Below are 72,089 nucleotides of genomic sequence, written 5' to 3'. Positions count from 1 at the left end.
AGAAGTAGCTTAGGCACATGCACTTTACCTCCCCAAGAGTCAATGGCATCCCTTTCTATAGTTTCATCCTCTTTTTGTGCACCAGTAGGGGTAGTCAGTAAAACTAGGGTTTGCTAGGATTTGCATTTCCTTTCAGTTTTAAGCCTCTTTCTCCAAGTAGATTAGCTTCCTTTGAGTTACTTTCATCCATCAAAGTTAAAAGATTCTTCTAAGAGCTCATAGAATTTTTTTAAGATCCTAGCGGACTTGTGCAAGCTGATCCAGTGACAGCCTATGGCAAGAGCTAGTACTTGTGCATATAGCACCATCGCTTCCAAGTTTGTTACGAACTACCAGGTTGATAAAAGTAAAGAAGGGAGTCCCAGGAGTTGCAGCATTATTGCTGCAATACTGGAGCCCACCACCTGTTGTGCCTATTCCTAGAAGAAGATGAGACCTTCTTAGAGGAAACATCAGTACACCTAACAAGGCAATTAGAGCACCAACACACAAATGAAAATGAAGTATGGAAATTATACTTTGACAGAGCCAACTTAAAAGAGGGAAATGGAGCTCGAATATTGTTGGTATCTCTGGAGGGTGGCCTGGTACCCCTCTTATTCAAGTTGGAGTTTAAGAATACCATGGAGGAGTATGAAGCATTGCTCCTTGGGCTACAAACGACAAAAAACATGAATATTGAATGCCTAACGTTCTATGGAGACTCTGAGATGGTCATAAGGTAGATCAGAAATCAATGCCAAGAAAAAACATTAGAGAGAGGACTTATCGGAATGATGTGTGGGATCTAACTGATAACTTCTTCCTAGCCTTTAATATCAATTTCTTCCCAGGGAAGGAAATATAATGGTTGACTCCCTTGCTGTAGTTGCAAGTAGTTTCACGCTCCCTCAAAATCTGCTCCTCAAGTATGAGGTAGAAGTCAGATACAGACTATCAATACCTAATAATGTCAAGAACTGGCAAGTATTCAAGGATGACAAGCAGGTGAAAGATTCATAGGAGTCATTTTGGAGTTTTCCCACTCCACCATCAATCAAGAAGAAGAGGAAGAGGATCAGGAAGCCACTTAGTGGAAAGACACAATGGTTGGGCGCAAAATTTTGAAACTAAAAGGAAATACCATCCCCTGTGGACTGGTCCCACTAGAAAGGAATTTTAATGAGGATAACATAGTCTCCAAACCAATGGCCCCAAAGATAGACGGTCAAGTAGAAGACTGCAACATTATATGAGAGGAGGAACCCCAGATGATCAGGCTATCAAAAGGAATCCCTGTGCAATATAGAAAAAGGTGTTTAAATCTATCCAAAATCTACAAAGATGTTTTTGCTTGGTCTTATGAGGATTTGAAAGCATTTGATACTAAGATCATTCATAATAAGATTCCTTTGAAGAGTGGGATAAAGCCATGCAACCAAAAACATAGGCAGATAAATACACTCTTACTCCCCTACATTGAAAAGGAAGTAAGAAATCTACTACAAGAAATGATCATAGTGCCTTTAAGGTACTTTGAATGGGTGGCCAACCTAGTCCCTGTCTTGAAAAAGAGAGTAGAAATAAGACTATGTGTACATTTTCAGAATCTAAATAGGGTGTCGCTGAAAGACAACTACCTGCTACCTAAGATGGATTATATATTGAAGAAGGTAGTTGGCTCAGCTAGAATGTCCATGATTTACAGGTTCTCTGGTTACAACCAGGTGGAAGTCCACCCTAATGATACAAAGAAAACTACTTTCACCACCTCGTGCGTAACATTCATGTACGGTCGCATGCCCTTCAGTGTTATTAATGTAGGGGCAACATTTCAAAGAGCCGGGGACATAGCTTTCACAGGGGATCAAGACAAATTCATGGTGGTTTATTTAAATGATATCACAATCCTTTCTAAGATTGATGAAGAGCACATCGTCTGCTTAAAGCTACTAAGTTAGCCCTGAGTGAGGGGAAACTACTAGGACACATAGTATCACAGGAGGGTGTGAAGATTGATCCTAAACAAGTTGAAGCCATCAGCCACATTCCTCTGCACAGGAATAAGAAATAGGTCCATGGATTTTTGGGGAGAATAAATTTATTAAGGAGGTTCATACCCACCTATGCATAAATTGTCAAGGGTATCACGAACGTGCTTAAGAAGGAAAATTAATTCAAGTGGAGCCCTGCCCCCAAAGATTCTTTCCTTAGAATTAAAGAAGCTTTCGCTGAAGCCCTAGTATCCATCAACCCCGACTCTTTAGTGCCTTTTTACATCTTTTCTTTCACATCTCCACATACTATTGCCGCAGTGCTGTTACAGAAAAATAAAGATGGTTATGAACAACCCATCACCTTCTTCAGCCAAGTCCCGAGTGATGTTGAGCTAAAATATAAAATCTTGGAGAAGAAATCCTATGCACTAGTCAAGGCTTTGAAGGCTTTTGGTATGCATGTGCTACAATTGGAAGTCACAATGTTTGTCCCAACGACAACAGTCAAGGACATCCTGGTGCAAGGATACAGCAAAGGAGAAAGGGGTAGGTGGATAGCTAAGATACAAAAAATATGATCTAGAAATAAAGCCTACTAAACTCATAAAAGGCGAAGGGTTGGACAAGGTTTAATCTAAATCTAATTGCCAAGCTTTAGGGATAAACCTGACCATAGAGGAAGGCAGACCAAAGGATCATCAGAGTAGGATTAAAACATCTAACCAAAAAATTTATGCCAAATATGAGGGATCACCTTGGTATAAGAACATCATTCATTATCTCTTATTCCTAAGGTGGCCATTAGGGCTAGATAAATCCAAATACTGACGTCTGAGATTGTAAGCACAAAAGTATATCATATCCAATGGTCTGCTCTACTAGAAGGACTCGGTGGGAATCTTGATGCTGTGTTTGGTAGAGGGTGAAACCCATAAGGTGATTCAGGATTTCCATGGAGGAGTTTGTGGAGGACACTACAACTAGAAGATCATAGAACATAAAATCCTCAAGGAAGGATTATACTAGCCTACGTTGTTTGGGAATGTTCATTCCCAGTTCAGGTCGTGCCAAAAGTGCCAAGTGTTTGCTAAGAGTAAAAATATTTCTCCTCTCTCCCTGATTCCAGTACATGTAGAAGAAACTTTTAGATGGTGGGGAATAGATTTCATAGGAGAAATAAACCCACCATCCAATGGACAATAAGTGGATATTGATGGCCATGGATTATTTCACCAAGTGGGTAGAGGCCATCCTAGCCAGAAGTGCTACAGACTCAGTAGTAATCAAATTTATGGAGGAGAACATACTACCTTTCTTTGGTTGTCCCTTCAAATTATCATTGATAATGCTCAGGTCTTCAAATCTGCCAAGTTCACCAACTTCTCCCATAAATACAATATTGTCATCAAGCTCTCCACTACCTATTATCCTCAAGGTACTAGCTTGGCTGAGTCTTCAAACAAAACTGTGGTGATGCTGCTGAAGAAGACCATTGTTGAGAATCATAGGAACTGGAACTCCCAAAAAACGCTTTCCCTATGGGCCAACCAGGTAACTCCTAAACAATCCAGGGGGAAATCTCCTTTTGAGCTAGTGTATGGTAAGGTTGCAGTCTTCCTGATCCAATTAGCGATGCTGGTGGCGAAGTTACTACACGAAGCTGAGGAAGAGCCAAGTGCCCTATTGGCTTAGGGGGTCCTGACCTAGGTTTAGACTTTGTTGCGCCAACCAACAAAACCCTACACTATTGGCCCTTTCAGCAAAAACTCGTGTAGTGTAGGCTCGAGTGTCACCCGAATCAGTATGGGGGGATGCAAGAACTAGGTTTCCGCATCCAGAGATGATTGTTATAGATCTGATATGAAAAAATAAGACAATGCAAATAAACCCAAGAAATAACAAGATCGGAATATAGATAGAAATGATTCACTTTATTGATCAAACCCTTAAGGTAGGGCAAAACCATATATTCACTCCTTAAGGAAGGAGAAAACTCCATAAGCCATATGCCTGTTCATACAATAATCCTTCACATCCCTCAATGTGGAATCTCTAGCCTCTTTATAGGCCTCATACATACAATACCATGGGTCATTACCATGGTTCCCTCAATACCATCTATCTAATACCATGGGCCCATTACATTATTACTAACTACTTGTGGTCCCTTACATGATATGGGTTAACCACCTTATTTATTACTATGGCCCATCCCATTATTACATTATTCCCATGGGTACCTCCCTTTGCACCCCATGTTATCCCCCCTAGGTATATAACATTCCATCCCCCTTAACATGTTTTGTCCCCGAAACATGAGAAGAACACAAATAATAAGATCTACTCAAAAGAGTAGTCCACTGGTACCATGCATGTGCATCTAGCCATCCAAGAGAAAGGTGAACCCTCGATCTCACTGGTGCCTCGCTTGCTGGAGATAGAAGTTGACCGTGGCAGCTCTTCTGTGTTGATGTGTAGTAGGTGGATCTTCACTCCTCTCTATCTGTCATGTGGGGGTTGTTGTCCTTGTGGCTAATTGGTTGCCATTTTGTTGGTTGTTTTCTTGCGGGGTGATGTGGGTGATGATATGTTGAAGTTTTAATCCACAGTGTCTTTTTATTTAATTCGCCCTGCTGTGGTGCCTGCTCTGGTGTCTTACCTTCCAATATTACTTCAACCACTGAGCCCTCATCTGATGTATCAACACCTGTATCCTTTTCTGCTTCAGCCTCTATTTGTGTTTGATTGTCGATCATCAACGGCTCATCATCTGATATGTTAGTCCCTGGAACATCTTCTACATCAACCTTCATGGACTCTACTTGTTTATTGATGGAAATATCCTGTAATGTAATTTTCTTCTTTTTATACCAGAGCTTCAAGAATTTCTTCTGCACATTAATATTGATAGTACCCACGGATTCCATCCAAGGATATCCTAAAACAACATCCATATTATCCATCTCTGAAGTATAAAAATCACCATGCAACACAAAATTATCCATAGAAATCTTCAAATCCTTATACACTTGAACATCCTCATCATCCACTTGTGTGTTTTCAATGTGTTTTGCTGGAACTTGCAATTTTTTTACCAAATTAACATTCATAAAATTGTGCTTGCAACTAGGATTTATAGATACAACGATTTTCTCCTTCTGAATCAATCCATGAACCTGCAATAAGGAGACACACATATAAAATAACCCTTTACGTGTCTCATTCTCATTTTTTCTAGTCCGAGACCATTTGTTTAAAAGGACTTTCAAAATTTGCATTTGAAATTTTGGACAACTGCTTGTCGTCAAGTGAGAAATACCATTTGTAAGCCTCATCTCTGAAATTAAGCCACACTGAATCCTTCCAATTTTTTTCCCATACTGACTTAGTTTGTTTTATGTATTCTTCAATAGTAGGACCATTATCTTTTCCTGTAAAATATAGAACCGCCATGAAGAGGGTTTTGAAAAAAATTCACTTACTTGGCGAAAATTTGAAATGGCCACAATTCCGTCAATATTGCTCAGAATCCCTATTATGACCTGTTTTTGGAAATGGAACAACCATTCTGCATCTTCTCATGTGGTAGAAATCCTGATCTAGGCAATGGAATTGCCGATCCACGCTGCAACTATCCCGCCGTCACAAAAAATTCCTGCAAAAAATAAAAAAAATTCTCCACTTTTGCCCAAGAAAGTGCTCTGATACCACTTGTTATAGATCTGATATGAAAATATAAGACAATGCAAATAAACCCAAGAAATAACAAGATCTGAATATAGATAGAAATGATTCACTTTATTGATCAAACCCTTAAGGTAGGGCAACACCATATATTCACTCCTTAAGGAAGGAGAACACTCCATAAGCCATATTCCTGTTCATACAATAATCCTTCACATCCCTCAATGTGGAATCTCTAGCCTCTTTATAGGTCTCATACATACAATACCATGGGTCATTACCATGGTTCCCTCAATACCATCTATCTAATACCATGGGCCCATTACATTATTACTAACTACTTGTGGTCCCTTACATGATATGGGTTAACCACCTTATTTATTACTATGGCCCATCCCATTATTACATTATTCCCTTGGGTACCTCCCTTTGCACCCCATGTTATCCCCCCTAGGTATATAACAATGACTGTGATGTCTTTCTGCACCCTAGATCTGCCTTCGCGCATATCTATCCTACGTTAGAGCCTGAACCCTAAAGCTATCTCTAAGCACCTCCAATCCTTCATGAAACAGGTTTACTGTATTATTAAGGTCCAAAACATAACGATCAGTTAAGTTCGTGCACATAAACAAGTCTTCTAGAGATTTTGGGATCTAGATCTATCGTTGTGTAGACCTATGTCTCTGATCTGAATCTAATTAAAAGCAACTCTAAACCTTCGTGAATCTTATGTGATCATATTATTAAGTGAAAATATGTTCAAGTAACTGAATTCACACTGATACAAAACATTAATTCACATGAAATGGTAATCAACGCAATAAACACATAATAGATAATCAGATAATAGATAAATGCAAGTATTCCACTTCAAATCAAACTTTATTACTTAGAATTCTTCAGTACATACTCAAACTAGCCTACAAACACAACTACAAGGGTTCGCACACTTAGGTGCGGACTCTATCCAAGCCTCCTGCACACTTAGCTGCAGCAGCCTTCCCTTCTCTACCTAAGCAAATGAAGAAGAGCCTTCCTACCGTAGCTCTTGCCTAAGACAACAAACCTCCTTTATGTACCCAATTCTCTCTCTCCAAACATACTTAGAAGACTTGCTAAGACTCTGAACTATTTATAGCTTTCCTAATACAATACCATGGCCCCTAGCTCATGGGCGAGTCTTCAAAACCGACCAAAAAAATGGGCTAAGGCCCCTTGACCCTATCTATCTACGCGCAACACATCCATATTCTACGGAGGCTTTACATCTTTTACAAATTTCTTTACAAAAATAACTAAGCTTAATTCAATTCTACCCTTGGGGACCCCATCCCAACATGCCCTAACATGAAGGATAAATCATTTGGTAGAGGTTCATGAGAAGAGAGACCAGGAGGGGGGACAAATTGTGAAATTACAAACAAAAGATGAAATCCCTGTTTGACAAGAAGGCCAAGGATCGACCTCTTCAACTAGGAGATTTAGTTCTTCGCTGGGATGTCTGATGAGAAGACAAAGGAAAACATGGAAAATTTGATTCGCTATGGTTGATCCCTTTCCAAAATATATAATGAAAGAGGAGTTAACACGTACATGCTTGAGAATCTGGATGGCAAATCTCTGGAACTATCGGTCAATTGTCAATTCCTTAAACTCTATTTCCAAAACTAGAGGTACCTGTCTTAGACTCATTATAAATATCGGTGTGTGGATTAGAATTGCCATATAAAAGTTTCAGTTTATTTTGAAAAGTCCATTTCCACAGAATTATCATTTGTTTAAAAATGACTCCATGCCCAATGGATGGAAGGTTACTGCGCTGTCGTCTTGCCAGCAAGGCACTGTCCCCAGTTGGAGCTAATGTTGTCACTCATTGCATTAGGAGTTTTTGGTTGATCAAAGTTGCCAAAGAGCAGTGAATTTTGAAGCCACCTTTCAAGCCACAGAAGCACTCAAATCCAAATCGGATCCTCTACATTGCATAGTTCTCGAAATAAGCTTTCCAACTCTAGGTGGAAGTCCAAAAATGGAATCCTGGATCAAAAGTCAGAGAAGGTTGAAAATACCCTTTAAAAGCTAGAAAACAAAGAAAAATTGGCTAAGGGTCAGACCCATCACAAATCACAATCGAGACGTTTTTGGAACAACAATAGTGGAAGGCAATGAAACTGGCGATTGGTTGATCGCTGATGTCGCACATCTCAAGTTAGCAATCGGAGGCCCAAGGCTCATAGCATATTGGCGGTTCACTGTGTAGCACACCAATATCACATGTCGGTGATTGCAAGTGCAAAGGGGTGCACACAAGTGCTTAGTCATGAAAACTGTAGAATGCCGATATAGCGCAAAATCGCCAAAAATTGGGCTTTAATGTAAAGCACTCGGAGGGGTCAATTTAATTTTACAAAAGAAATCAGGTGCAAAACCAGAGGCAGGCAGGCCTTTTCTCTCTCCTTCAGGGGGCCACGTGGCAGAGCACCATTGGTCCAGATGAATCCACATGGCAGCTGATGTCAGCATGATGTGGCAGTACGGAGGACACGTGGCACGCAGATTTAGCATTTTCAGGGGTCCTATGGGGGCATTTCCAGGTGACACGTGTCACCACTCAAGAGGTGCCATGTGGCAATAATGACATCATCAAAATCATAATTTGTGATCACATAAATCAAAGCCCTTCCTCCGCCAAAGTCCCTTCTAGCTTGCAAATGCAATATGCGAGAACCCCTTCGATGCGATATTTTATGCAATTGTGTTAAAAAGTTGTCGGGTCCATCCCTTTCAAAGGCCGCATGATCATTCAACACCTCGATCTCTCGACATCCCAGGTTGACTCTGCCCAGATTAAGAGGTCGCAGGCCTTTTCTGCCCACCCCCCGCCATGTTTTCATTTATCAGTAAGGGGGGGTGGGTTTGAAATGCAGTTTCCCTGCCACGCCCCTCCACTATATCTACATCTCATATCATTTTGCACCTCCCCCATTAACTTACCACTTACCACTCATGCCCCCTTCTGAAAACCACTTGTCCTCCACTCCCTATCTCGTGTTGCGATTACGAGACCCCTGGTGGGCCCAATCACTCCAATTGATGATCACAAGGTTCAAGGGGAGATATCAGAGGCAAGTGTTATAAATCACTGGTATGCGGGATTTCATATAACAAAGGAAGAAGCCCCCCTGACAGGAAGTCCCATGGCCCTAGCGCCTGAGGCTAAGCCCCCTGTTCTAGACCCCAGTCATATGAGGAGAATTACAGAAACGGGTTGAAACAAAGGGGCTTAAAGGGGATCAGAACTTGCATGTTTCATAATTCTTTAGTGATAAAGGCTAACACTAGAAAGTCCTCCGTATTGCACCATAAATGCATCACCAAGCATATCAGGGTGCCAATAGTACTTTGTAGAACTTTAAAAGCCCGGTGGGTCAGTAGTTGTGACATTTAATACGGGAGGTGGAGAATTCAAACTTGGCATGGGTTGATCTAGAAATTCCCTTTGTGACACGGAACCAGGGTCAGCGTAGAAATAGATAAATGAGGACTTAGTGGCCTGGGAGAACGTGATTACCCAACATGGTGCCCCCATACTGAAGGAAAATGAATTACTACCCTAGGATCCTATGCTTCAGTACTGCAACATGAAACTGATAGCGCCCACTCCCAGCTTTAAAGGATGAATGGTTCAAACAGTAAAGGCAGAAGCGATTGGAGTCAGCTGAGCAACACATGAGGCCATACCATGAGGAAACTACAAGTTGAAGCAGTAGCGATCGCAGGGATGGGCATGAAGATATTTTATTGGCATTTTCATCTGATTGATTGACTTGTTTTGTATTCTTGTAGTGTGTGGCCATTCAATGAGGCAATTAATGTTTTGTAATGTTTTTGGGCAATAGAACCATACTTGGGTGAGACATCTAGTCAACCTGACAGCTGAGACTTGGCCGAAGATATTTTGATTTAATGAATGTTCAACGCTCCCCCTCTCCAGATAAATAGGGGGAAGAAACACTTCACAAAGGTTCAGAAATCCTAAAGAAAAATCTACATGTTATTTTCAGACTGTATAACTTCATAATACAAATCTTTTAGAATATCAAGAAAATGGTGATGATTCCCCCTTGAATTATTACAGTATGTTATCCCTCTGTCAAAACCCATTATGTTCATGTTTCTTCTCTGAATTCATGCAATCATAGCCGCTAGAAATCTTTCAAACTTCCTCACATAATCAAATTTATTGATATGTTAATGCATGTGCCTGTAACTTCCTCACATATTAATTTGCATCGACATTGTGAATGCATGTGCCTGTATGTATTATTGAAATTATATCTTTAAATTTGTGCTACATGAATCATAGCATTCAGTCCCTCTATTTTCCGTTATATCTACCTGTAACTCAAATAAGTATAGAAATCCTTAATGCCTCAATCTCTATGTGTTAAGCGTACAAGTCTTGATGCTTTAAGCTATATGTGATGGGTTTCTCTTTGTCTTTATCCTCTATCATTTTCTCTACAAAAAGTTATTAAAATATAAGTCCTTAAACTACTCGGCCTCCATATTTTATGCATATATTTCTATGAATTGCCTATGTGAATAAGTACCATAAATACATGTCTTATACCTTTGTATGAATGAACCAACCCCTTATATATATAAAAAAATATATATGTGAGGTTTCCATTTTACTCATAATCATTTGAGACACTCAAAATCTAGATGTGCCCCAACACTGGTCTTGTAAGAAATCCAAGGTTTTCCCTAAGAGTGACAACAGTCTCCAATAGTCTATGCCTCCTAAAAACTATATATATTAGGCCTAACACTCTTGTACTGTGGAGAATCCCTCCTATGATCATCTCCTCCACAAGTCCAACATTGCATGGGATCCTTATTTTTCTCCTCATATCTATGTCCCCATCCTCTATTTGATGCATTGAACCTCTTAAGTGGTGCAACATTCTCCTTTTTACCCTAATCCTCTGTTATTACTCACTTCTTGTCCCAATTGCCTTTTTTCTTTGTATTACCTCTCTAATCTGGCTTCGTCTTAGTTCGGCGCTTCGATTGTTCATAGCAATGCTTTAGTTTTCAGATAGCCTCGTCCAATGATCTAGGTTCATCACAATCAATCCTATCTTTGAATGAAACCAGTAACCCACTAAAAATTCTTTGAATCTTGGCCTTCTCCTCCTTGAGGTAAGGCACATACCTCAACATTTCCAAGAACTTACTGGTGTACTTATTATCTGTCATGGATCCCATATTTAGTTCATGGAAATATTTTTCCCTATCATCATAGTATCTCTACAATGAATACTTTTTCTTGAATAGCCGGTCAAATTCACTCCAAGTTAGATCTTCCTCATTTATGTCACTGACATTCTTCACATCTTCCCACTAGATGCGTGCTTTACCTATAATACTAAAGGTAACCACTCTAGCTTTCATGTTCTCGTAGTAGTCCTGCAACCCGAAGAACTTCTTCATATCAAGTAACCCAGCCTCTACATCATGTGATCTCTTACCTCTCCATAAAAAGTAGGTGGCTTTGCTTTATTAAACTCATCCAACAAGTATCCCCTATCACTCCTCCTGTAAGGATGATACTGATGATGATCATAGTGCCTATCTCAATAAGAACTAGAACCATACATGTGTCTAACCCTTCTCCTCTCCAGATTGTCCAACAATCTTCCATTTCAGATTGTGTCATCTCTATATGATTGGTGATCACCATGAGATATACTGCCATATGCCCCATTAGTTTTTTTCTCTTGCTCATGAATGATCTGAAGTGGCCCCTATCACTACAAATCCGACAAGCTCTGAAGTATGACTACATTTACCTCTACTAACTTTTCCTGTGACTGTATGATTTTTTCACTATATGCCTTACAAATCCTTATCTCTTCCTTTAAACTTCTCAGTGTTACTACCAAATTGGAAGAGTTCCCAACACCATACTACTCTTTGGGTTCGTACGGAGAGTCTTTGTTGTTAGCTATATTTCTAGCCATTTGATATTTCTTCCTACAAGGTATATCATGTCAGCTAAACCAAATCACAATAAACCAACATACCTTAGTATATCTCAGGGAGGATACCTTGTCTACAAGATCAAAAAATCAACATGATATATGTATAACATAATTATGACAACATATAGAAACATAAAACATAAGCATACGACCATGCAACTGTCATTCTAGTTAGGGTCCAGTCATTAACGCATGACCTCAACAACAACACACACCATGACCTCATGCATGAAAACCACCATCATTCCATCACTATACATAGATGCAAATATGAACATGCATTAGTGATGCATAACCATCCACACATATTCATAAACATGTATGATCAAGCGTGAATGAAAAATTATTGAAATCAAACCTGCAAGAATGATACATACAACTAAGCATACAAGAATGTAACCAAACATGTAGGAATGTAACCAAGCATAGTAAAATGATACATGTAAGTGACATAAATTGACATGTAACCAGTCATACACTCACATCGATGCATTCCACAATAATAGCTCAAATTTCACATGAAGGTGTCACTGCAATCATGAACAACATCATGCAAATACGACAAGCACATGGAATGCAAGGGTGAGATACACACATGCAACTGACATGCATGCATGACCAACACATATCCCATCCACTCTGAGGGGTGAACCATGCTCTAATACCACTCTGTAACAACCTCCTCCCACATCTACCTAAGCAACCATCTAGCTAGGGTAAACATGCGATAAGAGGCCATTCTGATATGATTTGACCTCCTAAGTCACATTAAGGAAGTTGAACCAACAAAAAAACACCATAAAAACATCCAACGTCATCAATAGAACCCTCAAAAGACAAATCAGCCACTCAAATAGCATGTCCCTGGGTCCCACTATTGTTTTAGGTCTCTTTTGCCATAGTCACTCTCATGCTATGGGCAAGGGAGCAACCAACAACCCAAAGTCACTCTCACAGGCTTGTCTGCCAGTGACTGTGGACAAGAATTGTCAGTGTTGTGCCAGTGACCCAAGGATTTAAGCCATTTTTCTGGCTCAAAGCCCAGTTCACTGCTCAGAATTGACCCATCTCTTCAAATCAATAAAGTAACATTGAAACGACAATACTAAAGAAAATACTTGTTCAAGACCTTGACTAGACCCCTACTAATCATGATAGGCATTTCATCAAACATATTGCAAATGTGTAATCTACAGTTGTAATTCACAATTTTGTGTATATGGGTCTCATACTTAGCTGAGAATCACTAAGAACCATTGATGCCTCAACACATCCATTGCCATTCCATCCATTAGGTCATAGATACATTGATCATTCGATAATAAGTAAAAACATGATGAGAGCTACACATGGTTGTTGTCATAAAACACATACGTAACCAACATAATAGCAGCATAAATACTCATGAAAGTATAGTCAACAGACCACATATAATCCATCAAAATGCTCAAAGAAATACAAGGGAAACAACCTTTCATTAATTATGCAAAATCCAAACCGGGAATGTGGCTTCCACGTTCCACCTGACCATAGAATGGTTGAGAAAATCTGTCTTCTACCATTCACCCTCGTGCCATATTCCAAGCATGAATGTGGGATCTCGTAGAACACATCAATCAAAACCCATCTAGGGCTTCCATAGGCCATCCACCTCAACCCATCAAAAAATTATTCCACCTCATGGTCGGACATCACCAAAACCATCATCAGATCGATCTTTATCCATCCATCCAAGGCTTGAGAGCATTTGTCCAACCCAACTACGAGACTAGTAACTCAACCCACAACTTTTACCAGGCTCCAGAGAATTTGTCCAACCAAGGCTACGGGACTAGTAACTCAACCCACCAAGGGCTCTAAAGCATTTGTCCAACCCAAGCTATGGGACTAGCAACTCAACCCAAGTTGTTCCAGGGCTCTAGATCGTTTTTCTAACCAGTGCTATGAGACTAGTAACTACTCCCAAGATAAGGAAACATGAGACACAATAAAAAACAAAACAAGGAAATAACGCATAATCAACATGGCTATCTAGGAAATGGCAAGGTTAGACAATCCATTGTCAATCCTAGCCATCCTCCATGCCAATGATAAATCACAACTAGCAAACCACATGCATATGCCATGCATGCCAAAACTGGTGAAGGAAACATACATGCAACTCTGTGCCTACAAACAAATTTGATGTAGTTGTTGATCTTGATGCCTTATTACGCTTCCCTTCTCTTCATTTTCGTTCTTTCTCTAAGAATACAAGTATGCCACACCCTCCAAGAGTGCTCCAAGAAAACTCTAAGTATCCAAGAGTATGAGAGAGAAAGAGAGTAATGAGAGAGCTCCAAAACTGAACTAAAAAAAGGTTACTAACTAATCCTCTGAAGCCTTTTTATGAATTAGACCTCTATTTTCTCCATTTTCCATTATTTTCCTTCATTTTTTTTCTCAAATGAAACCTGTGACTTTTCACCTCCTTTTTCTCCTAATTTCCATTAGTTTCATAAATAAATGTGCCAAAAATGCCATTTTTCCATTCCAAAGCCTTAGCCATTTCCTTTTCCAATTTCCTTAGCCATAAACAATCAAATGAACACCCCCTAGGATGTCTTAGCCAACATTCATCTTAGAATAAGTGTCCCATCATTCGTGGTTATTCTTTTTAACTTTTATTACATGGAATTTTCAGCAGGGTTGTTATAGTACCACTAAAACTATTCACACTAACTCTGGAAATGATATGGAATTATGTTCTCAAAATTTATAAACTGTAGGGTCTGGAGGGGCATGGTGCACCTAACAAGCATACATAAGAAATAATCCCATGATCAACAACCCAATACTCTTCATGTATATGTATATGTATTTGATTATGACCACCATATACTCTTCATGTATATGTATGTGCTGGTCCACACAATTATACCTCACCGAGGGCTTCTAAAAGTTACGCAGAAGCTATACACACTGCAACTACTGCCACAATTTCCTTTCTAGGTCAACTCTCTGTTCTAATTCCGTTTATGTTTTTAATTTGTACTCTGTCACGTGGAGCTGAAACAAAAATCCTTCTTCATTTGTTTTGTTGCACACAAGAAATCCACCTGCACCCCATAACACCTATAACTGTGGGTGATATCTATGTATGCACCAGGGTATGGCAGAAAACTAGTGTGTTGACTTTAGATAATGCAATTGGGTATATTGAAGGTGTACATTGTTAAAGACCCATTTAAAGTGGGTCTAGAGTTACATAAATGAGCAATGCGTCAAATATTGAAACTTAGATATGCATATTTAGTTATGTTTGATATGTTTGTAATAGAGTTGATGTGTGGTTTTATGGAACAAGTAAAACTTTTTGTTTAATTAGCGGGGAGCTATGAACCCCAACATCGATGTTAAGTGATTGTAAACTCTTTTGTTTGATTGACTAGAAAAAAGTAGAGAATCTGAGGTCCTCATCAATGTTGAAAATTTATATTTTGGTACCTAAGTGGGGAAACACATCATCCATGAGATTTGAACATGAGTCTCCACAATGATACACAAAACCTGCACTAATGTTGGTGTTATTGTGTGTGCAGGAATTTTTAATTAGCTTGGTCTCATGATTGTGAAAGGCTATCAAGAGATTTGGTAACAATATATATACCAGTAAAACTATTCACAACAACTCTGGGAATGATATGGAAATTATGTTCTCAAAATTTAATTTGTAGGGCCTAGAGGGGCATGGTGCGTGCGGCTGGCAACTTGGCACCCTAACTATTGTGCATAATTGTAATAAGAAGAAAGCGTCCCATTATCAACAACCCACTATGATTTTATTATGACCACCATAAACTCTTCATGTATATATATGTGCATGTCCACACAGTTATACTTCAATTAGGGCTTACTCTGAAACTGTTGCCACAATTTCCTTTGCAGGTCAACTCTCCATTCTAATTTAATGTTTTCAATTTGTACTTTGTAAGGAGTAGCTAAAAACAAAACCTTCGTCATTTAATCGTTGTGTAGTTGAAAAAATAACTTACGTGATTTGTTTTGTTGCACACAAGAAATCCACCTTCACTCCATAACACATGCAACTGTGGGTGATCTCTATGTATACGCTAGAAAACTAGTGTGTTGACTCTAGATAATGCATTTGCGTATATTGAAGGTCAACATTGGTAAAGATTCATTTAAAGTGGGTCTCGAGTTACATAAATGAGCAATGTGTCAAATATTGAAACTGAGATATGCATATTTAGTTATGTTTAATATGTCTATACTTAATTTGATGTGTTTTTATGGGAAAATGTAAACATCTTTCTTTAATTGGTGGGAAGCTATGAACCCTAGCTTTGATGTTAAGTGACTGTAAAATATTTTTCTTGATTGATTGGCAAAAAGTAGAGAATCTCGGGGCTTCGCCAATGCTATAAAGTTATATTTTGTTACCTTAGTGGGGAACACATCGTCCATGAGATTTGAACATAAGTTTGCACAATGATACCCACAATCTGTACTAATGTTGATGTTAATGTTGTTGTTACTATGTGTGTAGGAATTTTTAATTAGTTTGGTCTGTAATTTTGATTGAGATATTCGATCTATGTAGACAATTGCCTGTGTTATAACTTATATGATTCCATAGGATAATAGGATTCTGATTTCAAGAAGAATTTCAGAGTTCAAACATAACTACATATTTTATTGATTATCACCTTGGTTGGGAGGTCAACACAGGCCCCCCGATGACAGTGTATACATTGGACATATTCTTGTAAACAATGTTTTACTTGTGAACTAAGTCTAACATAAAGTGCATAAGCAATTCAACCTCCTCCCATCAAACTTTCTCAGTGGATCTGTATGCCAAGTAGGTGAGTTATCTTACAAAAAGGTTGATGATATAATCATGGGACAAAAAAATACTCCCTAAAATGACTCAAATTTTTGATGCAGAAAGTCAGAATGGAAACTAACTATATATATGTTTGGCCTCCTGAAGTTCTTGAAGAAAAATATTGGTAGAGCAATATGTTTCAATATAAAAATATACCATTGGATTTTCCTATTTAGCATTCCTATATCTAGATTCGTAAGTGTTAATACTAGGAATTGTGAAATTTTTTAAGGTCCCTACATAGGGAAATCATCCAACTGGTGCAGAAATTGTAGCTTCCAGTTGGGGATAGATGGCTTGATGAATACATGGATGAGATCTCAAAGCTCTATGATGTGTGTCATGTACTGAAATGTGGGATTACAGGCCTAGAGAAATACCAGAATGTTGTAGAGAACATTTCCATGACATTGAATTCCAATGGCAACCCAACAAGTCAACAATGCAGGCAAGTGATGAGGAGCATATCAAGCTGCGGGAGACCATATTGGGTGATATGATGTGGATATCTCATAATGAAAATAGTAACATGTGCCCCTAAGAGTCATTCCTTTGTGAGTGGGTTAGAGAAAACTCAATCTGGTCCAGACGACCCAATAAACCGGTAGCGAGACATCAAGAAAAGGGACATGGTCTGCCTAAACTAGTGGATCAGTTTTTTTATCTAATTCTCATTGGGTCCTTCAATAGTGAATGAAGTAAGATTTGAAAGGAATGGGAATTCTCTGCATTTGATTCCTTTGGATTGTTAAGTGATATCAATACTGGTTGGAAGTCAAGTTTGGTCCTAACTAATTCATTTATTTTTCTTTTACGGCTATTAACACCTTCTTTAGAAAAATCCCAAGACAACCAATTACTATGTTGAATGTGTATGGCCCCTATGAGGATAAATAGGTCTTTTGGGATCAATGTTTTTCTTTACAGTTTTCACAAATGGCAATGTGATTTTAGGTGGAAATGTAAACTTCATACTTTGTAGAAAGGAGGTGTGGGGTTCTACAATTCGGTTGGATCGTCTCACTACTTTATTTCTTTTAAAATTGAGTCCCTTGGGTTTGTTGATATGGAACCCATCTCAATGGTAGATTCAATTCCCGTGGACAATCTTTGTTTTAGGGCTTCTTTCTTTGCCTCATCATTTTGCCTTCAAAAAAGAGTGGAGGTTGCGATAAACCGGGAAAAGTCCTCTATCAAGACTACCATGTATAGTAGACCTGCATTTTTTTATATGAGTTTGGAAAGACACAATCCTTGATGGGGGAGCTCTGGACCCAACTGGACCTTAGGTCCAGGGGTTCTCCGCAAGGCAACAACAACATTGTTGACTACGAGGAGAGCCTCATTGACAAAATTGAACAGTTTGAATAATGGCATTCTTTGTGGCAAGTTTTGATTGAAGAAGATTTCAAGGAATTGGGGAAGCATACTATGATCGAGTATCTATAAAAAGAAACCTAACCTTGATCATGGTCCAGTTCAATGTGTTGAATTGAAGGAGTCTGGTTTAATGAATGACTATAACCTTATAGCGTAGTAGTGTTATTTGTTGACTCTGTGGTTATCTAACTAGTGATCTTCACAAGGAAAAATGGTTGTGGAGCCACCAGAGAAAACCCACTTTTGTCTTGTCCAGTAATCAGATCATAATGAGTATGATTCAAAAAGTCATAGTGTGATAGGGTTCAAGAGCGATTAGTGTCACTATTCTTTGTTGCTCTGAATTTGATGCTCTCCATCTGAAGCAACTCAAATCTTTCTTGTTGCCATAATCCCTATTTGTTCCCTGTTTTTTCTCTCTGCACAAGCACTTTGGATTCCAAGAACACTATCATAAAAATATTTATAAACCAAAATTATGTACAGTTTAGTCCTTGCATTTTAAGCACCACCACATAACTGCACATATTGCAGTTGTTGGCATAAAAATACTCAGCGAATAAGCAAACATATTATAAATCTTGTAATAAAATACTCATTGAATAAGCAGAGCAGGTGTTGAGAATTGCATATATTGATCATTGCTTGCTTACCAAAATTTAATTGTTTGCCTCTAATCTCCACTTTGCAAAATTCGTTAGCTAGACAGAAGGAACTTGCTGCACAATTGTATATAAGCAAGCTTTTAAATTGTCTGTTGTGCAAGCATTGCACCTATAGCCAAACCCAAACTTTGTTTCTCTATCACTCTCACTTTTCCCCATAAGAATTACTGTAACAAGGGAATCCCATGTGCAAACAACATTAAACAGTGGCAATGTCCATGAAAGTGGATACAAAGACATAAAATGATAACATTAATAAAAATATAAGATAAAGGAGATGATATCATAGCATTAATAAAAATATAAGATAAATGAGAAGATACCTCTTCAAGCCACTTTCTCAGCGTCAACAGAGAATTCTTACTGAATATAGTTTTTCGTACTACTCTTTCATGTCCAACCACATTAGAGAGTTTCCTATGCAACATCTAGTACAATTGCTAGTTAAATTGTATATTAACATAAAATACTTATGGCTAATTAAATTGTATATTAACATAAAATACTAATTGCCATAAATCATGAAATTAAAACACGATCATCATTATGCAAGCAAAAGCATTGACCATTTATTCAACTATCATTATCTTCATCCGGTTTACCTGTCATGTTTGCGTAGTAACATGCATTCTTGTAATTACATGGCTACCTCAATCGCCTGTTACAATACGCTAAGTTACAGTCTTTCCGTTTGTAATTATTAGATGGGAACGACATGCTTGACGATATGGATATTATGGATTTTATTGGTTTATTGTCAAATTAGTCACTTTCGTTGGCCACAAAAAAATGGTACAATGAAACGCAACTCCGGAAAGCAGTACAAAACCGCAGTTCTAGCGAGAAGGGTTTTTATAAATTTGCCGTTTAGAGAGCGATTGTGAATACTTGCCCACTTGGTCGTTTGAAAAGTCAGTCAAACCGCCTTTTTAAGGGGAACAACATGAAGACTGCAATTATTCTTGTCAACCAAGTTTATGACACATCTACCCTAGTACGCACAGCCCTGCTAATCGTTGAACACCGTATTTGACCGGAGGAAGGGTGTCTCTGGTAACTGTTTGAGATCATGCATTCTAATAATGTAGCTTATGTAGCTTATTAAATTAATTTGAGTACCTTAATTATTAGAATTTATAGGGTTTCCCCTAAAATGTGTGATATAATTTTTGATAAGAGAGTGAGTGCCTTGGAAAAAATCATTGTATTTGATTGTCGCAGATTCGTGAACAAATTTGACCATGAAAAATACCCTAAAAAGGACGTAAGAATCTAACAGGCATGTGACCGTGCGCCAATAAGAATGATGTGGTACTGCCACTGGGAAACCATCAGCAGCATCTTGTTCTGTAGTGAAGTGGTTTCCTGACATGAAACCTTGGGAACTTGGAAGACCAGACTTTTGATTGACTTTGAAGCCATGTCGTGAAACCCTTTTCCCACTACAGAAATGACTAAGATACCACGGAAAATTAACCAGACCTTTGACTGACTTTTAAGCGATGTACTGAAAGCCATTTCACACCACAGGAATGACTAAAATAACACGGATAATTACATTACGGTAATAGATGGTGAATAGTCTAACTAGTTGGAGGAATTGCTCGGAAAGTTATGGAAATTCAGGTTATATTTAGAGAAAATCTGGCAAGGATTTTTGTAAATCAAAGTTATAGTTGTTAAACTTCAAAATTTAGGTGTTCTAGAAGATTTTGATGGTGCTAAATCCATTTTTACTATAAAAACACAATTCAAACACTGCCTTTACAAGATTTATGCATAAAGTTATCCATTTCTCAAAATGTTGTTGTCAATGATTTTATTAATTTTTTACACTTTCAAAACATTATACTGGTAACGATAATGCACAATCATTTTAGATAATTCAATTCATTATTTTCTTTTTCTTCATCATAGTTCATAACGATTGCAAACACATAGTATAAGATGATTTTTATGTGGGATGCATAACACTCACCTTCTTAAAAATGATTACCCTTGAACACAGGACAATATAACATAGACACCATACAGCATTATAAGGTAATGATGGCTTTTAAGAGGTATGGATAACAGTCAGCTTAAAACATGATTATCCTTGACCACCGGGCGGAAACCACTCTAAAGATCACAAATGGAACTATACAATTCATGACAGTAAAAGCTTATGAATTTTTTATCATTCTACCTTTATTCTTCGTAACAAAAAGTATTCACTACTCGAAACAGTGATATCTGTCGCACAAAGTTCTCTCAATGCATAATGTTTACCATCCTTAGTTCTTAGAAACAATCCCTACAGTCGTTATTTTCTGGTGCTTAATGTTTGCCATAAAATATGGCGAGGAATGCTCGCCGTGTCTTTTGAAGAACGTAGAGATGTCGCTTTCAGTTGTTGACCAATAATGTAGGTTTTATTTCGAGGCAATGCATTAGGGTTTGCTCGGAGGAATAAATACTGAGATAGGGTGATCCACTTAACACACTTCTTCCTCATGTGAAGCTACGATCTTCCGATTGTATTGCAAATCACTCCAAACCTCAATAGATAGGAATCGATAATTTTGACATTAGTTTGCGGTCCTTGATCAAGAGCAGAAATCTAGGTTTAAAGTCTGACCCTTTGAGAATGATTTCAGTTTCGCGGGTTTTATAACAGAAGCATTTCTGCTTCTCTGCTTCCTTTGCAAGGAAAAGAGTCGAGGAAGTAGAAGTGTTTGTTTTGTTTACTCCTTTGACAACTATAGAGGTTTGTCCACATTTTTGGAAATCGATGGGGTTTTTGCCAGATTTAGCTGAAGAATTGATAGCTTCTACCTTCTAGCGTTTACTTTTGCATTTGTATAAGGTCAATCATTAAGATTTGGCAGAGATTTAGCTCTAATGGATCGAAGGTCTTTGCCTCCGGGGTTTAGATTTCATCCCACAGATGAAGAACTAGTAGCTTATTATTTAAAACGTAAAGTTCATGGCTGGAAGATGGATCTTGAGATTATTCCAGAGGTTGATATCTACAAGTGTGAGCCGTGGGACTTGCCGCGTAAGTTACATGATCTTTGTTGTTAGTTTCGAATTGTGTTCTGTAAGATTGAGTGATCTGAGCCCTGTTTAATAGATTAAATTTCTTGGTGTTTCTTAGTCAGCTTTAAAATACTGCACAAATGTTCCTTAATACAACCCTGATGCCCTTATAGTGTAATTGTCAGGTCAAGAGTTTGTGGTGACATTTTTTGTTGTGTGCAGAGAAATCTCTTCTGCCTGGAAGAGATCTGGAGTGGTTTTTTTTTTGCTCACGGGACAGGAAGTATCCAAACGGATCAAGAACAAACCGAGCGACGAAAGCTGGTTACTGGAAAGCTACGGGAAAAGAACGTAAAGTTACCTCTCATATGCGTTTGATTGGAATGAAGAAAACTCTTGTGTTTTACAGAGGTCGTGCCCCACATGGCTCTCGAACAAACTGGGTTATGCATGAATATTGTCTCTACAACAATGAATGTGAAGCCTCACCTTCGTTCCAGGTATGTAGAACTTGTTGATAGTTCAAAGCATACATAACAGGCAATAGATTTATACTCAAAAACTTAGAAGGCAATAGGAAAGAATAATTTCAGACATAGACAAATGGAGAAACAACAAGATTACTCAATCAACGGAATAGATAAAACAATCACTTGAGAACAAAAATCACTTTCCTCTCCTTTCCTTGGCCAGAGAAATTACAAATTTATAGACCCAGATCTAGAATCTTGCATGTGACTTAGATGGAGATCTAGAAACTAATGGTGGTGTAGAAGGATCTAGAATCCTACATGAATTTGGCTTCACACTTAACATTCTCCCACTTGAAGCCAAATAAGAGTCATGAATCAAGTCACAGTGAGTCCTACTTTGCCTCTACATAACTCATGTTTATTTTGTGGTAGAATCTTAGTAAGCATATCAGTAGGGTTCCCATCTGTATGAATCTTTTCCAAGGATAATTGTTCTTCCTCCAACACATGTCGGATCCAATGGTACCTTAAGTCAATGTGGTTGGTTTTTGAATGAAATGCTGGGTTTTTCGCCAAGTGAATGGCTCTATGACTATCACAATATAACACATACTTCTCCTGCTTTATTCCTATCTCTCTTAGGAATTTCTGCATCCACAACATCTCTTTACAAGCTTCTGTTGCAACTACGTACTCTCCTTTTGTTGTAGAGAGGGCTGCTATTCTTTGTAGCCTTGACACCCAAGGTACTGCTCCACCTGCAAATGTATACAAATAACCTTTACTGGACTTTCTGGTGTCCATATCTCCAGCCATATCTGCATCTGTAAATCCTTCAAGCACAATCTCATCATGAGAAACAATAATGATTAGTACCCTTGAGATACCTCAAAATCCATTTTATTGCTTGCCAATGTTGTTTGCGTGGATTGGCAAGGAACCTACTCACTACTCCCACAAAATATGCAATGTCTGGTCATGTGCATACCATGGCATACATCAAACTGCCAATTGCTGAAGCATAAGGAATCTTGCTCACCTCTTCTTTCTCCTTGTCATCACTAGGACATAATTTAGTACTTAGCTTGAAGTGGGCTGCAAGGGGTGTACCAACTAGCTTCGCATCCTTCATATTAAACCTGTCAAGCACTTTCTTGATATATTTTTCTTGTGACAGCTACAACCTTTTGTTTTTTCTGTCACATAATCCGCATGCCCAATATCTTTTGTGTTGGTCTCAAATACTTCATCAAATTTGCTACCCAAATCTTTCTTCAATCTATTGATCTTATTCTTATCATGCCCAACAATCAACATGTCATCCACATATAACAATAATATGATATACTTTCCTTGATCATACCTCTTGATATAGACACAATGGTCAGCTTCTAACCTCTAAAAACCATGTTCCAACATGAATGAATCAAATTTCTTGTACCATTGTCGAGGTGCTTGTTTCAACCCATAGAGACTCTTCTTCAACCTACAAACAAGACCTTCTTTGCCTTTTTCTATGAACCCTTTTGGCTGCTCCATATAAATTTCTTCCTCCAATTCACCATGAAGGAAAGCAATTTTTACATCTAATTGTTCACATTCTAAGTCTAAAGCAGCAACTAGCCCAAGAATGATTGTAATGGATGACATTTTAACAACAGGTGAGAAAATTTCAATGAAGTCAATACCTTCTTTTTGGGCAAAACCTTTCACCACCAGCCTTGCTTTATATCTCTGCTTCTTTTCGTCACCTTTATGCTTAATCCTGTAAACCCATTTGTTTTGTAGAGCCTTTCTACCTTTTACGAGGTTTACCAACTCCCACTCCAGCAAAGAGTTCATTTCTTCTTCCATTTCCTTCTTCCATTCTTCATTGTGCTCAACTTTACAGGCTTCTCGAAAACAATTAGGCTCACCTTCATCAATGAACAAAATATAGTTTGAAGGAGGATACCTTTGTGAAGGCTTATGAGGCCTAGAAGATCTTCGAACCAAATGTGGTGGCGCATTATCAGGTTGAATCTCCCGTAAAGGTTCCTGCAAGATTCCTTCTTCTTGTTGTTTATCATTTTCCACTCGTTGTTCTTCATGCTCCTGAATTTGTTGTTCATTTTCTCGTATTGGTGGTATGTTTTCCTGCTGCTCTTCATACCTGTCAATAACCTTCTTGACCTCCAACTCACCTACAATCCTCTTGAACATTTCTAACTCATTAAATATAACATCCCTGCTTCTAATAATTTTATGTTTGACCGGATCCCATAGATGTTAACCAAAATCTTCATCCGCATATCCCAAAAAATGCATTTCATAGATTTATCATTTAGCTTAGTTCTATTTTCTTTTAGAATATGTACAAATGCTTCACATCCAAAGATTTTCAAGTGAGAATAATTCAAATTCTTACTAGTCCAAACTTCTTCAGGAATACTGCCATCCAAGGTTATAGTTGGAGATCTATTTATGAGGTAGCAAGTGGTCGTGACTGCTTCAGCCCAAAAATTCTTCTCCAAACCGGAATTGGAAAACATACTTCGCACCTTTTCCATAATAGTGTGATTCATCCTTTCTGCAACACCATTTAGTTGAGGAGTACCAGGCACAGTCTTCTCATGCTTTATGCCAAACCTGTTACAACAATATATCTTGTCCATCTTTCATCTTGATCTGGACATCTCCCACTCCAACAATACTGCAAAAATGATTATTCCCCAAATGCACTCTACCATAATCACCTGGATTATATAAAACAAAACTATCTTTGCATGGGGTTACATGGTGAGATGCCCCAGAGTCAAGGATCCAATCAAAGCTACTGCTATATGTATATACACATGCATCCTCTACTGAAACAGTAAACAACACATCACCATCTGTGGCTACAGCAACAGTCTCACCTTCATTTGTGCTGAATGACTTGTGATTTGTATTAGATGGTCTCTGATAGTTTTGTCATTTCTTCCAAAATCGACATTCTTTCTTCATGTATTCGAGTTTCCACAAAGAAAGTAGATGATCCTTCATCTCCTTGATTTTGATCAGCCTCTCGATCTTGATCGCCCTTGCCGACTTCGATCCATTCTCCTACCATGATCAACTAGAGCTAGAGCTTCTCCTCCGTAGTTTTCCGCAATTGACTTGCATCACAGTTCCTCATTCATTAAACTGATACTGACATCATCAAACTTCACGGTCCCTGCAGTTGTTGAAGTGCTCATAACTAAAATTAAATTTTCCTAGCTATCTGGCACAGAACACATTAGCAAAATAGTTCTAATTTCATCATCTAAAATGATTTTAACAGAGGCAAGCTGATTAGTAATAATGTTAAATGCATTCAAGTGCTTAGCAACTGAAGCACCCTCCTTCATTTTGAGATTATAAAGCTTCTTCATCGAGAACACTTTGTTTGATGTCGTGTTCTTCTCATATAGATTATGAAGCTTCTTCCATAATCTTTTAGCCGTCTATTCTCCAGACACATTGAAATATGCATTCTTTGCTAGATATTGGCGGATTGTTGCAATCACTTTACTATCTAGCTTATTCCATTTTTCATCTGTCATCAATGAGGGTTTCTTTGTTGTGCCCACAATCGACAAATATTGATCTTTCAAAATCAGTATATCCTTCATCTGTGATTTCCATAGAGCAAAATTAGCCCTGCTCAACTTCTCCATATCTGTAATTGTTGTCTCTATTTTCAATATATTGATGCCCAAAAACAAAACTCCACTTAAAAATAAAAAATTAATTATTACTCTTTAAAATTTAATAAAAATGACCTTCCTCCTTTTAAAATACTCTTTTCAAAATTCCTGCTCCATTTTAAGATATACTTTTCAAAATTCCAACATATAATTATATAAATATGAAAAACATATATAATGTTTTAACCTTTTCACATTTTACACATACATATGTTGGTTTGTATACGTGCAAGCTTGATGAAAAAAATTACGAACTCCAGGTAAAGCATTTACACAGTCCACGTTTTAGGCTTCATGGCACGTTTCAACATATGCCCATGGCCTTTTTATTTCTTGCAAGAACTCTCTTAACATTCCTCAGCTAGTTCCTGAGCTATTTCCTGAACGGATCATTTTCGTGGACTCTCTTCTTTGCAGCAATTTCCGATTTCATGGAAAGATCCTTCAAACACTCCAGAGGTAACAACCAACGTTTTAATGAATGATGATAGAGTAATGAGATGGCACTAAGCGGCTTGCACAGTGGACATTCGACCCTAGCTCTGATACCAGTTGATAGTTCAAAGCATACATAACACACAACAGATTTATACTCAGAGACTTAGACAACAATAGAAAAGAATAATAATTTTAGAGACAGAGAAATGAGAAACAACAAGATTACTCAATCAGAAATAGCGGAATAGATAAAACAATCACTGGAGAACAAAAATCACTTTGCATTACGTAAAATCACTTTGCATTACGTAACAGGCCTAGACCTTGGCTTGCTTTCCTTGGCCAGAGAAATTACAAATTATTAGAGGTTGAAGAAGAATCTAGAATCTGCATGTGATTTAGATGGACATCTAGAAACTAATAGCGGTGTAAAAGGATCTATAATCCTGCATGAATTTGGCTTCACACTTAACATAACTAAATTCGTTAATTATAAACTTTTGCTTTTCCTTTCTTGCCAATTATCAGGGGACGATCTATGTAAATTCTTTGCCTTTGTTCTCAGACACTGTTATCTTCAGGCAAAGAGATTGTGATTTCCAACAGAATAAATTAGATGAAATCTTAGCTTTTCATTAGGGGCCACATAGTTTGAAGAATTTAAACAAAGCAATTAAATTAGCTGATCAAGAATGAAATAGCTGAGCCTATAACAAGCACAAGAAGAATTGAGACTAAATATGTAACGTTTAGTGGAATTCAAAAGTTAAACACATTATATTCGTTTGTCATATTTTGGAAGATAATATCTGGTTGAGACAGGCTTATATCTGATAATATTGCTTGATTGAGAGTATTTTCTCTGTATTGATTGATTTCTATCAAGTACCTCGATGTGTACACAATATTGTGGCAGGATCTGAGTAGGTTTGATTGGATTTAAAATTCACAGGATGCTTATGCTTTGTGCCGAATTTTCAAAAAAGGTGAGCCAGGACCAAAGTTTGAAGAACAATATGGCGAACCAGTTGAGAAATATTTCTCTTGTGGCATGAATAACTTGTTTGATAAGAACAGTTTTTATTCGGTGGAAGAACAGTATGATGAGAAGCTATCACCATTGTCGCATGCGGAGGAGCATCAAACCAATTCAAAAGAATCATCCTCCGAAACAAGAAAAGACATAAATTTGGGCGATGGAGCTCTGAAGAGGTTCCAATTACTGGATTTTGGTAATGTTAGCTGCACTTTACGATCTTCTACTGAGTCTACAAACCAGCCCAAGGTTTGAGAAGCATAACTTTTCAAGTTAGTCGAATGTATTTAACTCTTCCCTTTTCGTTTTTCTTATCAATGTATTTGTTCTGTGTGTGTGTTTGATGTTATTGACATGTTAATTTCTCTTGGGCTTTGCAGGCTAAGCATTACGAAAGCTCATGGCCACCATTGGAAGTCGACGATTTTCCTAATATTAAAACCTGTCTAAGATTTTCTAACTCGATAATGGTAAATTATTTTTCTGACTAGAGAATGCCCAGCATATATTTAGGTAGCAGGCAAATTCATTGGCCTGTCGAAGAAATCTCGGGAGAATAATTATTCAAGTCAATTTATTAATAGTGATGTAGCAGATATACAGTATAATGAAGATTTTCTTCAACTGACGACTCCGCGTTTGGGTGGATCATGCTCAAGGACGGTAAAAACGACATTAAAAGACTTGGAGATTTAAGGGTTTATATTGGCTTCCCATTGTTTAGCCGTTTTGTGGAAAAATTCAAATTCTGTTGTGAGAGTTTGGCGTCCATGCTAACATAATCTTATATATTTAAGGCAAAAGCAAGCGTCCAACTCAGTATCTATTTTGAGGATTAAGTTGAGCTGATTTCATTGACATTAGGATATATTCTTCTTGTGTTATAGCTACAATTGTTCTTTTTTCGCTGTCTTCGTGTATGAAGCAAATAATTCCCAATGTATAGAGTACAAACTATAGCAGCTCCAGGACTCTGTATCGGATGTTTTCGAAATAAAAATACACGTTTTTGGGTTGAACATCAGAGCTAAAATGTACTTTGATCATATCCAGCTATGGCTTCACAGTATAAGCTTATTTTTTGAGCCTTTCCACTAAGCAATCAGGCAGCTAGATTCAAGCTTCGTCCCAAACGATAAATTCAAGAATCAGAGATGAACTTTGATCAATCCAGCTGTATAATCACGCAGATGGAGGCGAAGGATTGACAGACAAGCATTACAGTCATGGAAAATTTCAATCTCATTCGTTCCAAATGTATTAAACAGAAAACCATTATAGTCATGGATTAACATCAACGCCTGCAAAATCTGACATATGGGTTATTTCTCGACTATAAGCCTTTCGGAGGCAATAGGGATGCCCGTGAATTTCTCAGATGTCAAGGCTCCGCGTGACGTTAATCCCATGGCAATCAATGACTCGAAATGAGTGTAGTCATCGGCATTTAAGCAAACTATCCGTGTCTCCAACCAAAACTCCAGCACGGAAAACAATAACCACATTGTAATGTGAGAGTTGAATATGTTCTCAGTAAGCGAAGCCGTGATCTCTATATAAAAATCTCAACTGACAAATTTAATTATAAAACGGGCATGGAAGAGTGGCCTGAACCTTATAACGTAATCAAGAATCGTAAAATTTGTATCCTCGTGCAAAGTTAAGGCAGTTGCGCACTTGGCTTCACTGAATTCATGTAAGTAACCACTCGCCTCAAAGTCGCCGGTAGTGATTCTCTTGGGGTCGGAGTCAACATTCTTACGACCGGGCTAAGACAATGCTTGAATTCCAGGCCCGGTACGATGAAGACGAATCTGTGAATATTGGCAGACAAACAAATTATTATTTTAATATTAGTGTTATACTGTAGTGTTATTCTACAATGTATTAACATTTTAACTTCAAAATTTCTAAATACGAGTCTGGTTTGTATTTTAATTCTTCAAAATTCTATTATATTAAATAAATATTTGTACTATTATAAATATATATGACCACATTGCGGTGGTTGATATATATATCAATGGATAAGAATTTAATATTAATAGTGATATTACTTAATATATAAATATAATAATAATAATTATGTTATAAAATAGTATTATCATTATATTATAAATATAATAATAATATAATAATGACAGTTTATAATAATATGATAATATTATAAAAAGTATCAATAATATAATAAATATTGATATTATTAACCAAAGGTTATTAAACCGTAGAAATATGAATTTTTAGATTAATAAAACTAAGGGAATAAGAAATCCAATGGATTAATACTAAAATGCCAAGGGATTATGAATCCATGGGATTAATATTATAAATATTAAGATAAATATTATAAACTATAAAATAAATATGGTTGAGCATCATTGGTCATGGTTGATTTTCATATTGAGACAATTCTTGTCACAATACGATGTTCGAGCATAGCTGACCATGCTTGGCCATCATTAATTTTCACATCATGACAATCTTTGTCATAATGTGATGTTGGACAATGGTTGATTTTCATATTGAGACAATCTTTGTCACAATGCGACGCTGGACAATGGACCATGATTGATTTTCATATTGAGACAATATTTGTCGTAATGTGATGTTGGACCATGGTTGAAAATGGTTGATTTTCATATTAAAACAATCTTTGTCACAATTCGACGTTGGACCATGCTCGCCCATGGTTCAACATGATTGATTTCCATATTAAGACAATCGTTGTCACAATCAGATGTTGGACCATGGTTGACCATGGTTGATTTTCATATTGAGACAATATTTTTCACAATATGATGTTGGACCATGTTTCAACATGGTTATCACAAAGCAACATTGGACCATGGTTGACCATGATTGATTTTATAAAACATGGTCTACCATGGTTGACCATGCTTGACCATGATTGATATTATAAACCCAAGGGAATAATAAACGTGAGGGTTTAATACTAAAAAGTGAAGGGATTATAGACCTGTTGATGGTGTCGGATGCTGCCAACATAGTAAGGGGATCTCCCTGATGTCAAGTCCCAATTAGACTTCACACTGTTTGGCGTAGGAGTCCCATCTGGTCATGTGGTGCGACTATCATTGGAATGATTTAAAGATATGCCTTCGATAACAACCAACACAAGAGAACACATACTACTTTGGGGTAGCAAGAGTGCGAGATTTGTGAGACATCCAATTTAAGGTATATGAGGGGGACTTTCATGGATGGCGAGGGCGAACAAGCCACTAGTTAGAAAAGTAATAGCACTATCCTAAGGGGCGACCCAGGAATAAAGGGAAGGGCTTGTTGACGACCTGCAAATTAGTCCACGTAATAAACAATAATCGTTAAAGCATAACAATATCCATTTAATAATAGCCATAACTAAGAAACAAAATAGTTCATTAACTTAACATGTGAATAAAAAAACATATACCACAAACATAACCAGAATAGTCCAACTACATCTATGATACATGTGTGAAGGAATGTTGTCTCATTGAGCTTTTGATTGAAAGTGTAAGATCCCAAGTAAACTGTTACATAGATGAGAAAATGTATCCAATGGTGGAAGATGAGGCCACACCTTAATTTTCCAAAGAATGCTCTATCTCCTATGTCTTACCAGAGAAGCCCAGGAAAAACCTCTAGAACCTAAAGGCCTTCCAAAAGCCCACGACCCAGAGAATCACTTTTCTTGAGTTATGAGGAGCTATTTATAACAAATACAATGACCTTTGATCTCCTCATGACTATTCAACTCTTATGACTATTCACATTCATTACACGATTCTTTACATTCCAATGTATGGCTTTTGATATTCCACATGTGTCCCTTGGACATCATTTCATAACTTTTATTACATAAGACACTTTACAAATGAGATAGTGGCCTAATAAGAAAAAATGATTAGGGACAAAACTCATCAAATAGATAAATCATTTACTTCTTCATGGAGTTCACTTGTAGTATAGGTGTTCCATGCTCTGAACTCCTTTCGACCCGTATTGGCAAGTCTCCTTTGTAGCACATATTCACCTCCAACAACTCTGTTAGTATGTTGTTGGAGATTTATTGTACATTATTCCACAACCATGAGAGATTCATGTGCACTTTGACTAGTGTAAAGGCTTAGTGTTGAATACTTGTTTTGGTTACCGCCAAGCCTTATTTCTCTATTTGTTGCCTAATTTATTCAATATATTCTCTGATATCCTAGAATAAGACCTCCCTCCCTCTCATTGCTTTAAGAGCTATGATGGTAGAGATCACGTGCTTCTGTGTTAGACACTCAAACCCATTATGCATTTGGTTGTATGTAGTCATAGTACTGACCGATTATGCTCCTAGATGCAAGTAATTTTGTAGATGGATTCTTATTTGAACTCTGTCAATTTATATGAATACTTTATACTTCCTTTGCAAATGTTATGGGGAATCTAGATATTTGGCAGCCCACTCCTGCATCTGATCAACTGCTATGTTTCCTATCTTCAGGAGCTTCACCACTTCTTGTGCATTGTTATGAATGCCACTGAGAGGAGCCATGAATTGTTGTGTGAGTGTCGTACCATCATATAATCATGCCATGGTATCCTCCATTGGCCCCAACTCTTCTTGCATAGTTAACTTCCATTCTGTGACATTAACATTCTCTAATGATAGTCATTGGTTCTCCGGTGCAAGATGTTCTACCTGTTGCTTCATTGTAGCAAGTTCCCTTCTCAACCTAGAATTCTCATTCAACAAGTACTCTGAGTTATATTGTGTTGTTGTTACGAATGCAACATTTACCACCATGAACACCCTTAGATTTCTTCTAGTGTTGGAAGTGATCACCCTCTTTGTAGGCACCAAGATAGGATTCTAAGGATCCTTTCTGAAATTTGTATACCTTTTTTGTATTATCCTCTTCTTCAGCTAATCTAAATTTACACTATATACTTCAGCGACTACGTTTCATGGTGAAGGTGTGATCTCCATATCTCTAACTCGAAGATGACTACATGTTAGAGGATGTTGTCCTAGAGTACCCATTTCTTCTTCCATTGGCTAGATGGTGGGTGAAAACGTGAATATCGGTTACAGTTTTGTGAGAAATGCCCCCGAAAAATTCACAATCTCAATTTTTTGGCCAACCAAAAATTTTCTTCGACCGAATTTTCTACATTTATTCAGCCAAAGTATTATACTAACATACTAACATTCAACCAAACTATTATTTGTTTAGATTAATGCCCACTGTTAAATGGATTTTTTTCTGGATTTGAAAAATTGACAAAAAAAATAGTTTGGTTCGAACTATTTATTCAGTCGAATTATATATTCGATCGAACTATTTATTCAATCGAACTATATATTTCACCGAACTATTTGTTGGACTAAAAAAATGCATATATATGAGGACCATAATAGTGTTTTGAAATTTTCTACAATGTTAGTGTGTTACTGTCATTGTGCCGAGCGCTGCTATTTCCACTGGCCCACTGGTTCAATGGAGGAAATGATCAAGTATGTAGATCAATTGTTCTTTTAGCTTTTTTTATTGTTTTTTGCGGATTCAATAATTTTTTGTTTTTTTTTTTAATAGGGTTGGTTGGAACCAGAGGAATATATTTGCGCCAATGTTGGTTGCACCTCGTCGTTGTTAGAGGAATTCTACCAGCGTCCTCAACCTCCTCGTCTGGACTAGGTAAGTCCTGTTATGCTTGTCTGAATACTTTTTTGAATATATTAATGGTTGTGTTAAGAAGCTCTACTTTTCTATTATTTTTATGAGCAATCAATGAAGAATTCAGGGAAATTCTATGTCTTTACATCAATTGGCTCTTCAATTCGAGTGAACTTCATTCCTAATGTATTCCCTAGCAAGCCTACTATCTAAATTAAATGTTTTTTTAGGTGGAGTGAACTTAATTGCTAATGTTTCCCTAGCGAGCCTGGACCATATAAGCATTTTTATTCTTCTTTTTCTGAAATATCAAAGTAATTTTTGTAGTTGCAAAAGTATGGTTCCTTTTTATCATCTATTTTGAATGGTGAATAGTGCCTGGCTGAAAGGAGATTGTATAATTTTCTTGTGCATGATTACGTAAAAGACTATTTTGTTGTCATCCTATGTGGGCAGTGGATATTTAATATTATTATTAAGACAATTAGTATAGATGATTACATGGAACGTAGAATTTCCCTGACAGTTCGGCTTTACAGATAATTACGCTTATTTCTAAGTTTCTAGGATGAACTGTGGTCTATATTGACATGTTTCATAATAGAACTATTATTTTAAAATAGTAAAAGTGTATAGAAAGTTTCGAATCATAGTAGTAACTTATTATGACGATTTCCTAAAGTTTGCAAAGAGTATGAAATAAAAATGCAGTTAAAGATTTGGATAAAAAATAAAAAAATGGTTAATATTTTGGAATCAGTTAGTTCCAATATGTAAAGGTAAAGGAAAACACTTGCTGGAATAGTCTGAATTTCTGTTGATTATGTACCTAAATTTAGATGCTTTATGAAAGTTTGAAGCAGGCTCTGCAGAAAGAACATGTTCCGCTTAATTCTCGAACATTTGAGTATAGAATTTAAAGTGGTAAACAATAGATAAGAAGATACTATTAAAGAGAAAGAGAAATACTTAGTGCTAGTTCTTTCATTAAACTGTGAAATTTCTTATAAATACTAATTTCAAAACCTCGCAAACTCTTCAACAAATAAAGATTTTTGAGGCATGGCGACTCGTTCTGACAGATAAACTAGAGTCAACCATCAGGAGTAGTATGAGAGAAACATATGTGTGTGTTGTATATCATATGCATGTGTTATGATATCATGCTATTGATCATAGTGACCCAGGCCACTTTTCATATATGATGAAAGAGGTGCACATGACTATATGGGATAACTCTAGGTTGGGAGTCTGACAGAAATAACCGCAAAGGCCGTGTGTATATATATATATATATATATAACTGTTAGGGAGCACTTCTTGCAATGAATGAGAGGTCCAAGAAAGGAATCTAGAATACCCCTTTCACTTAAAAATGAGTAAATAATATCCTACAAATAAATGACTAAGGAAACGAGAACTGAAAAAATCATAGATTTCCGCATTTAATTTTCAAAAGCAAGCCATTGAACAAAAGATAGAATTTGGAATTCAAATTCACCCATTAGAAAAAAGTTAACCGTAACTTGAAAGAAACCTCTTCAGAAGTTGTACAATAAACCCAAGCAAGAGTTTATGCATAGCCACTAAATTTCAGCAAGTTTATAAATCTAAATAAATGTGTCCAATTAAGAAATACCTCCAAAGCCACTGCCAACAAAATATATATGCAATACAATGAAATGTTCAGGACCAACACATTTATATATATAACAAATGATCTTTGTTCAAAACCAATACCGACTATAGTTAAATAACCCATAGTATCAACTATATTGATAAATCCACATTGAGAGACAAATATTCAAGGTGACCTTAAGGGTTTCAATACAACTAGTTAAAAAGAAAATGATTAATTTAACTGCAAGCAGCCTTGAGGAAAAACACCTAGAACCAAGTAGGGTAATTTTGCATGTAAGGAATATGGCTACTGATTACAAAATTAAGAGTCCAACCTAGTTCCAAGGATATCTAGAAAGTCCCACAGGAAGGGAAGAAATAAGCCAAACACAGTTCTTTACAAGCACAAAATTATAATAGCAGCAATTGTGGCATAGAAGTAAATATAGAGCTATACTAATGACCCATTGGTGGGTCATATAATAGAATCAACAAATGAACTTACTTTAGATATAAATAATACAATGCAGAATATTGGGAATGTTCTTTTATAACAGGCTGCAACTTAAAAAAAAAAAATCAGATATTAACAATTCGACAGATTATAATTAGTTCCAGAGGCATGATAAAATTCCCCTACTACCTCGCCTTCTCACAAAATTGTCTAAACAATGATATTTTGCACAACCTAACCCTTCACTAAATGTTTTGTTCACACATTAAATTTCTTCAATTTTGTGATGATGCAATATCATATTTATTAAATTCCTTTCATTTTGTGATGACACAATATCATATTTATGTTTCTAGCTCTTTAAGGATAAAAATTGGGATAATTATAATTTTAAGCTGTTAAATGTATGTCCTAGAGTTCTTCAATACACATAATATATTTCTACATTCAAAAATATAATTTAAATCACAAAACATCAACATCTTATCAAAAATATGATCATGTAAATTCCAAGAAAAATATAAAATCACCTGATCTTTATAAATTAAATCAAAATCTTTACATCATCTAAATTAAGTTGATCCAATATCCATGAACCTTCTCCAACTAATCATAAGGTAATTTCCTATCCCTAGTTATAGTACTAGGTCAAAGCTTTTCTGAACTTATCATGAGGTAATATCCTGTGCCCTTTGTTTTCTCACTTCATCCAAGGTATGCATAGCTTTTAAAATGTGTTCATTTGCTGCTTTTGATTTTGAGTCAATGCATCATGAATTAAATATTGATATCATTATTCGAGTGATGTGATAGTGATAGGAATCTTGAATCTAACCATCGGTGTGACAATGGACAAACATTTGGCCATGTGTTTAAATAGTGATTTTCTATACACCTAGTTCCTAAAATCAATAAATTTCTAACATATGAAACTATCAATCACATGTATAAATTCCAAAGGAGAACATAGAATATGATCGTGAAACTAGGCTTAATCCTTGTAGTATTCCATTATTTAATCACAATAGGTATTTATTTATTATCATTCTCCCATAGACTACGACATTTATTTATTATCACTCCAATATTAAATCACAATGGGTATAAATATATTCAATTAATTTTATTGAATTTCCTTCTTACAGGGATCTGAAAACCCATTAAACATGGTTGAAAAATGAACATTATGCATAGAAGTTTCTTATGATCCCAATCCAAGGCAGGTAGTGATTACTTATGAGCTATGCAATATTTTTACGCACAAAGTCCTCCAAAGGAAAAGGAATGTACCTGGAATAACAACAACAAATGAAGCATATTATATTACATTGATAGAAGGCTTAGAAAAACTATTGAGTATGGATCCAATGGAATTGTAGTCTACACCAATTCCAAACTTGTGTGCAACCAAATGAAAGACGTGTACCAAGTTAAAAAGGAGAGGTTAAAACAACCTTATGAAGAAGAAAAAAAATATTGTTAGTCAATTTCAATCATTTAGTGTAAGACATTGTGAAAATGTTAATAGGATGTCTAGTGATGTATTGTATGTGGCAATGCCAATTCAAGATTTGTGTCTAAAAGATGAATTAGTGTTAAGAAGCTCTCCATCAATATTCATTGATGGACATTGTAATATATCTTTGATATGTGTGTTTTTTTTAGTCATAAATGTGTCATTTTTAATGACCATGTGTTTTTTTCAATTCTATACCAAGTGTGCCCCCACTATGTAAGCACAACTTGGTGAACTTGACATGTTTTAGAAAATTTTGTATTTAATTTTCAAAATGTGTGTGCTTCAACATTTTTCTTTTTAGTCTTGAGTATATTTTAAATGAAGAGCTTCGAATTGTTACAATAATTTTTTGAATTATTTCAATGTTTTTAAATAACAATTTTAAGATATTAAAATGCATGATGTAATTTCGAGGGTTACAACAATTAAATGCATGAGGTAAATTCAAGGGTTACAACAATTTTCTGAATTCTTGATATTTTTAAATAGAATTTTAAAAAGAACTGTAAATGCATGAGGTAAATTTTTAAATATCATGCATATATATATCATGGATGATCAATATCCACATGATTATTTGAGGTGAGCATCAATATAGTCTCCTGCAACTACTAGAGGGTGAGGTTGAGGTCATCAATCAAAGAGAATATCAAACCAATCGGGGGAGGTCCATCATGATCGTGGTATATATATGTTTATGTGAAAGTTTTAAATGATATTGGAATATAATAATATGTACATGTATACATATAGAGTTGATTTTTTTTATCAATTTAGCTTAAATTTAATTTATAGCAAATTTCAGTTTTTTAGGAGCATATCAAACTAAGTCGAGAAGATTATCTACTCAATCAATGGAAGGGCATCGTTCACATTGTGCTATTTATTATATATATATATATATATATATATATATATATATATATATATATTATGTGCATTTACTTAAATGATAAATATGTAGAATCATATGTATGTACATACATATGATTCTACATATTTATCATTTAAGTAAATGCACATAAGCATATATATATATATATATATATATATATATATATATATATATATATATATATGCTTATGTGCATTTACTTAAATGATAAATATGTAGAATCATATGTATGTACACATATATATTGAATTAATTTTCTATTTTTCTAGAAGCTTCGAACAATATGTCATCGTGTGAGGGTGGCCAACATTATCTAGGCCATCATCAATCTCAAGGTGGGCAACATTCTCCAAGTGGTCATTAATCTCAATCAGATCATAATGATCATCATCATTGTGGTAAATTATATAATTTATTTTTATGTTAAAAATAATTTGTACAGATAAATGAATTGTATGTACAAATGCATGTACATGTCTATCTTGCATGTGTATGAATACATTTGTTCACATGTTTTTGTATTTATGTAATTTTATATATTGATGTAGAGGGTGAAAATGTTGCTCCGAGTAGACGTAAATGAAGCTGGGGAATTCAAGAAGAAGGTCATACACCAACTACAACTTATCAATATGATATTCCTGATGAGATTCCTTGGGAGAGAAACCTCCAAAAATGTACATTACAAAGGTGCAAAAGTCATTATTAAAAATTGAGGAAATATCTTGGGAGTTTGGAGCTCCCTGCAGAGAGTCGAGAAAGATTAGAAATAGTTTTGCACTCTCTAATATCATTTCTTGATATTTATGAGAAGCTTGGGCCGACCATGGATTGCTTTATAGATATGATGAGGCATAGAAGAAAGCAGTAATGGGTTCAAGTTAGTAAAAGGGTTACAAAATAAAATGCAAAATCTCTATTTAGTTTCAAAGAAGGGCTGAAAGAAAGATGCTCAAGGTGTAATATTTCAAGAACCCTGATATAGACAAGCATTTGTATGATAGGTTCCTTGCAACATATGGAAAGCTACCATGGAATGATGAGGTTCCAATTTATTTTGGAAAATTCTTTTATACAAAATTCTTTTTTAGTATGAAACCTGATTATAATGACCTTCCATCTTAATATTATGGTAGTTGGAGACATCTGTTAAATGATCGTAAAGGCACATTACGTGATACTAAATTGCCTCAGCCTCTACCACCTTTGTTACACCAACCTCCTTGTCTGGTAACTTTGCGGTTAGAAATGGATGTCACTTCTCAAATTGGTCGAGAAGGAAGGGATACCATTATAGACAACATCTAGAGTGCATTAACTAGAATTGATATCAGTCTAAATCAGTAAAGAGCACATGATAATTTTGTATATCAAACAAATGAGGAGATAAATAATATGAATATTGAGGAGCTTAAAGCATATGCAAAGGGTTGTGTTAATGGTTGGCAAGACCTAATTTTTCATGAGGAAGAAGGTGTGGGATTGGTATGTGTTAATGGTTAGCGTGGATATTTTAATGTAATTTGTAATGTATGTGTTAATGCCGATTCACATATATTTTCTTAATTTTTTCAAATATAATATAACAAAAATTTATCATATGTTCATCATTTGCAGTTAACTCGTTTGTTGAACGAAATTTTGATAATTTCACGGGCCCAAGTTCAGATTCCAATCAAGATATTTTGAGAGATGATAGTTTTTTTTAAGTGTACAAGTTGATACAATTATTATTCTACTTTTATTATATCGATATTGTGAGGTCATATTTTTAAAAGAAATAGTTATGTATACATAATTAAATGCTAACATATTATAATTCCGTTTGATGTTTCAGACATAGCGCCATCCTCTTCCTCCCTACTACAAGATGTGCCAAATATTCAATTGTCATAAGTGTTGAATATTTCACTTATTTTTTGTTCTAAATTGAAGTGCAATTTTCATTAATAAATGAGATATATTTATTTTATAGTTGTAAAATTTTCAAATTTTGGGTGTGTGGAGATGATTTCCCATGAGGGCTCCACTAGGGGAGAAATACCATACCACATAGGTTCATATCAGGGGATATAAATTGAGGAAAAAATGGCATAATATATTGGGGAATATATAGGGGGTAAAGGGTTTTTATATTGGAACTTATAAAAAATCGAGTTCAAAGTTAATGAAAAAATATAAAGGGGTATAAAAAATGTTAATGAAAAAATGGATACCTACAATATCTAGTGGAAGTAGGGGTTTTTTAAATTGGGAAGGTGTATTGGGTTCGTAATGGTAGGGGGTTAAATAATGCGATTTTTAGGGGTATTTTCCAATATGTAGTCAAATTAAGGGTATTGTTTAATATGCCACGAACGGACGTGATAGGACCAAGGTTCATTAAGTGAAGCCCCCATGCAATTTCCATTCTCCAAGGACTTTAGTGATGGAGTCGACAATGGAGATATGATGATCTAAACAATTTCAAAAAGTCATGTAACAATTTTTTTAATATTTTGAGTTTAGGCATTTTCATGTGCAATTTTATTTTTTTACTATATACATCTACATGTATTGTACGGGGCATCTAGGAGAGAGAAATGCAAGGGGAACACCACGAGGTATTCCATGGAATTTGAAACCTTAGTTGGTTACATCAATTGAATTGTCTAGAAAATTTGAAAAAGTTGACACTTGATGGTTTTTAACATTGATCTAGTTTATGCACTTTTATGTGTAATTTTAAAATTTTAATATATATACATTCACATGTATTGTACAGTTTATCCATAAAAGCACAATTTATGGCGGACACCACAAGTGCACAATATAGTTTATGTATTTTTATGTGTAATTATAAAATTTTAATATATATACATTCACATGTATTGTACAGTTTATCCATGAAAGCGCAATGTATAGCGAACACCACAAGCACACAATGGAGGGGGAACACCATGAGGCATTGCATTGAATTTGGAACTTTCTATAATTTTGTTTTAATGATTAGATTCTCATTTTATTTTAAAACATCAAAATTTAATTTTAAAGTACATAATATTATGTATATATGAAATTACACATATTGTGCAGGGCACCCATGATTCAGATGAGAGCAAAAGGAGGTTGATAGATCAAATATTTCAACGAGATTCTCTAAATTGATGCAGTTGTTTATTTGACAATCTTTTAATGTTATATTTAATTTTATCATGATATATATTGTGGACATATTTAAAATAAACTCTTTATTATGAATTGATGCATATTTTTATTTGACAACTTTTTATTATATATCTACTTTTATAATGATATAAATTTTAGACATATTTCAAATCTAGAACTCTTTATTATGATTGAATACATGCTAATTTTGGAGTTTATGTACATTTTTCATGGTACGATTTGCATGATGCATGGTTTGATGCTTAAAACTTGGTTTACATATTTAAGTTCATAAATATGTAGCAATGAAAGTAAATTTTCATTTAGTTGCTACAATTTGCATAATAATTGTTATAATGTTAGTAGATAATTCCTAGGTTTTGTTTAAATTTGTTTTTTCACTTGTTATTTAAAACAACTCTATTAAAATTACAAATTACAAAACATGGTAAATTTTGCATTTGAATGAATCTTTTAATTTAGTGTAGATGTCTAAAACAATCATAACTTAAAATTGCATTATAAAATATGGTATGTACATTTTTCATTCATGTATAGAAAGGCTACCATGGATTTCTATTGATAGTTAACTTTCAATATAAAGTTATTTGACTGCACAAACATACTAGATGAAATGGCATTATAAAACATGGCCAAAAATTGTATGATGCATGCATGCTTTGATTCTTTTGAAGGTTTTACATATTTAAGTTCATGAATATGTAGCAATGAAAGTAAATTTGCATCTAGTTGGTACATTTTGTATAATCATTGTTATAATGTTAGTAGATTATTCTTAGGTTTTATATAAAGTTGTTTTGATCTGGATTTAAACAGGAACGCAATAGATTACAAAGATAACCATAAATACAGAGATGCAATAACCATAAACACATAGATGCAGTGGAAATAATGCTTCATTTCATTAATGGAAAATACTGAAATATGCTTACAACCAGAAATGGAAATAAACCAGCTAGGGCGATGGTCGCTTATCTCTGAGAAGAGATGTGCGGCTACATGCCTCTGAACTGTTCCGAACTGTGTTACAATGAGGCTCGAAGGCCTATTTATTGTTGAGAAACAATGGAAAACCCTTCACATCCCGAAACCTAACCCTAGAAGATGAAACGCCAAATTGTGGGCCCCGTTTGGGTAAATTGGTACATCAATTTCCCGGGGTCGTAACTTTGGCATACGATCTCCGTTTGACGCGTACAATAGCTCGTTAGAAAGATCTATCCGAGTACTACCACTTTGGGAGGCAACATCAGTCCATGGACCCATGTTGCCCCAGAATCCCAAAAAAACGTCGTTTAGGGCCTCAAAACGGCTCCGGAAGTTCAGGACCCGAAAAAATGCTAAAAATAGTAAACTGTGCTACAATTTAGGAAACTGAAAAGACTGAAAGAGACAGTTGTGGGGGTCCAAATGGGTTGGTGGGTGGCCACCAACATCCACCTGGATCATTCCTCCCCCCTTAGGAAGCAATGGTCCCCATTGCGTTGAGTTCCTCCATCTGCTGAACTTGTCCTGCAATCTTTGATGTGTCCAGTGATGGTGGGAAGCATGGTCGACGATGGTCCACATTGAACACTCGGTGCAAGCGAAGGAATGGAGGAATGTTGTGCTTCAAAGCATTGTTTCTCGTAGCCTTGGTACTGGTGTAAGGACCATGTCGGAGTGGTCGGAGCTTCTGATGGGCTCTTGTAAGGCGTTCTTTCTGCAGATGTAACCAAACTTTGTTTCCCACCTGAAACTTATGTGGTACCCCTGTGGGTGAGGAGAAGTTGTTACTGTGTTCTGTCATGACCATATTCCTTTGCTGCTGCTGCTGCGTAGAGGAACCCTTTGCAGGGGTCATGGATGTAGCAATGATCTTCCCCTTACTTTGGGAGTGAACCAGATAGATGAATTTCCTGGTCTGTGATATGAGCTTGCTGCCTTTTTTGGTAGTGATCAAAGATGTGGTGGTAGGTGGGGCTACCTCCGGTATCCTATATAATGAATCATTCAAAGAAATAATGACAGCACGAGGCCTTGACTCATACACAGCATGTCGCCTCCACAAGTATGGCTGGCCTAATAATACATCACAAACATCCAGAGGTGTAACATCACACAATACCTCATCTGTGAAGGGCTTGATGCTATAGGGAAGGCGGCACTGCTGGCGAACTTTGAGATCTCGTCCTTCATGAAGCCACCCGATACTGTACGGCTGTGGGTGTGGTGTAGTCGGTAGGCCCAACCGCTTCACGACCTCTGCTGAAACCAGGTTCTTTTGGCTACCACTGTCGACAATGAATCGCAGCGGTGAACCCTTCACCCACATCTGTGAGTGGAAAAGACGCTCCCCCTCCTCTGGATTTTCGGGCTCATCTTTCTGGATCTTGGCGGTGGCAACAGTGGCGCTGGGATCCGCATCAATGATCTGCTTCCCTTTGCCATTCCCCTTGTCGGGTTCTGGCTCAGGGTCGGAACATGCATCTGATTCGGAAGCCTTCAACTCGGCCACCAACGACTGCTTGGTCCGACACTCACTTGTGTTATGAGTGGGACTCTTGTGGAACTCACACCACTTTCCCGTGTCCTTCTTCAGCTTCGTGGTGTTGTTCTCTTCTTGCGACTTCGGCGGGTTGTCTTGGGCTGCCCCGCCTTGGCTTTGTCCTTTGGGCTTCGGATTTGCAGATCCAAAGTCTTGCTTCTTCTGTTTGAACTTTTGCTCGATTTTGACAGCGTATCGGTACGCTGTGCCGAGTGAGGAGATGTTCAAGAACACCATCTCTTCCTGGATGTATCTGTGTAGGCAGCCACGGTATTTGAGTACCAGATGCAGCTCAGAATCTTTGATACCCAACTGTGTGCGAAGGGTATGAAAAATGTTTGTGAACTCTGATACATCTTGGTCTCGTCCCTGCCGCAGTGTGGTCCATTTGATGTATTTGTCCTCATAGGTTCCGACAGGGTAGTACTGCTCCTTGATGGCATCCCGGAAGTCATTCCAAGTGGGTGCGCCTGAAAATAGTGAGCCTGTACTTTCATCCTTCTGCTCGCAGTAGGTTTCCCACCAGTCCTTGATGTGGGGGGCTGCTTTGAGAAGAGCGAAAACAATCTTTTCCCGACTTGAAAATTCATGAACAGAAAAATACCCATCTAGCAGATTTAACCATTTATCTACGACATTTGCATCTATTTTACCCTCGAAGATGGGGATTTCAAAATTAACTTGTACCTTAAACGACGTGGCGTTTCCAGAGTCTCTTTTGGAAGCCGATGTGTCGCCTCTGGGTAGCCGCTGAAGGATCTGCGCAAAGCTGTCCATCATCGCGTTCCTTTGCCGCTCGAGTGCTTCTTCGAGCAAGATTTTGATAGGATCTCCTGCCCCCTCGTCTTTCTTCTCGTCCGCCATGGGAGGCCGTCGGGATTTGCGAGGCTGGTCTTGCAAAGGTTCGACCAGTTCAAGCCCTAACTCCTTATATCCCAACCTCGTTGGGGACATGCAGAGAAAAACAGAGAAAAAGCAGACCGCTCTGATACCACTGATCCGGATTTAAACAGGAATGCAATAGATTACAAAGATAACCATAAATACAGAGATGCAATAACCATAAACACATAGATGCAGCGGAAATAATGCTTCATTTCATTAATGGAAAATACTGAAATATGCTTACAACCAGAAATGGAAATAAACCAGCTAGGGCGATGGTAGCTTATCTCTGAGAAGAGATGTGCGGCTACATGCCTCTGAACTGTTCCGAACTGTGTTACAATGAGGCTCGAAGGCCTATTTATTGTTGAGAAACAATGGAAAACCCTTCACATCCCGAAACCTAACCCTAGAAGATGAAACGCCAAATTGTGGGCCCCGTTTGGGTAAATTGGTACATCAATTTCCCGGGGTCGTAACTTTGGCATACGATCTCCGTTTGACGCGTACAATAGCTCGTTAGAAAGATCTATCCGAGTATTACCACTTTGGGAGGCAACATCGGTCCATGGACCCATGTTTCCCCAGAATCCCAAAAAAACGTCGTTTAGGGCCTCAAAACGGCTCCGGAAGTTCAGGACCCGAAAAAATGCTAAAAATAGTAAACTGTGCTACAATTTAGGAAACTGAAAAGACTGAAAGAGACAGTTGTGGGGGTCCAAATGGGTTGGTGGGTGGCCACCAACATCCACCTGGATCATGTTTTGTCACTTGTTATTTAAAATGAATCTATAAAATAAAAAAATACAAAACATAGTACATTTTGCATTTGAACGAATCTTTTAATTTAGCTTAGATGGCTAAAACAATCATAACTTAAAATTGCATCATAAAATATGGTATGTACATTTTGCATTCATGTATAGAAAGGCTACTATGGATGTCGGTTGATAGCTAACTTTTAATATAAAGTTATTTGAATGCAGAAACATAATAGATAAAATTGCATTATAAAACATGGCCCACAATTTGCATGTTGCATGCATGGTTTGATGCTTTTGAAGGTTTTACATATTTAAGTTCATGAATATGTAGCAATGAAAGAAAATTTGCATTTAGTTGGTACATTTCGCATGATCATTCTTATAATGTTAGTAGATGATTCCGAGGTTTTGTTTAAATTCTTTTTGTCAATTTATTTAAAATGAATATAGTAAAATTGTAAATTAAAAAACATGGTACATTTGCATTTGAAAAAATCTTATAATTTGCTAAAGATTTCACAAATAATCATAAATCAAAATTGCATTATAAAATATGGTATGTACATTTATCTTTCATGTATAGAAAGACTACTATGGATGTCAATTGATAGTTAACTTTTAATATAAAGTTATTTGAATGCACAAACATACTACATAGAATTTCATTATAAAACATGGCCCACAATTTGCATGATGCATGCATGGTTTGATGCTTTTGAAGGTTTTACATATTTAAGTTCATGAAACTGTAGAAATGAAAGTAAATTTCCATTTAGTTGGTGCATTTTTCATGATCATTCTTATAATGTTAGTAGATGATTCTTAGGTTTTGTTTAAATGTGTTTTGTCAATTTATTTAAAATGAATATAGTGAAATTGTAAATTACAAAACATGGTACATTTTGCATTTGAATGAATCTTATAATTTGGTTTAGATGTATAAAATAATCACAAATTAAAATTGCATTATAAAATATGGTATGTACAATTTTCATTTATGTATAGAAAGGCTACTATGGATGTTGGTTGATAGTTAACTTTTAATATAAAGTTGTTTGAATGCACAAACATACTAGATAAAATTGCATTATAAAACATGGCCCATAATTTGCATGATGCATGCATGGTTAGATTCTTTTGAAGGTTTTACATATTTAACTTCATGAATATGTAGCAATGAAAGTATATTTGCATTTAATTGGTACATTTTGCATGATCATTCTTACAATGTTAGTAGATGATTCTTAGCTTTGTTTTAAGTTGTTTTGTCAATTTATTTAAAATGAATATAGTAAAGTTGCAAAATTACAAAACATGGTACATTTTGCATTTGAATGAATCTTATAATTTGTTGTAGATTTCCAAAAAAAATCATAAATTAAAATTGCATTATAAAATATGGTATGTACATTTTGCATTCATGTATAGAAAGACTACTAGGGATGTCATTTGATAGTTAACTTTTAGTATAAAGTTGTTTGAATGCATAAACATACTAGATAAAATTGCATTATAAAACATGGCCTACAATTTGCATGATGCATGCATGATTTGATGCTTTTAAAGGTTTTATATATTTAAGCTCATGAATGTATAGCAATGAAAGTAAATTTTCATTTACTTGGTACATTTTGCATTCAATCATTCACATAATGTTAGTAGATGATCCTTAGGTTTTGTTTGAAGCTGTTTTGTCAATTTATTTAAAATGAATCTAGTAAAATTCCAAATTACAAAACATGGTACATTTTGCATTTGAATGAATCTTATAATTTTTTGTAGATCTCTAAAACAATCATAACTTAAAATTGCATTATAAAATATGGTATGTACATTAAATTGCATTGATGTATAGAAAGGATAATACCTTTTGCATTGATGTATGAAATCATTTAAAACCACAAAATGTGTACATATAAATTACTTATCTTGCATCCAAACATAATATCAATAGCATCAAATCTTCAATACACCTACATAACAGGCAATATACATATAAATTTATAACTCAGTACAATACCCAATGAGTATCACTTTCACATCAGCACATTCTTAAGAATGTACAACTTAAGAGTGCACAAAACGAAAGGCTAAAAATGTACTTGAACTCTAAGTTCTCAAAGATGAATCCAAGGAGAAGAAATTGTTGGGAAGTTCAATAAAAAAAAGTCTAATGGAATTCCATCCTCAATGATCTATTCATAGTCAACTTTTGAAATTATCCATTTTTAAGTTTGAATTGTTTTTTTATTGAAATTCTATCAACTTTATTCATGTTTCACACACCAAGTGACTATATTGACAACTTATGACATCGGTTTGATAGTATTGAAAGTAAAAATTACTCTCGGTTTTATGGGTTTTATGTGTTTCATATATAAAACCGTTCTCCTCATAGTCTTCAAATAACTTCATCTTTCATTCAAGGACGCATCGTTTCATTTTTGCAGCCAACAGAAAATATTAACACATTTTCAGTCGAACTTTTAAAAAAAATCATCCAAAATTTTAAATTAATTTGATTGAATTAATTTTACATTTATTTTAATGGGCATTGATGACAAACACAAGTTCAAGTGAATGTGTTTTTAGTTCGGTTGAACTACTTTAACCTACAACTATGCAACAGCTCAACTCTCGTCACCTTTCTCCAACTTTACAATGGTTAACTCCATCAAATTTGGTGAATTTACTTTCAAAACCAATACCAACATGTTCATAATTGAATCTACTTTCAATAGATATAAATTTCATGGAATTTCATATAAATTTGCTAATTTTAATTGATTTTCTAATACCCTGTGTGAAAAACATTTTTGAAGGTCATTACGATTAAGTGAAATCAAAATTATGTATCTTCCAAAATACACTGTAAAAAAATATGAAAAATGTATGGTTCATTACATTGGTCCGTCTTCTGTAATGGGTAGTTTTAAGATTTTTAGTTTATAACTAATATGTTGAGAAATTAGACGCTATGCTAAAAATCTTCAAAATATGCAGTTTTTTCATATTGGTTCAACTCAAAAAATTCTAGTAATTATGATGTGCATCAGTTGGTTTTGTAAATATAACGATATCAAAGTAGAGTCTGTCTAGATTGTTGCAACACATCTTTTTTCAAAAACATGAGGTTAACAAAGAATACACTAGTGGTAAAAACCATGTCTTTTTATGAATCCCTTAATTTTTAAAGAAAACACAATCAAATAATTTCTTAGTTGACATATCAAATGTGAATAAAATAATTCCAAAAACTAAGTAATAGAAAGCTAATAAAATTTATGACAAGTTTTCCTTTTAATGTAAAATGAAATTCTAAAAAGAAAATTTCTTTGGCTTGCCAAAAATTGAAGAATTTCTAAATATGATATTTTTTTCTCATAAAAGGGCAAAAAGTGTAACCCAACTTCACATTTTCACCCTGGTATCTTCTTCCTAGAACTTCTCCTCTTTCATCTCATGAATCAACTATTCTGCTTCTGATCTCTATGGTACTTCCTCCTCCTAGGATTGTCTCTGTTGCTCTTCTTCTATCCTCCTCCTCTCTTCTTCTTCTTCTTCTTCTTCTTTCTCTTCAAGCAACTCATCTTGCTAGCTCTTCCTATCTTCTTCTCCACTGCTCTTCCTTTTTATCTCTTGAGCTTAAGGTATCAAATTTCCATTTATTATTGCTCTCGCCTACCGAGGAATATCTAATCATTTTCTTGGGAGCTTGTTTCCTTACTTGAGGTGTTATCACCTCCTCCTCCTCCTCCTCCTCCTCTTTCAAATCATGAGCTGGTGGATCATGGGGTGAACTAGTCTCCGATAGATGATTTGTATTTATGTTTCCATTATACTAGTTCTTTATATTTTCATCTTCTATTGCAGACATAAACGAATACCCAATATTGTGATCGATCCTTTGACAATGTTTCCATATTGTTTGGAATCATATCCGTGGAAATATTTAGTGGTGAAGTGTAGGAAATTCAACTCCTGTATCTATGTTGTCGTAACCTTATGACTCTTTAATTCATAAAATCTTACCCTAAATGGAAATATAGGCCAAGGGATTTTCTACCTCCTGCGAAGAATTGCAGATAATCCCTCGTCCACCTGATTTGCGACTTCTTGCATGACCACTTTTTTAGTCACATTTCACGACATAAGATGAGGGGATATGTGACAATAGAAGCACTTAATGTATGTACCCTCTAGAGCTGCAAACCATCTGTGATATCTCAAAGTGACTCCTTTACCTGATTTGTCATGTAAGGAGGATTGATCTAAGGAATCATGTGAAAGATGACTACAAAGAAGTGTTTAGCTAACTTTTCATATATGCCTCTAAAGCTCAACGCTAATAACACTCGTTATTGAAAGTAGATTGTGATCTTCTCCTGAGAAGTCCAGTTTGAGTTCATTTTCAGAAATGCATATTGTGCGCATATTCGATCTAAGATGCCCGGATCACTCACAAGCATGCTTTTTGCCATCCCACCTAATCCTACAACTAAAATGATAGGATATCTGCCCAATTGAAAACCTTCCAATGGGATACTACTATATTAAGCATGTATATCCAGTTCTCTTGGAAAACCTTAGTGTTCTTAAGCCCATATAACCAACTATACATACCTATAAGGCACTAATAGGCATCTCTGAGAATATTCGTCGGATCTACTGTAGATTGGAAATGGGGGAAATTGGATGGCTCTCGACACCATGTTTTTATTACATCAGTGTGAAAACATGGAGACCCATATTTCTACTGAAGCAACTGATTAATTTTCTTCTATTTGTTAAATAATTGAACAAATTATTTACTCTGTTCTAAGGAAAATATCCAAACCAATACACTATAGCCTTCACTAATTAAGTTATATGTGAAAACAAGAACCGAGCAAGAATAAATGCACAACACATAATGGACACCATTCACTTTGGACGAATGTCCCTGGAAAACCCAATGCGGGAAAATCAGTGCAACAATTGAGTATTTGTATTATTATGTAGTATTTTTCTGAAAGAAATTCTTCGAATACCCAAACTATCAATCCTATACAAATATCTAACTAGGAAAAAAGGTAGTGAGACGATCTCACCTTGTCACTAGAAGGTCAGACATTGATCTACGCTAGAGATGAGCCTATACATAGTACTGCATCACACCCACATAGTCATTGTGTCACTGTTGCTCAGAAAATGTTGCAGCTCCGATCGATCCTCTACTATCTGAAAACTTCGACCCTATGGCCTCGGGTTTTATACCTTAGCTCCAAAACTATATCCTGATTGTTCCTCAGTAGAATTTCAGACTCCCTCTAAAGCTCTACACTGCCACAACGTAGCTCTATGTGGCCCTGCATCAGCCTCTCTAGATATCTTTATGCCCTCTCTTCCTTGTACTCTTTGTATTACGAAAAATTCCTCCAAAAACTATCCCTTCCCCTCACTGCAAGAAAGCACCTCGATCACTTCTCTGAGAACTGTTGTGTTGCTCTCTTCAGAAAATCAATCTTTGATCTATCACTTGATGTTTTTTCAAAATGCCCATCAAGGTCCTTCTTATAACCTTCTAGTTGAGTAATCAATGACCCAAATTAGATTCTAATCAATGGCTTAGATCATATTGACTTGATCTTTGTCTCCTTCTAGAAGATTCACACCTAGTTTCATTAATACCCTTTAATTATTTCAATTTCCTATGTTTAGACTTAGGCACCCATTAAAAATAAGTAATTATCTTAATAAAACTGTCTCCAAGTGGAATTTCCCAAAACCTTCTCTACGTATTCTGGAATACATATGTCCTACCCTCACTATAAATTTTCGAGCTTATATAACATTCGATGCTACAAGAAGTCAACAATTAGTAGTGTCAAGGGTTTCCAATATTTTTTAAAATTCATCATTGGCATATTTAGTGAGCTTGAGAATCTTATAATATGTCGGCATGTCTTCACCAATATAGGTGGAAATTTGGCCGCCACTCTCACTTCATAGAAAAATGTGAGAATCATCCATATCTATAATGATGCATTCAATTACTTCTGCACATGGCATCTTTGAGAATTTTCATGCGATCGTGTGCATCATAGACTTCTTGATCTTGATGTATCCATGTAAATCTTTTAAGTCTGCAAGAATTTGCTCCTGCATGAATATATTATATTTTTTTCTCCAATTGACCTATGTGTCTTTAAGAATGAAGCACTAAGTATCTATGTATATGGGAGCATTATACCTTGTAACTTCCACAGGTTCATCAATGATTGCTTTTGAAAAGCCTTTTTTAAGTCACTTTGTGAAGCGACATGTCTCCAATAGATGATGACATAGTGGCAACAATTGTAGCATGAGCACATGTTTGGGGCAACACTCTAATAGTGATATTTTTAGCTTAAAATAGCTTAACTATGCAACAACACTTTTAAACTACGTTCAAAGAGCCATTATAGATGATAGATCATGAAAAACTATGAACGAAAGCATAAAATGACTTCCATGCAAGAGAAAATACACATGCAAAATAGGAGGGTGCAATTTCAAAGAAAGAAGGGGACATGCATGTTCATTCAGGTCTTATTAGTGTGCTCATGTGCTCAAGAAAGGAAGAAAAATAAACAAGGGAGCATTGTCACACCCTAAAGGGTCAAAGGGATAGGAAAAGAGGCCTTGAGGTCTTTCCCTATCTGCCCATGCACTAAAGGAGACAAAGAGGACACATTGTCACACTCCAAAGGAACTAAGGATGAGGTTAGCAGGGATTTGGGCCTTCACAATGCACCCATGTGCTCAAGGAAAAGGAGGGTGTAATTTCGCATGCCGAATGGTTGAATGATTATACTTTTTTCCTTCGTGATGCACTCATGCGCTCTAGAAGAAAACTTGGTCAAACAAGGTGCAATTTTTGAGGTTGATGTGGCTTCAAGCTCAAGAAGTGCATTCCACATATTGGAAGCTCAAAAATACTTTCAATCAATAGGATTCCATGATAGGATTTGAAAGACGAGGATATGTAAGGCTTTATGGCTATTGTCGCATGCATGGTGGAATATATAAGGTTTCAAGAATTGAAGAGTTTCTTGCATGTAATAGTGGATTAACACTTGTAACATAAATATTCAACATAAACTCCAACAAAAAAACTAAAAAAAAAGTGATCGACAATAAGAAAAGCAAGATTTGATAGTGGAATCATGAAATGTAATATAAATATTTGACCTGCAAACTTAGTTGCAACATTGGTTGATGAAGAGCTTCTTCATTCCACAGTTGTGTTGTCAACTAAGATGAGATGATTATGCAAAGAAATATTAACTAATTTTATTTAACAAATTTAACATGCAAAGCTGATCCATTCATGACTGCCACTTGTCATCTCATTAAAGGGTTAGTTAATAGGAGTTAATTGGGATCCTATTTTCTAGGAGTGCACCCTTATACAACAAGTTGGCTCATGTATGCAGCTGGATAGGGAACATGTCTTCAACAAAAAGGAGTGTTCTTAGGTACGGTGCACGTGCTCAACATGAAGGTGTGCGCTCAGGTAAGGCACACTCCTTTAGCCCTAAGGAGTTTGCTCAACCCAAGTGCATGTCTTTGTTAACTTGAAGTGTTCTTTTTTCTTTTGCGAGTGATTTTCTTTCTTTTTGGCTGTTTTTCATGATTTTTAGTGTATTTCTAGTGTGCACATGATACTAAGGAAAGTTTCTAACTGTAGAAAGATGATTATATCACCTAACCATCGACTAATTAACTCAAGTCTTTTGAATGTTTAAGTCATATTGCTTAATAAACATTAACTTAAGAGGATGTGACGCTAGTAGAAAGCACATAAATAACAAAAGAAAAAAACATGACAACTCAAGTGAGCTTGAAATGACACTTAATCTAGGCTCCAAAATTGACATAGGCAAACATTTTCGAGGGTCATTGTCACAGTGACAACAAGACCATTAATAAATGGTACATTTATTAATGTTGTTGGCCATGGTCAACCATGGCCAACCATGGTTTGATTTATTAATAAACCCAATGGATTAATACTAAAACCCCAAGGGATTAATATTAGAATCCTAAGGTATATAAACCCTAACATAAATATTATAAACCCTAAAATAAACATGGTTGACCATGGTTGATTTTCATATTGATACAATCCTTGTCACAATGCAACATTATACCATGGTTTACCATGATTGATTTTCATATCAGGGCAATCTTTGTTACAATGCGATGTTGAACCATGGTTGACCATCATTGATTTTCATATTGAGACAATATTTGTCACAATGCAACAAAGGAACATGGTTGACCATGATTGATTTTATAAAATATGGTTTACCATGATTGATAGTATAAACCTAAGGGAATACCATGAAACCCAAGGGATTAATATTAAAATCCAAGGTACATTAACCCTAAGATAAATATTATAAAACCTAAAATAAACATTGTTGACCATGGTTGATTTTGATATTGAGGCAATATTTATTGCAATGTGACGTTGGACCATCGTTAGGCATGATTGATTTTATAAAACATGGTTGACCATGGTTGATTTTCATATTGAGAAAATCTTTGTGACAATGCGTCGTTGGACCATGCTCGACCATGGTTGGGCATGATTTATTTTCATATCAAGACAATCATTGTCACAATAAGACATTGGACAACGATTGACCATGGTTGATTTTGATATTGAGAAAATCTTGTCACAATGTGACATTGGATCATGGTTGACCTTGTTTGTCGCAATGCGATGTTCAACCATGGTTATTGAACATTGTTGACCATGATTGACAATGATTGACCATGTTTGATGATGGTTGACAATGGTTGATAATTGTTGATTTTCATATTGATACAATCCTTTTGACAATGTGATGTTGGACCATGGTTGGTCATGATTATAAACCCAATGAATTTATATTAAACCCTAGAACTAACATTATAAGCTTTATGACACTACAACAAAACCAACGATTTGCGCCAGATTTAGCGCCAAATTTTAGTGCATTTTTTTTGTAATTGTGATGAGCAACCTGGCGCTAAATCTGGCTCTATTGTACAATTTTTAAAGTGTCCTTTTTTGCACTTGATTTTGCATCCTTTTTCACGCTAGATTTTGCATCATTTTTTACACCAAACTATGCATCATTTTTTGCGTCAAATTGTGAACCAAGGTTTGCATCTTATTTTATGACAGGTTTTGCTTCTATTTTTGTGTCATTTTTTGCATCTATTTTTCATTCTCTTTTGCTTCCTATTTTGTGTCATTCTTTGCTTCCATTTTTGCACCATCATTTGCATCAAGTTTACACTGTATTTTGAATCCAATTTAACGTCTTTTTATGCATCCATTTTGTGTCAGTTTTTGCATCTAGTCTTACGCCAGGTTTTGTATCTAGTCTTACACTAGTTTTTGCTTCTATTTTTGCACCAGCTTTGGTGCCTATCTTTGCACCATGTGTTGAATTTGATTTAGCACCAAATTTTGCATCCATTTTTGTGCCCATTTTTGCATCTTTTTTTGGACCATTTTTTACATCCACATTTACGTTTGATTTGTTTCCATTTTTCCCATCTCATTTTGCACCATATTTTGCGTCATTTGTTTCATCCAATTTTGCATCATTTTTAACACCATCTCTTGCATCTAATGTTACATCATTTTGAGCATCCAAATTTTCATTTATATTTGCATCTTATGTTGAGTCATGTGTTGTGTCCACCTTTGCATCTTATTTTGTGTCTAATGGTACATTCAATTTAGAGCCGTTTTTTACGTCTACTTTTGTATTTGTTTTTGCACCAAGTTTTGCATCCAATTTTAAGCTATTTTATGCCCCTTTTTGCACCATTTTTTTGTGTCTACTTGTGTCGAATGTTGCACCATTATTTACACCGACTTTTTCATCCAATTTTGCATTTTTTTGGTGTCTAGTTTTGCATCATTTTCACCATCCAAATTTGCATCTTTTTTTGCCTCATTTTGTGTCGACATTCGCATATAATTTTGTGTCTGAGTTCGAGCCTAAATTTGCATGTGATTAGGAATCATTTTTTACATCCAATATGACATCCTTGGTTTCACCTTTTTTCAGCCCCATTTTGCATCTTGTTTTATGTCTTTTCTTACATCTTTTTTTTTTCCTTTTTTGCACCCAAGTTTGCATCCCAAATTTACACCATTATTTGCATCATCATTTGGCATATTAATTTGTAACATTTTTTGCTTCTTTTTAACGCTCAACTTTGCATCTTATTTTACATGTAGTTGTTGTCTTTTTTTGCATCTAATTTGGTGCCCATTTATGTGTCCTTGTTTTTGCCCAATTTGATATCCTTTTGTATGCCATGTTTTGTTCCCTTCTTTGTGTCAACTATTGCACAATTTTTCACTTCTAATTTAAAACACTTTGTATGTCAATTGTTTGCATTTTGTATTAATTCCTAGTTTAACATCCAATTTTACTTTCAATTTTGCATCCATGGTTACATCCGCATTTGACTTCTTATATAGAGTATATTTTTCTTTACATATATGACCCCCTTTATAGATTCATAGTGAAATATATGATAGTTTCTAAATATCATTGAAGCAGATATCACAATTCAAAATCATTTGTAAAGAAATTTATGAGAAATTGACAACATCCATCCAAAAAAATAACAATGTGTCATTAACAATTTTCAAAACATTTATAAAATAGCAACATAATACTAATAAAATCAGTATTATTTTTAATCAAAACAAGTAAAATTCAAATATGATTAACAAATCAAAATATTTCATGAATATCGTTATTCTACGATAAATAAACAACATACATAAATCAAACTCATCGTATGATTACAAAATCAAAATGTCTCATTGATATAGGGTAAATTCACAACACCCATCTAAACATAGCAATGTCATTCTACACAATAATTTCTTCATAAAAAACAATGCATGTGCATGCCTAGCTACCACCACCAAGATCATCCTCATGATCATCTTGACCATCCTCATTACTCTGATCCACATCATCACCAACACCGCAACTATCATCATCATCTCCTCCTTCACCACCATCATCCTCATCCTCATCCTCATCATCTCCTGATATACGTTGAACATAATTTGGATCATCGTCTTGGCAATCATTACCTATAGCATTCTAACAAAAAAAATCAATATTACATGTTAGTATTAATTACATAACACAACGCATGTTTTTGTTATACAATGTTAACCATAAAATGAGGTAAGATATAATATCTAATAGTACTAAAAAATAAAATGAAAATATGGTTTAAAAGTATATTGGAAATCCAACTAAGATTACATACCATAGAGTCCATCCAAACAACAAATTCAACCCATCTCTTTTGCTGCAGCACCTCCTTTTCCAAATGATTTGGAGGTCTTCCATATTTTAGTTCCTATCAATCAGTAAATAGGGAGAAATTAGATAACAATGACTTTCTTCTAGTACAAAATTTATTAAAAAAATATCACATGTTTAATATACTTACAAAGGTTGTTATCAGTGCTTTTAAACCTTTCTGGCCACTACGATGAGTGACTTTTGTCTTGGTTAACCTCGCCTTGGATGCCTTGTCCTTAAACATAAACCAATTCAATTTATTTTCACACAAATACATGTCTAAGATACTTATAAGTATTAATACATTCTAAATAATGTTTAATGAAAAATTCAATACCTCAATGCTCTCATTGTCGGCTTTTCTTTGTGCATCCAACTTCTCATATGGATTTTACAAGTTCTTTCCATACTTTAAAAGGTATGTCAATAGGTCTTTGTTTCAGTCTTTGATCTTGAGGCATTTTTTTAATTTTTCTTGTTTGGTTAAAAATTTTGGTTAAAAAAAACCGAACAAGTAATTCACATCAATGGCATGGGGACTCTATGGATATGTGTAGAAAAATGGCTATAAAGAAAACATCCAAAAAACATATGAGCTCTCCCTTTGATGGTCACTTGGGGCATATGGCTGGAAAGGAACAACTCCATTTTCGAAAATCAAGGACAATCCTTTCTCAAATTCCTTCCTAATATTTGCTCCAAATGTCTTAAAATGAAAAACAAAATTCAAACGTCATCCTTAAACATCTCCCTTAAATATAAAGTTGGACCATAAATTCTTCACTTTTATTGTTATCGGCTCTGGAATGATTTTTCTATATGCAATTATATAATGAAATATGTGTGCACTAATGAAAAAACATTGAGTTTCATTTTTCATAATAAAAAAAAATGAAAAAAGAATCACACGTAACTAGCATCATTTTGGAAATTTTATATTTATTAAAAATCTTTAACATGTTTTCCTCCCATATCTCATAAAAAGGTGTGAAATTTTTTATATACTCTCCAATAAGCACTACAACAAAACCAGCGATTTGGAGGTTTTACACTAAGTTTTTCAACATCGAGCTTACTAGGGCTTGCACCACCGGGGTTATTAGTAAGAATCTCATGAGGTTTGCATAGCCATGATTATTAGAATCAAAATAGTAGGATTTGCACTAAAAAACAGTTCATAGAGCTTTCCTGCTGGGGAGAAAATCACAAGTTCAACTTCTGCAGTGCAGAGCACCGAGAGCTCGTAAGCTTTCTTCATCAATCCACCTACGTTTGGAAAATGTAGCCTGCCTGCTGGCGATGTTCTCAATCCTCTTCCTCTGCATCTTTCCCCTCACTATTCTTGTATGTCCTCTTTCGTTTTTCCCTCCAAACAAACCCTCTCAAATTGAGAAAGCAGAACAACTCACTCGATGAGAATCCGAATCCAATTATCGCTTCTAACAATAACCCAATACGATACCAGAAGTGATTACACAAAACCTCATTGACTCTTCATTTGTTTGGAAAAGAGCCAAGCATATACTTCTGACGAGGGTTTCCATCTCAAGTCTGGCTCGCAGGACGTCGCTTAGTCAATTGCGAGAAAAGTTTTCCACCTGCCTGTCACATACGGTTTGTCACACTATATATTAAAATAAGGTTGATCATACTAACAATAAGGTTGTATAGTTTAAAAGGAGGGCTCTCCTGACTGCATTTGGTTGGTTTATAGAAAAGATTACTGGAATGTGTAATGTGAATGCTCTGCTAACTGTTTTTTAAGCATTTGGAAGTATTAAAACCCCCTAGGATAATTAATGTAAGACCTGTTAATTAATGTGTAAAGATGACTATTGTCCTTGGGCTACCTTAGCTGTTCGTGTTTAGTGATCTGTGGTATTATGACTCCTCAAGTCACTATTAAACCATGAGAACCATGCCCAGGCAGACTAGTGTGACATTGTGGATGAGAACCAAAACTAGACTCCTATAACCTCCTTTTTCATCCTTTAAATTGCAGAATTAACTGACTGTTCTAGTAATCGTTCTTGAGCACCTGAAGATGTGCACCCTAAATAATAAGAAAAATACCCTGTAACATATGAATAGTCCATCCTGTGCATGTAGGATATGCACATGAGGTCCAATAAAATCACTAACCAGAATACCAGGTGTTATTAAAGCCTCTACAGGTTGATATATATGAATGTAACAGTGTGCAGGAGTATGATTCAATTCCATACGAAAATACAAAACATCTGATAGGATTTCCTTATACCTCATAGGCAAACAACCATTGTCCCTTCTATAGATGAGCAGAATAAGTGCTTGGTTCTCTACACTAAATAAAGACAAAGTATAGTACTTATTGCTGACAAAATAGGATTTAAATCGCGGTTCAATTGCTTGACATTCAGCTGGTCACAGAATTGTAGAGTGCATAATCATAAGTGATGTTGCGGGCCTCATTGCTCAAAGTCTAAGGGTCTTGCGAGCCATAATCACAGCCATGTATGGCATATCTTGTGATTATGGCATTTTATGAGGTCAATTCTTGTGAAGACATTTCAGTTTATAATAAATTTTGAACCTCAACAGAGTTTTGGCAAGACTTGGCTGAGCTAGGACATCAACAACACAGCTGATATGAATGACATAGTCTAGCCTCAAGAGGGAGCCTCTTTTGTTTCATCACTCTAACAATCTATGAAGTGGTGGAAAGCATAACAACTTCCCCTTGAATATGACACCTAAACTGAGTACAAATCCTAAATGATGCAGCCCTTGGTGCATGTCTCTCAAAGTATCGATATTTCAAATGTTGAAAGCTCTTGTGCCCATTTGATATGCATTCGATTGCAGTTCCCCTGAAGAAAGAATCTTATAAAGGTGAGGCCATGGCCAATATGTTAGCCATATCCATTGGAGTTGCCATTTCTTGACAACTTTAGTGTGATCAGTCCCACCATGATTCACATGGGCTTCTACTCAACACTGGCTGTTGCTATTGTAAGAGTCTTCAAGCTCATTGAACCCATAGTATTGATAAGTGTATTCTTTGGGTCTCTGGTTTTCAAATTCTGCCTATGTTTTCCTCTCAGTATCATTATTTCAAATGCTGAAAGCTCTAATTCCCATTGCTGTGTATTTGATTGTGGTTTCCCTGAAGAAAGAAGCTTATAAAGGTGAGCCCGAGGCCAATATGTTGGCCATATCCATTGGAGTTACTATTTCAGCTTATGGGGAGGCCAAGATGAATGCATGGGAGGTGATTCTCCAGTTAAGTGCAGTTGCATGTGAGACTACCCAATTGGTTCTCATACAAATTCCACGAACATCAAAAGGGATTAAGTTGAATCCCATCACATCTTTGTTGCTCCTTGTTGCCTTGTTTTTCTCAGCACCCCCTGGGCCTTAGTAGAATACCCATTTCTGATAATCAGGGTCTCTTCCTTTGATTTGGATTACATGACATGTCTGCTTGTGCCTTGGCTCTTAATCTTGCAGTGTTTCTTCTGATAGGAAAGACTTCAGCCTTGACTATGAATGTTGCTGGTCTTGTCAAGGGCTAGCTGCTCATAACATAATCTTTGTCTGTAATAAATGAAAAGGTTACAGTCATAAACTTGAGTGGGTGTGGACTGGCTTTTCTGGCTGTCTGTTACTATAATCATTTGAAACTTCAAGCTCTCAAGTCCAATGACAACCAACCAAAGTACCTCAGCAGTGCAGCTGATGCCAATGATGAACGAGAAGGTTTGATAATGACGAGTGGGAGATTCTCAATCAGAGATTCAGAATCAGTAGAGAAAAATCAAACTCAAGCTTTCGAGAATTTCTCGGGTTGACAGTGTATTATTGCAGGTTTGTTAAGAATTATGGGAGAATAGAAGCACTTGTAACAACATTATTGAAGAAAGATGCATTTTCATGGACTCCAGAAGCAATGAAGTCCTTTGAACATCTTAAAGAGGTAATGTGCCAAGCACTGGCCTTAGCTATGCCAAAATTCACAAAAACCTTTATTTTGGAATGTGATGCCTCAGGAAATGGAATTGGTGCTATTTGCAGTTGGGAACATCTACCTAGGACAATATCAAGCAAGCACCTCTACTCAAATATGAAAAACATATGTTTCTTACACATGCATGTAGCATTTGCCAAAAATTCCATGGCTACCTTACAACATGATGTTGGGTAAAAAGGCCAGTGATACAAGTCATAAATGCAGAAATAGACACTGAAACATAGTAAAATGCTAAAAATTCAAAATAGACTTTCCTCCCTCCCTCACTCTACAATCTTGAGGACAAACCATTGTATATGGGCTCTCAACACCAGTAGGCAGCCACGTATCACATAGATTTGTGAAAAAATTTCCCTCAAACAAGAACAAAACACAAACATTTCCAAAAATCTGCTCTTAAACAGTCAAAAATCCCACAGATTTTGATAAATCTACACAAAATCAACAGTGAAACACATGAATATGGATTTCTGATTAATCTACCCAATCTCTGTGGAAAAACACTCAGAAATCTATCAATTTCTTCTTGAATCACCAAATCAGCAACCACTTCTCCCAGATATACAAATCTCACCAACAATACAAGGAAAAACAGATCCAGTCCACTGCCAAATCATCTGATCGGCCAATAAAACTAAGAAATTTCAATGATTAACTATCTACACAGGCCTCTATTTCAATTTTTTCAAGCTTTGTCTCCAAGGGCTCTGCAACTGCTCCCGCACTTCAAAAAATCGAATCTTGTCTTCCTCGCTTTGTACGAGATACGCAATCGAATAACCCAACAACGTTAGAAGAAATATCATCGGGTTCTGGAGGTTTCCAAGCAGACTCAGCTTTCAGCACCTTAATTAGTGGTTGGGGTAAAAAGTCAAAACCAGTTCCTCCCTCTCCTCAAAATTTGTAAAGAAAGCTGATAATGCTCCTACCACGGAGCTTCCTTCAGAAAAAATTCGAGTCACAACCCTTACCCTATCTGGGTCTGACTTCCTTGTCTTCCTCTTCCTTGCTGGGAGACTGACAGCCCCATCTACATAGGAAACTCTCTTGGAAAGTTTCTAGATAGTTCTGAACTGAAGCATAAACAATATGTTTGTCCTTGTATTTGTGTTGAAGTTGATCTAGAACAAGCTCTTCCAGAGAAAATAATCCTCAAAAATGGAGACTGAATCCATGAGCAGACTCTGGATTATCAACAGATCCATTACAAGTGCAAGCTTTGTCACGAATATGGTCGCTTTGCCAATGATTGCAAGTCCAAAACCTCTGTTGTAAGTCCCTCGGGAGAATGTCATGTCCCTAAGAAAACATGTGCAAGGCATGTCAAAGCTGGATCTTCGTTCAGGAAAGAGGTTGTAACTACCACTCCTTCTAACCCTTTTGACCCTTTCACTACCCTTCCTGACATGGTAACCAAACAACAGAATCTTTTTTCCCTGAAGCAGATGACCCTCCTGCTGATTTAGTTAGTCTTTACACCTCTCCTGTCATATCTTCCTCTCCAATAAAAAAGAAAAACCTTCAGTGGACAACACAGCCCCCTCACCCCATGACCCTGCTAACTCATCTCTCATTGAGAAGACCTCGCTAGTTGAACCTCTTAACAACGAAGGGTCTCCTGTTCCTCATCCTAATAGGAACATCAACGCCTCCTGCAAGTAGAAGAAATCAGACTCCTGGGCTGATGGGGAACATCTTGAGCATGTTGAAAAGGGATTCAAAAAAATGGGAAGAAAACCTCACAAGGAGAAAAGAGATGACGCCACTGCCATTGAGAAAATATTAGGCAAGCAGAAAACATTAGAACAGCAACACAAAAAACCAGCAGAATGCCAGAAAGGAATCAATGAAATACATGGACAAGGAGAAGGAAGCATCTATGTGCACCTCTCAATGAAAATAATTTCTTCGAATATAAGAGGTTTGGGGAACACCATCAAAACCCTGGCAGTAAAGGATATAATAAGGACTGAGAAAGCAGGCATTTTATTCCTTCATGAAACAAAGATGGATGCAAATGAATTTGAAAAAGCCAAGCAAATTTGTTGGGCCAGCAGCAAAGGTGCAATAGTCAGTGCGAGAGGGGACTCAAGAGGCCTTGCCACCCTATGGAACCCATACAAATATCAAGAACTAGAAAAAAAGACAACCAGTTCTGGATTAAAACTGTTTTGAAAGACTGTGACAAACAAAACTGTGGCAGTAAAGAAAATCCATCTGGGTAAAGCCAAAGAAGGTGTTAATGTAACTGCTTTAAGAGAAATCAAATTATTGAAGGAGCTTTCGCATCCAAGTATAATTCAACTAATAGATGCATATCCACACAAACAGAATTTACATATTGTCTTTGAATTCATGGAGAGTGATCTTGAGATTGTTATAAAAGACAAAAACATAGTTCTCTCCCCAGCTGATATAAAATCCTATATGCAAATGACGTTGAAGGGGTTTGTTGTTTGTTATAAAAAATGGGTTTTGCACAGGGATATGAGCAAAAAGTGCAGTATGTTGGAGCATGAGCAACTGGGGAAGTTGGTCTTCATCAACTACAACATTTGGATGCTCACAAAACAATTGCAGGCAAAGGATCTAGATCCAATTTTATTTGATAAGGTTGATCTAGTCTTTCATTGGGTCTTGGAGGATGAATCTCCTACTAATGATTTGAGTTGGCTTGATTGAAAACTCTTGGGATTCTCTAGTGTTTTTTTATCTCAAATAGAAACACCACATACATTTGTATTATAATTGTTGCTTTTGTCTACCGATGTGGTCTCTACCCATAGCTATGGGTAGAGAGTGAATTTGATATTGTCCTAGGTAGATGTTCCCAACTACAAGCTATGGGTAGAGAGTGAATTGGTGCTATTTGCAGGGAACAGGCCAGTCATTCACAGTGAAGAAGATAATGACAAGATTAGTGTATAATGATGGACAGGATGGTGCCATGGTGCCAACCTAAATCTCAAGTAAGGAGACATCTGTTCATCAATTTGTCAAGAAGCATGGCCTACAATTCAATTGCTCTAAGCCTATCACTTCTTCCACCTGTCAAATAAATTGTTTCCTGTTTTTTTAGTTGACTATGGTTCTAATAAATATATTATTGTTTGATGTAAATAGACAAAACAAAACAAAAAATATGGAAAGTTGTGACCCCATTTTCTAACTACAAATTGAAATCGGATTACCATAGTGACCACCTCTGCTTATTGGAATCAAAAAGGGGGTGGGTTAACCCAATACGATACCAGAAGTGATTACACAAAACCTCATTGACTCTTCATTTGTTTGGAAAAGAGCCAAGCATATACTTCTGACGAGGGTTTCCGTCTCAAGTCTGGCTCGCAGGACGTCGCTTAGTCAATTGCGAGAAACGTTTTCCACCTGCCTGTCACATACGGTTTGTCACACTATATATTAAAATAAGGTTGATCATACTAACAATAAGGTTGTATAGTTTAAAAGGAGGGCTCTCCTGACTGCATTTGGTTGGTTTATAGAAAAGATTGCTGGAATGTGTAATGTGAATGCTCTGCTAACTGTTTTTTAAGCATTTGGAAGTATTAAAACCTCCTAGGATAATTAATGTAAGACCTGTTAATTAATGTGTAAAGATGGCTATTGTCCTTGGGCTACCTTAGCTATTCGTGTTTAGTGATCTGTGGTATTATGACTCCTCACGTCACTATTAAACCATGAGAACCATTCCCAGGCAGACTAGTGTGACATTGTGGATGAGAACCAAAACTAGACTCCTATAACCTCCTTTTTCATCCTTTAAATTGCAGAATTTACTGACTGTTCTAGTAATCGTTCTTGAGCACCTGAAGATGTGCACCCTAAATAATAAGAATAATACCCTGTAACATATGAATAGTCCATCCTGTGCATGTAGGATATGCACATGAGGTCCAATAAAATCACTAACCAGAATACCAGGTGTTATTAAAGCCTCTACAGGTTGATATATATGAATGTTACAGTGTGCAGGAGTATGATTCAATTCCATACGAAAATACAAAACATCTGATAGGATTTCCTTATACCTCATAGGCAAACAACCATTGTCCCTTCTATAGATGAGAAAAATAAGTGTTTGGTTCTCTACACTAAATAAAGACAAAGTATAGTACTTATTGCTGACAAAATAGGATTTAAATCGCGGTTCAATTGCTTGACATTCAGCTGGTCACAGAATTGTAGAGTGCATAATCATAAGTGATGTTGCGAGCCTCATTGCTCAAAGTCTAAGGGTCTTGCGAGCCATAATCACAGCCATGTATGGCATATCTTGTGATTATGGCATTTTATGAGGTCAATTATTGTGAAGACATTTCAGTTTATAATAAATTTTGAACCTCAACAGAGTTTTGGCAAGACCTGGCTGAGCTAGGACATCAACAACACAGCTGATATGAATGACATAATCTAGCCTCAAGAGGGAGCCTCTTTTGTTTCATCACTCTAACAATCTATGAAGTGGTGGAAAGCATAACAACTTCCCCTTGAATATGACACCTAAACTGAGTACAAATCCTAAATGATGCAGCCCTTGGTGCATGTCTCTCAAAGTATCGATATTTCAAATGTTGAAAGCTCTTGTGCCCATTTGATATGCATTCGATTGCAGTTCCCCTGAAGAAAGAATCTTATAAAGGTGAGGCCATGGCCAATATGTTAGCCATATCCATTGGAGTTGCCATTGCTTGACAACTTTAGTGTGATCAGTCCCACCATGATTCACATGGGCTTCTACTCAACACTGGCTGTTGCTATTGTAAGAGTCTTCAAGCTCGTTGAACCCATAGTATTGATAAGTGTATTCTTTGGGTCTCTGGTTTTCAAATTCTGCCTATGTTTTCCTCTCAGTATCATTATTTCAAATGCTGATAGCTCTAATTCCCATTGCTGTGTATTTGATTGTGGTTTCCCTGAAGAAAGAAACTTATAATGGTGAGCCCGAGGCCAATATGTTGGCCATATCCATTGGAGTTACTATTTCAGCTTATGGGGAGGCCAAGATGAATGCATGGGAGGTGATTCTCCAGTTAAGTGCAGTTGCATGTGAGACTACCCAATTGGTTCTCATACAAATTCCATGAACATCAAAAGGGATTAAGTTGAATCCCATCACATCTTTGTTGCTCCTTGTTGCCTTGTTTTTCTCAGCACCCCCTGGGCCTTAGTAGAATAACCATTTCTGATAATCAGGGTCTCTTCCTTTGATTTGGATTACATGACATTTCTGCTTGTGCCTTGGCTCTTAATCTTGCAGTGTTTCTTCTGATAGGAAAGACTTCAGCCTTGACTATGAATGTTGCTGGTCTTTTCAAGGACTGGCTGCTCATAACATAATCTTTGTCTATAATAAATGAAAAGGTTACAGTCATAAACTTGAGTGGGTGTGGACTGGCTTTTCTGGCTGTTTGTTACTATAATCATTTGAAACTTCAAGCTCCCAAGTCCAATGACAACCAACCAAAGTACCTCAGCAGTGCAACTGATGCCAATGATGAAGGAGAAGGTTTGATAATGACGAGTGGGAGATTCTCAATCAGAGATTCAGAACCATTAGAGAAAAATCAAACTCAAGCTTCAGGATTAGGTATTTAGATCATTAATATTGTCTTGTGCTAGAGATTACTGTTCTTGGATTGGCTCCTTTATGCCCAGATCTATTTGCAGGGAACAGGCCAGTCATTCACAGTGAAGAAGATAATGACAAGATTAGTGTATAATGATGGACAGGATGGTGCCATGCTAAGTCACATGACACGAGGACACGTAAATAAGAGTATTCAATACGAAACGCAACGAGCCAGAAACAGGACACGGGGGACACGTTTTATATATATTTAATATATATATATATATATATATATATATATATATATATATATATATATATATATATACCGAAATATAGTTTTTTATCCATATTAAATTGCAGGTTGCAGCTTATCTAATCAAATTAAAATATTATTAAAGGGTCCAAGTTTGAGTTTTCTCTTTGGTGCGAGGGACATATTACAGATTTGGAGGCTGCCTTGAAAACAAACAGGCCGTGATACCTCTGCCTGGGTGTGAGAGCTGATATCATCTGCTCTGGGCTAGGTTCTGGTTATTGAGAGGTTGAATCTAGACATATATAAAGTTCTGTTGCAGGGTGCGGGGAGGCTGGTCTGCGACAATACAATTAAATTTGTCCTATAATAGCTTTCTACTCCATGAAAGATAAAAAAAATCCCGATTATAGGTACAATATTTGAAATGGCAATTCAGGTGAGCAAAGACATTCCATATTCAATGGTATATTAAAGTACTTTAAATACTTAATTGAAAGGTCCATTTGTTTAGACGAATTTCAATTTCTCTAATAGACCGTTCTAACTTCTATGTTCCACCCATGCAAGTTACTACTATGTTTTTTTAGATAAGCATGTAAATGTAGTAAATGTTTAAGTTGATGTAGTTTAAACAGATTCAAGGCAAACATTATGTTGTCCATCAGGTTTAGGGAGCTATTTGAAAATGAAATCACAAGTGGATCTAGAATGTGATGTTTAAATCCCTAATTTTGACACTGAAAGTCAAATACACAGATTGTCAAATGTAATGTGCTATTGGTGGTTCCACCAACTAATGTAAGAAGCCACTAGTAATCTTACCAGGACCAGCTTTTCTGTATCGAACAAGCAGTGAATCTGATAGGGTCAAACTCTGTGCACATAAACACGTTATGATTAAATCTCTGCAAAATTTTTAATGTTCTAAAAATTCAGAACAAATTTGTTACATGGAAGTTAGTGATGTTAAGAGTGATAGCATTGTTTGGGACAGACCTTTGATGCAGATATGTCATCCTAATGCTATATTTAAGAACTGCTGTTACTCAATATTGTTATCCTAGCAGTTAAAGATATGCCTTCTTTTGGTTGGTAAATGTGATGCCTTCTAATGTTGGTTTCCATGGGAAAATTTGTATAAAAAATTATGCCTCTTTGTAAAAGCCATTTGTTTCTTTCACCTTTCGACAAAATCTAAGGTGAAAAAATCATGTAATTGCTCAGGATGTAGTCACTATTGTGCATATTATTCATGGCTTGTGAGTTTACGAGCAGCATCAAGATCCTCTCAGATCTTTTAAAGCATCATTGTTAAGACATAACTCTCATATTATAGGAATCTATGTCTCCCTAATGATGTTCGTATTCTAACGTAGTTGTCAGTCACAACCAAATACATGGAGAAACCTTGCTTGAACCAGGAAATGCTGATGGACCCATATGGTGGTTTTATCATGGGAAAATATCAGAACATTAGTATTTCTAGGTGCCTAAAGGACCCAGTAAAGCTAGCAAAATTCACTGGCAGTGGTATGCATGGCAATTTTTGTGGTTCTTTTAGGCACCCATCATCATTACAAATTCATCACCTTTGTAATTCAAACATTCAGGCCTAAGATGCTTGATCCAGGATGGGGATGAATGCATTTGATCAAGAAGGAAATATGCTTCGGTATGGTGCTTATTAGGTTGAGTTTACTTTTGTAGTGGGGCCACATCCATTGCTGTGCAGATGGCTGAGCGTATCCTTAAAAGGGACTGAGTTTAGTGTTTCCTGTGCGCTGTGTGGAACGAATCTCAGTGCTGGAGGTTGCTAACAATTTTGGGCAGCCCGTAACCCTTATCTAGCTGGATGAGTTAGCTGCTACTACTATTCCTGTGCATGTAGAGCCACAGATACACGATTTTCAGTAAAGGAACGATTGCCCTTAAATAACCCGCAAAAATCCATCGCGCGGCCTTTAAATTACACTTTTTGCAGCATACATATTCAACCAGACGAAATACGTTAGGGCTACGTTTTCAACAAACGAAATACACGTTTTCGAAATTCAGGGACACGAAGAAAACCATAGAATACGTATTCAATTTCCAGGACACGTTAAAAAACGTATTCGACACGTATTAGGGCCGTTTTCGTGTCCAATACGTAAAATACGGGACACGGGACCCTTTTGGATGTGTCCTGTGACTTAGGTGCCATGGTGCCAACCTAAATCTCAAGTAAGGAGACATATGTTCATCAATTTGTCAAGAAGCATGGCCTACAATTCAATTGCTCTAAGCCTATCACTTCTTCCACCTGTAAAATAAATTGTTTCCTGTTTGTTTAGTTGACTATGGTTCTAATAAATATACTATTGTTTGATGTAAAAAGACAAAACAAAACAAAAAATATGGAAAGTTGTGACCCCATTTTCTAACTACAAATTGAAATCGGATTACCATAGTGACCACCTCTGCTTATTGGAATCAAAAAGGGGGTGGGTTATGCACAATCCTCCGTATCATTTGCTATTACCAGAGATAATTAAAGCCACCCTAAACTCAAGTCTTAACTATGCTGATAGGGTGTTTGGGGAGGGGGATCCCTTACCAACCCACTATAATCTCCACAAAAGCATCCTAAGAACATATGCAAAATCAACCCTTCAATGAAATGATCCAAGAATATAGGTACTCAAACATTGATTTTATCAAAGAAAAATACAAGACATAAAGAAAAGATCATAACAAGGATTAGAAGAGTCTAAGAACAGTGCTCACTGTCTACAGAGCCAAGACGAATGCAGAAGAGTTCTTCCTTCAGTTCCCCATCTGAGAAATCAGTTGCATGCCAGACCTAAGTTTTATCACTACCTGCGTGCTCCTGAAGTGACATTGGGGAATGAACTGCAACGCAAAAAAAAAAAAAAAACAATATAATCCAGATAGTAAGGATCAACACAAATTCTCAGCATAGAAAGCCTCTTAAAACTTGGACGTAAGATAAGCTATTACAATCTCAGGCGGGAAATTACACAAAAAAAAAAACAAACAAACAAATTTACATACTTAAATGGTTTGCACATATTTTCAATGTCTTGGATTGCCTCATGACCAACCGAACCTTTGTAGTATCCTTGTGCTTAAAAAACTTTATTGTTCCTACACCAAGCTCCTTCCATTGATTCCCATCCTTGTCAAACCTGTACAGCTTCGCCTTCCTGCAGGGTCAAACATATAAAAAAGAATGGGAATATTAATAAACAATGAAACTGCATTAGGATCATTTTAAGAGCCCATGGCATCCATTAGAAGTAACGTCCGCAATATCCCACCATATCAAATGCATTCAAAGATAAATTACCAACGACCTATTAAAAACACAAGAGATATTCCTTAACATTACCGAAAAGGATCCCACAAAAAAGCTCAATAATAACATCAAACATGTAAGAATACAAATCATCAACTATTTAATAACAAAAGAATGCTCATCCCATACATCCCCATAAAGTACAGAAATGATCAACAGCCTGTTCAAAACATCATAGAAAGTCAACGAAAACAGTTGACAGAAGACCAAAACAGACATATGCCTGAATCATACCACCTCACAACATAAAAAGACAAATCATCCTAATGCCAATAACCAAAAGACAGATTATCAAATAGGCCCAATTCAGTATTCAATGGCTAATCCAAAAACCAAAAAATACGAAACCCCGTATGCTTAACAATAACAAATGACCATCACACCCCCCACTAAACCAGAATAACAGAGAAACCATCATAGATTCTTCAAAGACATTGAAAAAAGGATTGCCTGTAGTTCAACAAAATATAAAAAGACTCGTGAAAATACAAAACCCCCAATGATAACAAATAAACCATCAAATGCATCCCCGAAAAAATCTTCATCGGCAGCCTATCAACATAGGAAAACAATTATTACAGACCATAATGAGATCAAAAAATGCTGATCAAAATATCAATGGGACATCAAAACAACAAGAAACTCACAAAATACACAGAAGAAAAAAACCTTAATTACCCGATAAAACAAACCATAGCCCGCTAAATGCATCTACCATAGAGTTTCTTCAGCACCCCGTTGAAATGACAAATCCGATCATCATCAACAGGCGAACAAAACATCGAGAACCCGATAAAAACAGATCTTACTAAAAAGGAGAAAAATTAGAAGTAAATAACTGCCCAAATGCATCTTCCTTATAGTCAAGGTCCCATTTATGTGCACAGGAAAAGGGCCACCGAAGAGGCCATGAAAACAACTTTCAACTGAGAAAACAAAATCATGAAATAGCCATGGATTAAGAAATTTACATGTCAAGAAGGACATCCTCCTCTTCTTCGCCCGTGGTGACAGTAACCTCCTCAAGCTTAACAATGGGTGCAACCTGAGCTCCAGTGTCCTCTTCCTTTCCGACATCATCCTCGTTCTCTCTCGAATCGTCATCTACTGACCGTGTAAGAACAAGATCCTCCTGAGTTCCAGCCATCCCAATACGAGATAGTGCACAGAGGGATGGCTCGAATGAAATCGATGGATCCAAAATATGCCAGAAACTCGCCCAATATCAGACACGAATGCGAAACCTCGAAGATTTTGGACAAAGGATTTAACTGTGCAAAAATGCTTCGAAGGCAAAGGGCAAAGAGGTCGACGGAGAGAAGGCCGGTAACTGTTAAAGATTGAGAGTAAAAGTAGCATCGTTAAAGATAATATAATAAATTATTACAGGGATGGTTGGGGGGTTTCAAAGGGAGAGAAGGCCATGGAATAACCCCTAAATCATCTCCAACATGAGAGGCCTACTTCATTCATGTTGTCATGTTGGGACTAGAGGTTGTTGTGCGTCTTTTGTTTTCGCAATTTTGAACTCTTTCCTCGGTGATATATTATTGTGTTTATTGTAATAATAATGGGATGGGGTTGAGGTGTTTGTAAATGAGATAAATATGGAAAAGTAATTAGAAATATTGGTTTTAAATTATTATAATAAGTATTGTTGTGGTTGATCCATGATAAGTTGTAGGGTAGTTGGTTTGTATGGGGTTTAGTTGTTACGAGGTCTTAAGTTCAAATTTCATGGGGAGGGGTTGAGAATGGAAGTCATTTTGGGGGCATCAAAACTATTCTAAGGGGCATCTTCCACTGAGCTTTACACAATCCTCGATGTTGAGGATGAAAATAATATGAATATGCCAAGCTCACTCTACAGCCTAGTATGGTTACGGCCATGTTTGTCCATCATTCCAAGGGGCATCTTCCACTGAGATTTACACAATCCTCAATGTTGAGGATGAAAATAATATGAATATGCCAAGCTCACTCTACAGCCTAGTATGGTTACAGCGACGTTTGTCCATCATCAAAGTTGAAATTTTGCTAGTGTCGGCCAAAATAAATTTAAAAAAAAAAAAATAAAAAAAAAAAATACAAAACATTTAAATAATGTTTGCTCATAAAAAATAATTTCCAATGAAGAAATTGGATCCCTCTCCGCTCATATTATATCTATATTTAAGATGGGTCTATGCTAGTGGATAACACAAAAATCACAAAGTGAAGAAGAGTTTAATTTCAAGTCAAAGCAAAACTTTGGGACTAGCGCAATTCATCTAACTTCTATTGAAATGCAGTATTTATACGTGTAATGTGATCTATATATATATATATATCTATATATATATATATATATATATATATATATATATATATATATATATATATGGTGTAATTGCTATTATCTTGTTAAATGGTTGTTTAATTAATGTTGGTTATTCGATGGCAAGATGGTTTTGTAACTCTTAATGATGTAATTGTTCATCTTCTTGGTTGTAGTGTGCCATGTTGTTGACATACAAATATTGTAATGGAGCCAAAAAAAAATGACAGTAAAGCATAGTTGGAAGTTATAAGTTTATCCTCCTGGAAAAGCAAAATTGTGGAGTTAAAGAACCACTTCTAGGAAATCAATTTCCATCACATCCATAGGGAGCTAAATAAAACTGTAGATTCTCTCTAAAAAAG

The 72,089-nt window shown here is 36.2% G+C and overlaps 1 protein-coding gene and 1 pseudogene across 2 annotated transcripts; one reads left to right on the top strand and one right to left on the bottom strand.

Annotated features, from left to right (window-relative positions):
* Positions 1 to 21,529: 21,529 nt before the first annotated feature.
* LOC149235428 (NAC domain-containing protein 54-like) lies at positions 21,530 to 33,014 on the top strand. Its single transcript, XM_089368547.1, has 5 exons — positions 21,530 to 21,686; positions 21,890 to 22,167; positions 27,241 to 27,573; positions 27,705 to 27,794; positions 32,913 to 33,014. Exons 1-5 carry the CDS (start codon positions 21,530 to 21,532, stop codon positions 33,012 to 33,014), a joined length of 960 nt encoding a protein of 319 aa, XP_089224673.1.
* Positions 33,015 to 55,668: 22,654 nt separating this feature from the next.
* Positions 55,669 to 70,554, bottom strand: LOC149235427 (ran-binding protein 1 homolog c pseudogene; annotated as a pseudogene). Its single transcript, XR_016245874.1, has 6 exons — positions 70,379 to 70,554; positions 69,104 to 69,255; positions 68,816 to 68,941; positions 56,340 to 56,426; positions 56,154 to 56,246; positions 55,669 to 55,981 (listed from the first exon to the last, which is right to left on the bottom strand). The product of XR_016245874.1 is annotated as a ran-binding protein 1 homolog c pseudogene (transcript).
* Positions 70,555 to 72,089: the final 1,535 nt, after the last annotated feature.

Source organism: Pinus tabuliformis, chromosome 8, assembly GCF_031772625.1.
Source record: "Pinus tabuliformis cultivar Carrire ecotype Pingquan chromosome 8, CPIR1, whole genome shotgun sequence".
NCBI classification, from domain to species: Eukaryota; Viridiplantae; Streptophyta; class Pinopsida; order Pinales; family Pinaceae; genus Pinus; species Pinus tabuliformis.
The sequence above is the reverse complement of the archived record's forward strand: the minus strand, read 5'-3'. Positions and strand labels throughout refer to the sequence as shown.

What these genes read in the sequence shown, in the direction of transcription:
- LOC149235428 (XM_089368547.1), top strand. Translation starts at nt 21,530, where the DNA reads ATGGATCGAAGGTCTTTGCCTCCGGGGTTTAGATTTCATCCCACAGAT. An exon ending in AGTCTACAAACCAGCCCAAG is followed by an intron (nt 27,574 to 27,704) that starts GTTTGAGAAGCA and finishes TGGGCTTTGCAG; the next exon opens with GCTAAGCATTACGAAAGCTC. An exon ending in GATTTTCTAACTCGATAATG is followed by an intron (nt 27,795 to 32,912) that starts GTAAATTATTTT and finishes TTTTTTTAATAG; the next exon opens with GGTTGGTTGGAACCAGAGGA.